The 68,512-nt window shown below is 35.9% G+C and overlaps 6 protein-coding genes and 2 long non-coding RNA genes across 9 annotated transcripts; 5 read left to right on the top strand and 3 right to left on the bottom strand.

The window, feature by feature from the left end:
- Positions 1-4,056: 4,056 nt before the first annotated feature.
- LOC147485240 (E3 ubiquitin-protein ligase RGLG2-like) lies at positions 4,057-7,406 on the bottom strand. Its single transcript, XM_086573012.1, has 6 exons — positions 7,198-7,406; positions 6,160-6,265; positions 5,923-6,050; positions 5,411-5,606; positions 4,493-4,549; positions 4,057-4,337 (listed from the first exon to the last, which is right to left on the bottom strand). Exons 2-6 carry the CDS (start codon positions 6,211-6,213, stop codon positions 4,257-4,259), a joined length of 516 nt encoding a protein of 171 aa, XP_086429138.1. The 5' UTR covers positions 6,214-6,265; positions 7,198-7,406; the 3' UTR covers positions 4,057-4,256.
- A 3,046-nt stretch (positions 7,407-10,452) lies between these two features.
- On the top strand, positions 10,453-12,533 carry LOC147485239 (putative protein phosphatase 2C 55). Its single transcript, XM_086573460.1, has 4 exons — positions 10,453-10,948; positions 11,372-11,687; positions 11,817-11,963; positions 12,057-12,533. Exons 1-4 carry the CDS (start codon positions 10,833-10,835, stop codon positions 12,339-12,341), a joined length of 864 nt encoding a protein of 287 aa, XP_086429586.1. The 5' UTR covers positions 10,453-10,832; the 3' UTR covers positions 12,342-12,533.
- Positions 12,534-18,198: 5,665 nt separating this feature from the next.
- LOC147485238 (uncharacterized) lies at positions 18,199-20,930 on the bottom strand. The gene is made up of 3 exons (XR_015202050.1): positions 20,371-20,930; positions 18,866-18,988; positions 18,199-18,712 (listed from the first exon to the last, which is right to left on the bottom strand). It is a non-coding gene; the product is annotated as an uncharacterized LOC147485238 (long non-coding RNA).
- Positions 20,931-44,358: 23,428 nt separating this feature from the next.
- On the top strand, positions 44,359-49,621 carry LOC147485237 (translocation protein-like protein). The gene is made up of 5 exons (XM_086571827.1): positions 44,359-44,644; positions 45,445-45,759; positions 47,912-48,113; positions 48,391-48,619; positions 49,138-49,621. Exons 1-5 carry the CDS (start codon positions 44,549-44,551, stop codon positions 49,406-49,408), a joined length of 1,113 nt encoding a protein of 370 aa, XP_086427953.1. The 5' UTR covers positions 44,359-44,548; the 3' UTR covers positions 49,409-49,621.
- LOC147485236 (uncharacterized) lies at positions 49,354-50,292 on the bottom strand. Its single transcript, XR_015201635.1, has 2 exons — positions 50,088-50,292; positions 49,354-49,631 (listed from the first exon to the last, which is right to left on the bottom strand). It is a non-coding gene; the product is annotated as an uncharacterized LOC147485236 (long non-coding RNA).
- Positions 50,293-54,411: 4,119 nt separating this feature from the next.
- On the top strand, positions 54,412-61,252 carry LOC147485235 (uncharacterized). Of its 2 annotated transcripts, XR_015201089.1 has the most exons (5): positions 54,412-54,456; positions 55,860-58,025; positions 58,113-58,167; positions 60,021-60,121; positions 61,056-61,252. XR_015201089.1 is itself a non-coding variant. In XM_086570807.1 (4 exons), exons 2-3 carry the CDS (start codon positions 57,058-57,060, stop codon positions 58,117-58,119), a joined length of 975 nt encoding a protein of 324 aa, XP_086426933.1. In that variant the 5' UTR covers positions 54,412-54,456; positions 55,860-57,057; the 3' UTR covers positions 58,120-58,167; positions 61,056-61,252. The 2 variants fall into 2 exon arrangements, 1 of the variants encoding a protein (XP_086426933.1); XM_086570807.1 differs by lacking the exon at positions 60,021-60,121.
- A 130-nt stretch (positions 61,253-61,382) lies between these two features.
- On the top strand, positions 61,383-65,620 carry LOC147485234 (uncharacterized). The gene is made up of 3 exons (XM_086570803.1): positions 61,383-61,672; positions 62,855-63,144; positions 63,258-65,620. Exons 1-3 carry the CDS (start codon positions 61,480-61,482, stop codon positions 65,421-65,423), a joined length of 2,649 nt encoding a protein of 882 aa, XP_086426929.1. The 5' UTR covers positions 61,383-61,479; the 3' UTR covers positions 65,424-65,620.
- Positions 65,621-65,746: 126 nt separating this feature from the next.
- LOC147485233 (uncharacterized) lies at positions 65,747-67,744 on the top strand. The gene is given in 4 exon segments (XM_086570805.1): positions 65,747-65,990; positions 66,081-66,322; positions 66,389-67,477; positions 67,479-67,744. Coding segments are annotated over 4 exon segments (1,650 nt in total). The 5' UTR covers positions 65,747-65,761; the 3' UTR covers positions 67,569-67,744.
- Positions 67,745-68,512: the final 768 nt, after the last annotated feature.

The following is a 68,512-nucleotide window of genomic DNA, read 5'->3' as shown; positions in this document are numbered from 1 at the left end:
CATGTGGTTGTGGCTTCGTGATGGTGATTTCTCTTTCTGGTAAGAAACTTGTCTTGTGTTTGAAGTGATCTAGCTGTTCTTTGCCCCTACGTGGGTTTAAACATTAGAGCTGTGGTTTTCAGGCTTGCCCTGAGCAGTTCGCTTTTATCTGATACAGAGAACTGGCTCCACGAAAGTGGCAGTTCGTTAATTTTCCTTTTATTTTGCTCACCGGTCCGATCTGGATTTCCTGGGTAAACCCAGCAGATCGGTGGATTTGAACTGGTTTTCTTGAAAATTGTTATATAATTCCATGGTAATTGTATGCTTGATGTTTGTCTTTTACTAGACTGCCTGTAACTATTGCTCTCTTACTTAGTTCATTGGGCTTGTTTCTGAGACGTGTTCTCGCAAAGCGTTATGCTGGTTCGATAATGCTTGGGAACGCGATCTGGTAGATATAAGTGTTTGATTATCTTAGGCAAAAGGGGACCGTGACCCTGCGAGTTCCTGAGGTCGTGTTGCTCACTGGGAGCGTTCTTGCATGGTTTGACCTCAGGAGTATCAGTCCTCGATTAGCGAGGGTCAGAGAGGCTATGAGCCTGTAAGGCCCTGAGAGGCTCTCGCCGCTTGAGAGCGTCGCGAGCCCCCGAGGGCGTGTTGTTCCCCGGAGTTCTCATTTGAGTTGATCCTAGGAATGTAGGTCCTCAACTTAGCAAGATTCGGAGAGGCGATAAGCCCCGTAAGCTCGAGAGCATTCGCGCCGCGCTTGAGGCGTGCTTAGCCCCCGAGGGTGTTGTTCCCGTGAGCATTCTGCTGAGTTGATCCTAGGAATGTAGGTCCTCAACTTAGCAAGATTCGAGAGGCGATAAGCCCGTAAGCCCTCGATTTGAGAGGCGTGTTTAGAGGGCGTGTTGCCCTGAAAGTTGATCCTAGGAATGTAGGTCCTCAACTTAGCAAGATTCGGAGAGGCGATAAGCCTGTAAGCTCCTGAGAGCGTTCTGCTCGCTTGAGAGCGTGCTTAAGGGCGTGTTGCTCCTGAGAGCGTTCTCGCTGAGTTGATCCTAGGAATGTAGGTCCTCAACTTAGCAAGATTCGGAGAGGCGATAAGCCTGTAAGCTCCTGAGAGCGTTCTGCTCGCTTGAGAGCGTGGTTAGCCCCTGAGGGCGTGTTGCTCCCCGGGCGTTCTCGCCGAAGTTGATCCTAGGAATGTAGGTCCTCAACTTAGCAAGATTCGGAGAGGCGATAAGCCTGTAAGCTCCTGAGAGCGCTCTCGCTTCGTGGTTAGCCCCTGAGGGCGTGTTGCTCCTGAGAGCGTTCTCGCTGAGTTGATCCTAGGAGTATAGGTCCTCAACTTAGCAAGATTCGGAGAGGCGATAAGCCTGTACGGGCACAGTGCATATGGAGCTTGCGGTGCGAGCGACGTGGTTTGGAGATGTGAGTAGACCCGCAATTTATGATAACAATCTTGAGTGTCTTACACATGAGCTTGTAGTAAATGGAAACATGAATTACAATGCATAATGCGACTATTGGTAAAACTGCTTTAGCAAGTATGTGTTCCAGGGTCGTGGCAGCAACTTCCCTTCCTGGGTTTTAATCCAATACGCTCCATTGCCAACGACGCGTTCCACTATGTAAGGGCTTTCCCACGTTGGTGCTAGCTTAGAGTCATCTTGAGTTTTCTTCAAAACTAGATCCCCAGGTTGAAAAGATCGAGGATGTACTCGTTTGTTGTAGGATCACTTTAGGACTTGTTGGTAGGATGCTACTCTGATGGCTGCTAGATCGCGCCGTTCCTCGAGGAGGTCGACCTCTCGAGCTAAAACTGAGTCATTAAGGCCTGACTCGACAAGCTCAGATCGGATTGTCGTGATTGTCAGCTCGGTGGGGATGACGACTTCTGTACCATAGCATAAGGAAAATGGTGATTCGCCGGTGCTGGAGCGAGCTGTAGTGCGATGAGCCCATAGTATGTTCTCGAGCTGATTTGGCCATTGGCTCTTGTTGTTTTCAATTTTCTTCTTCAGATTCTCTAGAATGGCTTTGTTTCGGCCTCCGTGTCCTTGTCCATTGCTTTATGCATTGGGGCGTGAGAGAATGCATGAACGATCTTCCACTTGGCGGGAACTCTTTTTGCTTTTGCCCTTGGGCGGGAGCCATTGTCATCACCGTGTGTGTGGTAAGCCAAACCGGGTGATGATATGAGTCCAAATGAAATTCCTGACATGTGATTCTTTGACGTGTGCCAACGGAATTGCTTCGACCCACTTAGTGAAATAATCTGTGGCAGCAAGGACGAAGCGGAAGCCGGCGCTCTTCTGAGGGATGAATGGTCTCATACTCCCAAGGTTCCAGACAGATCTTTTCCAGTCTTAACATCTCCATACTCTTGATGTTATTGTTTGATTCATCTAATCCATTTCATGATAAACAAGGATTCTATTGATGACATAGATCATATGATTTATGCCAATTTCACTATTGAAACATATGCTTCAAAGTTTCCAAAATATGTAAAATCCAATACAATGAGCATAAACACCCTATGGAGAAACTTCTTTCCAATTACTTTGGTATAGTCACTACGTATTACATGGAGAATAATTCATCAAATACTAAAAGAATATTCTAGTAGAAGAGATGTCATATTGTCACTTGGGACAAGTGCTAAATGAGTTTCAGAACAACATTAATAGGCCAACAAATCATAACTGTGTTGACTCAGGTTCAGTGACACATTCGGTAACGCACGAATTCAACAGGCACCAAAACAAATTCTTAGAAGCATCAAATAAGTAACAATACAAGGAATATTGACTTTCAGTTACACTAACATGCAAATTTTAGTCAATTTTTGTTATTTACAAACTCTGTGTTTCCTTGTATTTTGGGTCGTGTAATGTTGATTTGATTACTAGTACTTATTTGATAAATTTTTATGGTCAGTTTGGGATGGTTGATTTTGCGCTTAATGTGTTTGATGAAATTGGGGAGAGCACATTTTTTTCTCTCTCCTCATCTTACCATTTCTCTCTTACACGTGTCCATCAAAAACCCAACAATTTTTCTCTCTCTATTTTAGACAGGGTTAAATTAGGTAAATAACTAAAAAATAGAAAGACAAATAACAAATAACGAAATAACCTAAGAGAATAGGGGTGGCAGTTTTTCACCTAACCCGACACGAATCTGACATGAAATTAGCGGGTTTGGGTTGGAAAAAAGGCTTTTGGGTCATTTAAGGGTTGACCCGTCAAACCCGTCAAATAAATAGGTTGGGTTAGGATCACATATGTTAACCCGAATAACCCGTTAGTAGACCCAACTAGTTCTCGGATCTAATTTGTCGGGTCATCAACCCGTGACCTGTATAACCTATTTTAAGATAAGTTTTATTATTTTTTAAAATCTCATTATCCTAACAACCTAAAATAAACGACTAAAAAGAGAAGGATTAGCCATCATATTGATTCATTCGATAAATATGTGTTTCGTTATTCAATTTTCATTGATATGTAATTGGATTATGGATGATTTTTAGAATTAATATATATATATATTTTTATATATATGTTTTTTGATAAATAAAATCGTGAAATACTAAATATTTTGCATACAGATTGTCTGGGAATCCGATCCAAAAATAATCTGAAATTAACCTACTGGCTTAACAGGTCATCTGTTGGATAACCTGTTATATAGACCGGAGTTGGGTTTGGATTTGACAAACTCGATATGATTAGTAATTGGGTCGGGTTTGGGTTTGCTTTCCTAACTCGTGACCCGAATATGACAAGACACGAACCTGACCCAACACCACCCATTGCCACCCCTATAAGAGATACATTAAAAAATATTAAAACACTGTTGCCCCAGTGTAGATGAGAGGCGCGATCGTTAAAATATTTTAGATTTGTGTACTGAAATTATGCTCAACTTATAATTACTGGTTTAGTAAGGATTGTTTTTCTTATGAAGTTAGCTGTTTCATTCCGAACCACATCTCAGTACTGCATGCACTTTTTTTTCAACCGATGTACAAGTGGACCAGATCATCATTTATACAAGAGACAGTAACACGCAAACAAATACTTGAAATTATATAACCATGTACAACTCTTCAAAAGTACAAAACACAATATACAGAACGACACAATTTCGATGACAAATTTAATACACATCAAGGATAAAAGAATTACAAAGAATTTGACTATGTTCTTTCCACAGGGTGTAGAGGTAGGATCAAGGCTAAGAAATCGAAGCTAGTTCAATTTCTAATAGAGCTTTATTCTGGTTTGTATTGGATTCCGGCAAATTGGACACAACTGAAGATCTTTCCCACAATCACAACATGTCTGCCAAAAAAAATGAAGCACTCTAAAATGTTAATATCCTAAGCACCTGCCCCGAACCTCGCCCGGGATGTCAAGGAAACATACTTTCACAAACAATAAAAGTAACCTTATACTGAAAATTAGTAAAACAATAGAAAGAAAGCAAGTCATCATACCAGATGTCCACAGCCAAATGCCATATCCTTTGCATTGCAAAGGCAAATGGGACAAACCTGCACCGCAACATTTCAATTGAAAATTGTTTGAAAAAAACAAACGACGAATTGAATGATATCCCAAATATTTTGGCTAATCAAACTGAGATAGGCGCTAATGAAAGCCAGCGATCATTTTATGTATGCATTGAACTAAAAGTAGAAATGATACTACATGTCTAATGATATTTGTTTATGTAAGAAAGTGAACTGACAAAATACTTAGGTGATTCCAGGAATGGCAAGTAAAAATGGTGACAACATTGAAACCGTTCCGCTATATCAAGGTGAGGATACTGTTGTAGAGACTTCAGGCGGTTTCCAGTGGCCACTCAGCCTTGGGAGGTCGGTCTCAAGGTCTTGGATTCAATTCCCACCTTCACCAGGAATAAGGGGATTTAAGGGGACTAGGGTACAAAGGTTTTAACTACAAAAAAACAGAGTCGAGAAGCTTTGGTGCATGAGATTGATGGTGGTAAAGCAAGTTAAGAAAGGTTCATTGTAGATGAAGCAGTAGTGAGAACAACTCAGCCTCGACTTCTTTCAGAGGTGGCAAACTCGAGGAGGCAGAGGAAGGAAGGGAGGTTGAAAACGAATGTGATTGAGGTAAGATGCATTAAGATTTTGAGATGGACGAAATGTAAACTTAAAGAGCATGAAAAACAGTGTTGTCACCGTAAGACACATCATCTTTCATTCTATTGATCTACAATTTCCTAACGTTATTCATGTTTCATAATTCATTCATAGATAACTAATTTTTGTTATAAAATAACACCTTAAGGCACCCGGATATAGGATTTTACAAGGTCACTAACTGATTACCAATCCAATATCAGCAAAAGAAGGATAATGAGTATGAACAAAAAGCGGGCGTACCTGGTTATCAAAAGCAGAACTTTCAGGAGGAGCCGTGCCAATGGTCTTCTCTGGCACGGGATAAAGAGGTGCACTCTGCTGGAAACTGCTCAAGCGAGAAGGTTTTGAACTGAAAGAAGGTTTTGAACTGAATGAAGCTGCACCATACACAGATGGAGGGAGAGGAAACCTTCCTGGAGACCTCCCTGTCAGGTGACTACTCAAACAAAAAAAAACAAAAGAGAAAAAATTAAAATGCATTATGGTTTAAGATTTTTACTTCAGAAATACAATTGATGTTAACAAACAACTCATGCCCAAGTTGTATGCATACCCCACTAAAAGAAACTTGTTTGTCCTCGGAATTCAAAAAAGTATTGCATAGCCAAGACGAAAGCTCTTTTAGTGAGGTGGCATCTACGCAACTCATTTTGAGTTGCATGCTAGCATCCCTTCAGAAATATTTTACATGCCAAAAATTAAGTACATGATAGACGAAAGCTTAAATCTAAACACAGAGCGCTAGCCATTACCCCAATAATTTAAGTTCCATTGTTGCTTTATACTGAGAAGGTATTTCCATCAGTGCTGTCAGAGCAAACAGTGTCTCCCTTCTGGGTACCGGTACACTCTTAGACATGATTTCTGTGAAATTCACAAACTAGACAGCATATACAGAGTTTTAATTAAACCCTGACAACAATTTGACTCAAAATATAGACAAAACAAGAAAAGATAAAAAATCTTAGTGCCATTTAATGCCTTCTTACTTGGAAGTTATCAAAAGACCAGGCAGGAATATTATCATCAAATTCCTTCATCATGTCCCAAGGTCCATCTCCTACTCCCACTACGACAATTGACAGGGGGTACTCACTGCAGAAAACAAGAGAATTTTAAATCAAAATGTGGCTGTCCGATGCTCCTTATCCATCCCCAGTTTAACTTCCAAAGCTTCCCAGATATGGTTAGCCAAATGTTTTTGTGATGCTACTAAATTGTTTTTTCAACGTTTTTGTTCTGCACAAGTTTATCGAGGAAAATAGAAGTGGCTAAAATGCTAGGGTCGAAATTCGAAAGTAGCCAACTAGAAATTTGTGGATATTATATAAATATAACAATTTATATTTCTTTCATAATGCCTAGGTGTCACCTCGGCTCTAAAAACATGCGTATGAATCATGAGGCAAGGTTAGGCAAGGTGCTCACCTAGACAACATCTAAACACACAGATGTGCATTTTGGATTGAATGTAAGAAAAACAACTCTACTACAAAACTTAAAAAACAATCAAGTCTCTACTACAAAACTTAAAAGCAATCAAGTCATTAAACAATTTAGCATAACTAAAAGCATCTTCCATAGGGCGAGCCATTTTCCACAATGGCATTTTTTATCTAGCCCGGTCCAAAAGAAACTTAGGACCAGTTACTCTAACAATGAACATTATCATTCTGCTACTATGTCCAATTTGTGTGCTCGAAGGCACGGCACTAACGTTGGGTGGTCATACAGGCATAATGCATAACACCCTTTCGAAAAGTTCAAATAATTACAGAACCCCAACATCAAAAACTATTAAAGACTGGTTTTTTAATTCTCTTTTCACCACAAAAGGGATCTAACAATACATAAAAATTCAACGGGCATGGGCGTGTCTAATAATAATCATAACATTTCTACACATAAGATTATTGTATACATATATACAAATTGCCCCATTCTCAAATTCAATTATTTCCTACCAAAAAAAACAAAATTTGATTGAAGATCTTAAAATAGAAATATAATTTAAAAATAAAACAAACCTTAGGTGGGGTATCACTATTGAGATCTCTGCTACTATTTTGAACTCCACCGGGTGTTCTCCGGGTTCTCTTTTTTTCTGCCCCAGATTTCGTCATCTTCTTTTTTCCTTTTCCCTCTTTTCTCTCTGTTTCCCTTTTGTAATGAGAGTTCTGTTTGGTGTGTTTGTTTTTAAAACGTAAATGCCACTCCAAGAGTGTTAAAAGAGGTGTGATATGAAACAAACAGGGCCCTAGTGAAGTAACGTTAAAAGAAATGAACGAAATTAAGGAAATAAATCACATGGAATCACGAATTTAAGAGGGTTCCTAATTCAACAAAATTACTTGTTCTAATTGTCGGCCATATCGGTTAGTTGTTACCTGTTACAAGTAGTAGATGACTGGTATGTGATGTTGGTGTAAAGGATGCATAGTCATGCCACATTTTATACCAGTCATTAATTTCCAACTTATTATGACTTGCACAGTTGCACTAAGAATTTGCAGAAGTTTACATTTATTATACACAAATTATATATGTAGGATTGAAATAAATGACTCTTATTTTGTGAATATACTTTCAAATAAAAAATCACCAGTGCTTCTCAGCCTGTGCGTTTGAATTGAATGAAATATGATGAGAACAATAATATGACTTAATTCATGCTAAGTAAATTTGATCATGCATTATGATTCATTGGTTGCGCTTGGTATACACGAAAAAGAGACTGTAGTCTTGTAGAACAGTAATAGTAGGTTGAGAATGTTGGCAGGCAACGGACTTTGTGAGTTCACACCTACCAAAGGCGTGTTTTTTTATCTTGAATATTGAAAAAATGGTTGTCCATCACTTAACCTTATTGATCAATTAATTACCAAAAAAAAAAAAAAAAAAAAAAACCCTTATTGATCAATGAAGATTCAAATATTGATTATCTCCTGAAATGATAGCAAATGTTTCTCTGAATTTCCAATCTAGCTTCTTTGCTAGGGATATTGGTGGTGGAGTCACCAACCAAGACATTAAATCACTAGTTACTATTTTAGTTGTTTAGATGTTTGTGCCTTGCGGGGCAAACAAATTAAAGCATAACAATAAGAGGTGTTTGGATCTCATTTTTTTTAAAAAAAAACAATTTTTATCAAAAAGTATTTTTTTTGAAAAAAATATTTATTCTAAAAATAATTTTTGAATAAACATGTTTGGTTGGAATTTTTTTCTTAAAAGCTATTTTATAAAACTAGTAAATTTCTTAACATTTTATCAAACATTTTTTCACTAATAAATTGTTAGGTGCGCCTGCGCTCTTCTATTTGGCTTAACGAGCAGGGGTTGTTAGCTGGCCACAAGACTTTCGACTTTTTGCTCGGCCTAGCAAGACCCCAATCAGATTTCAAAGAAGACTCAAATCGTTTTGGAAACAATATAAATATATAAGTTTTTTCTATAAAAACTTAACCTAACCAAAAGAAATAAATAAATAAATTCTTAGTGATCAGTTGAGTGTTCATTCTTTGTGAGTGAATTGAGAGCTCTTGTAATCTGTTACTCTGGACATCTAGTAAAGCTTGGAACTCGCAGTGTGGACATAGGCAAATTGCGTCGAACCACGATATATCCATGTCTTGTGGTTTATTATTCTTTTACATTAATTGTTTTACTTTATATGCTTCTTTAATTGACATTGAGAAGTGGTGGGATAGTACTTGGAGGGTGTTGATGTAACACCCGTATTTAAAATATGTATTTATTTATTTATTTATTTATTTAAAACTGTTGGATTGAATTTGGGATATGTGGGCCTGGTTTATGGGTCCGAGTCTGTGTTGGGCTTAGGTTTCCAATCCCGGGATATATTCATATTTTTCCAGAGAATATGGTTTTTAAGATAAAAAAAATAAAAATAAAAATGGAGGTGGCTTGTTTGCTAGAAGGTTGGAGTGCGACGATTCGGACTAGGAGAGATTCATACATGTGCTTTTAATACAGGTGAGTAGTTTAGTTTTCTTTTTTCCTTTTCTCGTCTATAGCCTATACAGTCTATACTGAGATAACAGTTTTACGGGAGTACAATGTTTCTGTTATTTTGACTGCTCTTCCTCGTCCGTGATTGTTCTGCTTTTTATTGGTAAAACCGGTTATATTATTAGACTGTTGGAACTCGGAAGAGTTTGGTAATGGTGGCGCAAACCCAGAGAACAGAGAAATCGTCTCTGTATACTGTTGGAACTTTTATTTTGGTATTATCTGTTGGTTGATGTCGAGGGTTAATAGTTTGACGGTTGGGTTGTTATGTATGGAGAATTGGTGCTGTGAAGGTTGAGGGAGGCGTTAATGGCGTCGAACACCATTGGGGAGCAGTGAGGGTTTTATTTGGGTTTGAGAATATCCTAAAGTTTTGTGTTGTTGATTGAAGATGGGTTGTTGGTGATGGGGTAGCTAGTGTATTGTGTGTGAGGGCTGTCGAATGAGGGCTGTTGGGAGCTTGAAGACTCGTCAATGGCGGTTGGGGGGTTGAGTTTCGATGTGAGGGGAATCGGATTATGAGGGTATCGATAGATGGGGGTTTTCATGGGGATTAAAACCGCTAGGTTTTTAGGGGCCAAATGTGGGTGGTTGATGGTGGTTAATCGGTGGAAGTGGTGGAGGAGAGAGCTGCTGGAGGGAGAAGACGACCTGTTTGGTTGGGCTTGGGATTTGGGCTTTGGGCCAAAGCCTTTAGATTTTAGTTGTTGGGCCAGTTTATTTTGTTTTGTTTGGGCCCGATTTTAGTTTGTTTGGTTGTGCCAGTTCTATTTAGTTGCTAGGCCGAAATATAATTTTTTGTTTTGGGCCGAATCCAATTAGCTTTCTTTGGGCCAGTTTCAAATTTGTTTTGGGGCCGGTCCATATAAATTAAAATAGATGTAATGGGGTTTTAAATATTTAGATTTTTGGGTTTTGATTGTGGATTATTTAATTGTGCTACGTTTTATGTTGTAAATTGTATGGACAAATCAAATGCTAAAATGCTAGAATGATGAATCTGTTCAAGTGTATTTTTAGTGACAATACTAAACTTTCATATGATTGAGGTTTTGTAGTGTGAAGTTTGTTTGTTGGTTGTTTTTGGTATTTACGAGTACTTATTATGAAAATTAATGTATAATATTGTATGATAGGCCAAGCAGTGTGCGGATTAGTGACTTGGTGTGACCGCATAAGTACCTTGTATACTGTGGGGACTGGGGAAGGAGAGTTTTTATCATTTACCTTATACAAGCAGGGTGGGAAAGAGTAACAAAGCCCGATTGAACAAGTTTGTATATATTTCGAGTTGAATTCTGGGCAACCTGATGTTTTTGTCGAAATTTTGTACATTTTGGGCTGTCTATGTCCGCTGATGAATTGCTTGTTGACAAAGTTTTCTTATGAAATTGTCTCAAGTGTAACGGGCAACCGACTCCTAATTAGAGATGAATTAAGTTTCTAATTTGGTATGTAATAATTAGGATATAAGTCCCACTCCTACCCGGAAATGAATAAGTTTCCAAATTTGTGTGTAATTGTTACGCCAACTTCTCTTATATATATTATTTGAGCCGCAACAAACAAACACAAAACTATAGAAATTAAAGAACTCTGTGTTCCTTTTCTGAATCTTTCTGCTCCAAATATGTCAATGCTTTTTGATATTCTTTTACCTGGCGTACTAAGAAATGGTAACTCTTTGAAGCGAACGAGTTCTTCAGAAGAATACTACAGTTGTTCATCAACAAGCAAAAGACAAAGGTAAGTTCGCAAAGAAAAAAACAATAAATCATTGTATTTTCGATTAATTATTGTCTTTATGTAGTTAGGTACATACACTAAAACTCGTTTAACTGATCAACCAACCCAAAACCAAGAACTAGACAGCTTAGCAGGGGATAAACTCAGGTGGATGACCAATGCTGAAATTTTCCTTAGGGTTTTAAGTAATGGGGGATACTTTTTTCTTTTATTATTGTATATTATTTATGATTTTATTTACACAAATAATGGACCATAAGAGCCATGGGGTTACAAGAAGTTCGGTTTTGGTTTTATACTTTTATTCAAACAAAACAAGTGTTTCGTAATGTTTTGTATGTTCATTTAGTAAGTCTTTATCTTTATAGGCAATCTAGAACAACAGAAGAACTCATGCGTATGTTATTTGTTGATTTGTTACAGGGTTGATTCAAGCTTGAAATTAGTTTCTGGCTCCTTCTACATCCCTAAAGATGATGATTCAAAGCCTGAAGGTGAAGATGCACATTTTGTATGTGAAGAAGAGCAAACCATTGGAGTTGCAGACGGTGTGGGCGGTTGGGCCAAGTATGGGATTGACGCTGGAGAGTATGCTCGCGAACTTATGTCAAATTGTGAACTTGCCATAAAGAATGAGCCTCGCGGTTGCGTTGATCCACAGAGAGTGTTAAATTCAGCCTACTCGGACACTTTAGGCCTCGGATCCTCAACAGCTTGCATAATAACACTCAGAAACAAAGTGAGTTTTTTGTTTTAATTTATTCTCACCCTTTTTAAGGTCAATTGATTAATAAAAGGTTAGTTGTTAGTTGCTTTGATACCTTAAGTGCGTCCTTAACTAACCTGTGTTTGTTATATTTGGTTGCAGAGTTTGCATGCTGTAAACGTTGGAGACAGTGGCTTCAGAGTGTTCAGAAGGGGAGAGGGGTGCGTCTATCGATCTCCAGTACAGCAACATCAGTTTAACTGCCCTTATCAATTGGGGATCACAAAGGATCATCCAAGTTCAGCTGAGGTAATATACTTAATCAGAATATTAACAGTTCCAACAGTATGATTTCCATGCATGAACACATTCACTAATCCTTTATATGTTCCTTACATATAGGTACTAGAGGTTCCAATAGAGGACGGTGATGTTATAATTGTTGGTTCAGATGGTTTGTTTGACAATGTGTTTGATTCTGAGATTGAAGAGTTGGTGAACCAGGGAATCACAAACGGACAAAAGGCTGATGAGATTGCTTGCACTATAGCTGACCTCGCATTATATAATTCTTTCGACCGATTCAGAAAAACTCCATTTTCAATGGAAGCTCGAAAGGCCCGAGTCCAGCATTGTGGTGGGAAAATTGATGATATCTCTGTAATTGTTGCATTTGTTGTCTCATGAGCATCTGCTTGAATAACTGAAGTACCATAAAAGAACTACGTGGGGGGTACGGTTGATCTCACAAGTGGTGAAGGTTCCAGCATGAGTACTAGGGAGCCGAGAAGTTACTTGGGCGCAGCTAAAAATAAGAGTTGAGAGAAAATACATAATTGTGAATCTGTATACTGGTGCTGCTTGAGGCTAGAAAAAGAATGCCCCACTTTCCCTGTATATAATTGTGAATCCGGCAAGTTTTTTTATGTGGGATTCATCATCTGATGTAATTACTACTCTTATTATAAATATGAAGTGTAAATATTTTATATATTTAGCAAATCGTCATTTATTTATTATGTAACTAATTTTCGAACCCATCCTAGGAACGGGTGATGTTATATTATAGTGATCACTCATTCAATTTTTTTGCCGTGTGAAAACCCATAAAAAGAAACAACCCAAGGCCAGTTGCCGATTTCGCATTAATTATTCCTTAAATATTTGCTTCCAGTTTATGATTTATACGATTCTCCGTTAATTATTTTTCAAGTTAGTTTGATATTGTTGCATCCAGTTTTCAATTTCTCGTTAGTTATTCTTGGAGATTAGTTTGTTGCATTTGTATCCTGTTTCGAAATTCCATTAATTATTATTTTATATTAGTTTGATGCATTTGCATTCATTTTCCGATTTCTCGTTAATTATTATTTGATGTTAGTTTAATGTAATTACATCCAGTTTTCGATTTTCCGTTAAGTATTCTTTGAATTTATAGTTCAATATAGTTACATCTAGTTTCTGATTTTCCATTAATTATTCTTTGAGGTTAGTTCTATATATGCAGTTATATCAAGAATTTCCCGTTAATTATTATTCAATATGAATTCAATGATTTGCATCAAGTTTCTAATTTCCCATTAATTATTTTTTGAAGTTAGTTCAATATAGTTACATCCAATTTCCAATTTCCAGTTAATTATTCTTTGAAGTTAGTTCAATGTAGTTACATCTAATTTCCGATTTCCCGTTAATTAATTTTTGAGGTTAGTTCGTTTGATGCATTTGCATTTATTTTCTGATTTCCTGTTAATTATTATTTGAGGTTTGTTTTATCCAGTTGCATCCAGAATTTCCCGTTCAATGTGTATGTAGTTACATCCAGTTTTAAATTTTTCGTTAATCACTCTTTGAGGTTAGTTTGATGCATTCGCATCGAGTTTCCGATTTCCTGTTAATTCTTCTTTGAGGTTAGTTTGACGTATTTGTATTGCTCGAGTTTCCGATTTTTTGTTAATTATTCTTTGAGATTAGTTCAATGTAGTTGCATCGAGTTTTTCATTTCCCGTTAATTATTCTTTGAGGTTAGTTCAATACTTTTGCATCCAGTTGTCGATTTCCCGTTAATTATTATTTGAAGTTAGTTCAATGCATTTGCGTCCAATTTCCTATTTCCCGTTAATTTTTCTTTGAGGTTAGTTTAATGCATTTTCATCTAGTTTTCAATTTCCCGTTAATTATTATTTGAGGTTAGTTCAATAATTGTCTCAAAAAAGACGGGTGATTGTAAGAACATTTGAAAGACGGTAGATAGTAGTGACTTTAACTACGATGCTGCAGGTATATTAAAAAACATGAGTACATAAAATATGTGTAATGTGGAGTACCTTAATCCATCAAGATTGTTCCAATGACCCATTTACGTAACACACATATCTATGAACATAATTCTTTTGGCTTGCTACATATATATAGATGATCAGCTGATTGAAGTATCCCAACCATTTTAAAAGAAAATGCAATTATATTATTAAGGTGTATTGGGCTTTCAAATTGGGTTGGGCCTTTCAATTATTTTAGTTGTCAAGACCTTTTTCCCTTTTTCGTTGATAAACACATTATTTGTGTAAAACTACACAAATTTGTGACCGGGAGTTGCTACATTAAATAGCACATACGTACATTAAATCAAATAAACAACTGCAAAAAACATATTTAGTGCGCGTCAAATTATATTTTCCATTCAACCACATATAAACACATAAACTCAACGTTCGTTCGACAATAACTATAAACACCAAAAACAAAAATCATTATAAGTAGGAAATCAAGAAAGAATATCTCCACTATTTTTCAGAAGGCTGCAAAGACAATTCTCATTCATTTAATCCGGTATCGTAGCTGCACAAATGTGTTCAATGGTAATTCGAGATGCCAAAATGACGCCATAATCTAAATAGACTTAAACATAGAAAGACATCAATACAACCAAATGAAATACAAAGAATATTGTAAGAGCAACCGCCAAAGTATGCCCTCAATATAGCATTAAAAAAAAGACAGTAGATAGAGTACACAACATTGTATACGATCATAACTTTCCCATAAACCCCATAAAACGACCCTAATCACACTTCCAATGTCTGGCGTCATATTTGTAAATCTCATTCCTTGAGGAAACTTAATCTTGAAGTAGGTAATTGCTTGATTTAACACCATTAAAGAGAGTTAGTACAAAACGTAATAAATATTGAAGAGAATAAGAAATTGAATATTTAGAATAAGTGAAACAAAGACCAAAAACAATCTTATTCACCTTTATATTCTCCTCATTGAATTCTTCCTCATGGGTCCAAATGCAGCAACACCTTCTCATAGAGACAAAGGAATAACCTGCAATGAGTAATACATAAGTAGAAATAGGAGCAATGCCATGCATACAACTATGAAAGAAAAGATAATTACTATACGAAATAAGATGGATTAACCCATGCAAGAAAAATCATAAGCGGACAACAAAAACTGGCAAGAAGTTGAAGTAGTGCCTGAACTCCAGTGGGGAGGTTGAAGGTTCAACCCATCTCTGGACTGGAACAAAAGTAAGGTTCTTTTGGTTCGAACGATCCTCGGAAGGGTTCATTGGATGCATGCCCCTGTCCGCCATTTGGGAAGTTGTGAGGCGTTTTTTTCTTTTAGTATATAACAATCAACAATAATGAAGTCGACTCAAATATATATTTAAGTAATTAAGCTTGGTCACCAATAAGAGGAATCATAATGTACTGGATGCTAGAATAAAAAAAAAATGCAGGAAAGATGTAGCTGCTCTATAATTGCATTTTATACTTAGACTATGCTAAAATAGAGGTCCTACAGAAAGTCTCATACTCTCTGTACCTTTTTTTAAGCACCTTAGCAGATCATGTGCATTGTTGCATATTGTCAAGCGAAAATTTTAATGCGCTTTAATCCATTTAATATGGTTTCATGATCAGTATTAACTTGTGTCCTTACTCTTCTAATTCGCGTGACATCACCTTCTAATAGAAATATTTCTAAGCTTTCCTGCTATTTCGTTACAACAAATTCCCAACTGCATACTGAGTAAGGGTGGAATTCGAGCTAATCGAGCCGAGCTTTAGTGTGCTCAGGCTCGGCTCGGAAATAAAAAGAGAGGCTCAGGCTCGGCTCGGAAATAGTGGCGAGCTTTAAAATAGGCTTGAGCTCGGCTCAAATGATATATAGAAAGCTCGGCTCGAGCTCAATAAGCTTGTTTAACCAAACGAGCTCGAGCCGAGCTCAAGCTCGTTTGTTATACGAGCTTGCCAAGCTTGAAATCTGAATATATGCAATGCAAAATTAAATAACCCACATTCATAAATTATAAGTGATTGTCTGAAGCTTGCAACCACTTACTGACTTACATATTACTGACTTACATTCATAAATCATAACTGAACTGACTGCCATACCAAAAAATCATAACTGAACTGACTTACATTGCATACCAAAAAATCAAAAACATCTTTAGATGTCTTAAAGATCATAAGTACAAGATTTGGTCTGTGGAATTGTGATTTTAAGGGGGGGAAAAAGAACAAAAAGTGGGCACCACTTTGATCCCAGTTTAATCTACTTAGTAACTTTGACAAGCTTTCCCACCATCACACATTTGAAGCTTTAGTCTGCACAAAAAGAATGAAAACAAAAAGGGATCAAGGCCGGGCTAATCTACACAAAAAGAATCAAGGCCAATGCACAAAAACAAATCAAGGCCAGGCCTGTCTACACAAAAAAGAATCAATGTCAGTCTGCACAAAAAGGAATCAAGATCATGTTCAATAATTTGTTTAGCTACAATTAATATACAAAATATTAACTATAGAAAGCATTATAATTACTAGATAACCAGTAAAATAAAGCATTATAACTATAGAAAGCATTTATTTTACAAAACAAAATGCAAATGGTGATTAGGATTAGAAGAAACACCTTTACAATAGTAGTGGAGCAAATTAAGCTATGTGGCCCGACCGCGCAAAGCAAGCACCACTATGAGTGTATTTAATGCACTAAAGTTTTAGTAATATTGAACTTACATATAAAAAAATATATATACTTACATTCACAGATTTGCCAATCCCAAATTCAGTTCGCAACCAATCTCCGGTACAAACCAATGCTTCTATTGTTTCAAGACTCAATGAACCGATGATCATCAATGACTCTACCAAAGAAAGCACTAAAGGCACTCTCGAAGCCACGAAGTCACCGGGATCGAAAGAATGTCCCGAGCCATTTTTGAAAGGATCCAAACTTCAAAGTGTTCGCTTTCCACCAGTTTAGAACATCAAAAGTACCATCACAGCCAATATAGATGCCTTCTTCCAAATACACTTCTATCTCGGACTTAGCATTTGATTGAACACAATTTGTTTCCGCGGGCCCACATTTCAAATTCACACCTCGACTTCGGCTATCTCACTTGAGTGCTACTTCTACCTCCACTCTCTTGGTTAATACCCCCCCTCGCTTCTTTGGATACATAATCCTCAAAAAGCTCAATCATTGAATCACGAACGACTTTAAGTTTATCTTCGGTTTGGGTGGGATAAAGTTTGCTAAAAGCATACTTTCGATATATTTCAATTTGTTTGGGGGTCTAGGGGCACCTATTGCCATCAAAAGGTTGCATTCTTCCCAATATTTATCAAATTTGTCTTTCATGGCTTTTACCATAACGAGCCATCCATTCTCTAGTATCCATAGACATTTGCAACAAGATCTGTTTTATCTTCCAAATTTCGTGAAAAACAGATTAGAAGTTGGATAGAATTGACCAGAAAAATGCTTTTTGTTGCATCATTAAAGATCTTCAAAACCCGCATACCTCCTCAAGCTCTTGCCCATTCATCCTCGATGGTAACCACTCATATTGAGAGTCTCTAACCTTATACCTTGGAAAGACTTCTTTAAAGAGAAGTGCAGACCTCAACATGTCATATGTTGAGTTCCACCTAGTGGATACATCCGAACCAAAGATTGGGTGGTTGTCAACTTCAATTGTTTCACAATCTCATTAAACTTGTGAAGTCGCGGAAGGGGTCAATGTGACATACTTCACACTTTCACGGACATTCTCCACAAAGACGCGTTTGATCTCTTTCAAGCCATCTTGCACCATAAGATTCAGAATATGTGCACAACACCTAACATGGAATATTTTACCACCAAAATAAAGGTTCTCTCCAAAACTAGTCAAGAGGCTAGTAACAGCTGCATCGTTTGCAGAAGCATTATCAAGTGTAATGGAAGACACTTTTTCCTCAATCCCCACACACTAAGACATTGAAAAATGCAATCAAAGCAATGTTAACTCCGGTGTGAGGAGGTGGCAAGCAACAAAAGCTCAAGACACGCTTTTGGAGCTTCCACTCTGAAGTCTACAAAGTGACGGTGAGGCACATATAACCAACGGTTTGGTTAGAGGTCCACAAATCAGATGTTAAACCAATCTTCCCAACATTTCCTAATGTTGACCTCAACTTCGACTTCTCACATTCATAGACTTTCAAACAAGAATCCCTAATAGGTTTTGCGATTAATTGGATCAAAACAGGGATTGAGAACTTTACAAAACAGCACAAACAATTCATGTTCTACCATCTTAAAAGGATACTCATGCGCAATGATGGCCTTTGCTAAAATATCTATTGCTTTTTGTTGATCAAATTTATATGCAGTCAAACCATCATGACTATCAAATGACAAAAGAGATTGTTTAGGACCTTTACCTTGACCAGAAATCGCAGCAATACGAGGTATACAAATAGGTATGTGCCTTCTAAGATGACTTGTTGGCCCCCCATCAGTATAAGAAAGCCTCAACTTGCAATGTTTACATTCAGCCTTCTTTACGCCTTCGACAATTACTTCTATAAATTCCTTCCAAACAACGGATGTCTTGGCCCTGACCCTCTTCTTTGGATTCTCAGATTGTTCTTGTTGTTCGTGTGAAATTTCTTGCTGTGTTGCTCCACTTTGATGTTCAGTAGTAGAAGTGCTTGGCGTTTGCAAAGGCGTACTTGAAACAAGTTCAGGTTGCAAATCAGACATATCTAGTCAAAAGTTTCAAACCAATCAGTTTTTAAGAAGAAAGTAAAAAAAGTGTACATGTACCTATAAGCACCTTTATAACAAGTGTACATGCAGTTCCTAAAAGTATAAAAAGAAATTGGAACAAGGTTATAATAAATAATGAAATGACTCACTTGTAAAATAGTGCCTTGAGTATTTTTCTTCAACGGCAACGAAACAGGAACAGGAGATTTTGAAGTGATGTAGGTTGTCAAATTAATACTAGCTTCTCCAAGAATACTAGATATGGCTGATCCCTGTAACACAACAACAAGTTAATAAACTTGAAACTCGACAAAAAATAAATAAATGCAGCATACCATACCATGGAAACAATGAAAATGATGTTAAAAATGGACAAGCATACTGCTCCAGATTATTCCAGAAACAATGACATTTAAAATTCAACCGTACATGAACATGGTGTTGACTGTTGAATTAAGAGAGGAAGGAGAAAAGTAATTATAAATTACTCAAGGGATCGAAATGAGAAAAGAAAATTCAACTCCTACTTTTGAGGAAAATCCTTGTGGACATGAGGAACAATATAGTCTAGCCTCACAATCCTCATTTGACCAGCATTCATCAAGGAGCTATAATAGAAATAAAAATCAACAAACCCAAGAAAATAAAATCAACAAACTCAAATATGATCAACAGAAACCAAAATAAGAACCACAGTCGGATAAACATGAATAACAAAAACAGCTCACCTTGCATTGCCCATTAGAACAAGCATTAGCAACAGTGAAAGAAGCAAACACTATGATAAAAAGCACGCTTTTGAAAAGACCCATTGTGGAGAAGTCTAAGTTGGTAGGATATAGATGGAAAAGAAACGTATATGTGGTACAATTGGAGAAATGACAAATTTTCTTAATGTGGTTTATTCCTTTGTATTGGACATTTGGCTGAGAAAGCAAAGACAATAAATTTTTAACCGGACTTTTATGGAAAGCAAACAATGTATGGATAACCAATATGGCACACCGACTGTACTAGATAGTTGGGTGTACCAGGTTCCAAGCCAACATAAGACGCCTGAGTAGAACCCGGGACAACAACAGCGACGAACAGAAAATGCATCATCTGATTCGAGCAATCGTGGTTATTGGATGTAATTTTTTTTTTCTCCATTGACCAATTATTTAAAGATAGATAAACTTTAAAATATTTTTATTTCGAAATAATCACCCTTCAAATTTCCAAAACACATCACGAGTTTATATCTATCATCTATGATGAAACAAGTTTTGAAACCAAATTTTCAAGTCTCAGTAAAAAAGACAAGAGCATTGAAAAGAGAATATACCGAAGAGTTGACTGAAAGAGTAAACAGAGGAATATGACAATTTGGGGCTATGACTTTTGAAATGAAAAAAACTGTGAAGTTGGCCATCTAACAAAGACAGAAATAGAGCACAGGTATGATACATAAGATATAAATTAAATAGAAAGTAAAGGTGTTACATGAGGAAGATGTGTTGAGTACATAAACAAGAATTTCGAAGCTCAGGAATATTTTACAATGGTTGAAAAATTAATTTAATTGAAAAACATTGCTCCAAAGTCCAAACTTTACAATACTTTGTGAAAAGAAAAGGATATAAAGACGTGTTTCAGACTTTCAGTTACTTACTTGTTCTGTTTCTTGTAATGGTTTGAAATCTGTTGCTGTGATTTCTCCCTTGTTTTATGAGTTGTCGAAAGTGGGGCTGTTTCAGTTGTTGGGGAAGAAAGCTGTGAGGGAGATTGAGTGTTTGGTTGAAGGGGTTGTTAGTTATGTTAGTATTTGTGGGTGTGAGGATTTTGGTGGAAATGATAATGCTGAGAATGTAGAGGATTTGGTTCGTGTTTGTTGATGTTGGTGAGAGTTTGAAGGTGTTTTTTCCACTTGTTAGTGAGGGAATTATAGATGGGTTGAAAGGTGAGGTCGGGGTTGGTTATCTTGATGGTGTTGTTATTGTTCAAGCTTTTTCATTGAGGTTGTGTTTGAAACGTTGACAAGAAAGAGGGATAACTGGATAACCTAATCCATTCTTTTCTTGCGGCGGCGTGAATGTCTGAATGAAACCCTGAAAATGAAAGATGGGTTGCTAAACTATATAGCTTGGGTCATGGGTATGGGTATTGGACTATTGGTTGATCCACTCATCCACTGATCCGTAATCTACTATTCTATATTTCTATTATAGTGTATTTAGACGAGCCGCTCATGAGCTACAAAGCTTCGGCTCGGGCTCGACTCGTTTATAGACGAGCCTTAATCTGAGCTCGAGCTTGGTTCATATAACTAAACGAGCGAGCTCGAGCGAGCCATAAACGAGCTGAGCCCGAGCCGAGCCCGAGCCGCTCGGCTCAAATTCCACCCTTAATACTGAGAAATAACCCCTTCTACAAATTACATCCAAACCCATAGAGAAGTCATATTTACACAATTTTATCTTTTATTCTATTAGTAAAACAATAATTTAGAACAATTAAAATTGGTTTACACCATTTAATTGTTTAGTTAGTTGTTTCAAGTTTGAAAATAGAATGGCTCAACGCGACTAAAATAAGAAATCAACAGCCATAAAGGAGTAGGAAAACTGGATCCAAGTCAATTCATTTTACGTGGTCAAGATCATTCACTTATTCTTTCCTACCTGTTTTATCAAAGATTTTATTTTAATACTAACCAAGCACTCCATGACCACCATAATTAGCGTAGTACACAAAAGCTTAGTCATCAGGGTCACTATCAACAATCTTTCCAATAAACCAAGTAGAAACAATTTTATTTCCTAGAAGAATTGTCAAAAAGCTTCGAACGGTGACTTCTTCTCTAAGTATGATCCTATAATTAATTAGGAGACCCAACAACATAAGACGCTGAAATAACCCTTAAAAAAAAATCCCCTTTGGTACTATCCATCAATATAAACATCCTCACTGCAAGACTATGACCCCTCTACGGATGAAGTCCTTCTAAATATCATATCCATGTTATAGGCTAATGACTACTCATCTGGTATTAGCTATTACATAATCTTTCGATAATTTCAAGTTATAGAAGAACCATGAGAAAAAGGAAATAAGATCAGTGTGAAAGGTACATGGTAAGAAAATTTTGAGATAAAAACAATGTACCTAGATAATTAGTACTTGGAGTTGCCTGCTTGCAGATTAGATTTTCTCGATCTCTTGGCTGGAATGCTGCACTACTTGATACACTTAGCAGAAAAGATAACAATCTAAACATCTTGAAATCCAACACACTCAAATGACCATTTGCTCATTACAGTGACCACAATTTCCATAGCCAAATCCATAGCGGATCCCCTGAATGACATGCATCATAGAGATCACTATTATCTACTAACAAATATGTTAAATTTCTTAATAATTTGAAAGAACAACAGAAGACTAATAATACATGATTAAACATAACTTGCCTATTGTATATTAATGAATAAGCATATTCTACTATAGATTATGGTGCCTAAATTTTCTTCAATTGCCAAGCTAAAAATAAAGGGTTCGCTTTTATGTATTTTTGTGTCTCGGATATGAATTGTAATATCATTGCGGGTTGGATTCAAGTGAAAAAAAATCAAATTCATCAAATGCAGAAAACATACCCACTACCACTGCAAACTGATTTAGAAACAATAAACTAATTCAAAAGATGTGTAGTAATTCAAAACCCCAAATCATTTAGCTCCAAACAATTTATGGTGAACCTCACTTCTAATCTTTTGAAGACTCATCACACAACAAACATCAAAGAAATATAAAATCATTGAGACATAATGATGTCCAACATACCTTTAAGGGTGAATTCTTGTAAATCCAATCCTCATAGAAGGAACTATTCAGTAACGGATGGTTTACTCGAAGCCATTGGAAGCGACTTTACCAAAATTCCTTGCACATCAAAGATATACAAACTTGAATACTCTAAAGTGGTATCAACATAGCAAAAATAAAAAAGTGATATCAACTATACATAGTCTAATGCTTTGCAGTTAAAAAAAATAGCCACGCATCCTTGAATATGGGTAAGGCATAGATAATGATCAACTCTATGTGGATCTTCATGTCAAAATGTCATGTATAATTAAACCAAACCCCATAATAAATTATTTTACCAATACAAACTTAATCGTATATGTACAGTCAACTGATCAAATTAATGTCCACAGTCAAGTTAATGCAAAACCACAGTAGAATACTATAAAAAAAAATAGACAGTGTATTTTTATGTTTATAAACTCCGTTATACCTTTTTTTTTTTGAAAAAAAAGTTGGGAGGCTAAGGGTACCTCAACCTTTATAGATCATGGTCTCAAATACAAAGTACCTTTACATTCCATCTCCAATATTTTAGCTAGCTTATGGTCTAGGGGAGGACTATAAATTACCTAAATTTGTTTTTTACTGACAAAAAATCTGTAGTAGAATGTTATGTTGCGGAAAATAATATAAGTTTCAAACATGTAGTCTATCAAAGGCAATATTAAGCCAAACTGTGAGGAGATGATCATCATTTACCATTATAATAGCTATGGTATAACAGTGGCACAGGCTACCATAAACATGTATTCTGCATTATATATTTATATCGATAATTTATCTACAACAGCTATTGAATATATGAGATTAAACACTTCATCAAAAATGTATGTTACATATACATCAGCATATTAAAAGAATAAATCACAAAGCTAAATAAGACTTACCAAACATGATCTAAGATTTGGATATACATCTATTTCGTTTGAACATCATTTCAATAGACATTAAGAATAACTCTTCTAACGCCTAATTTAATGATTTCCTCTATTGTATTTTATCGGAATTATCCTCCTTATACTTGGGGAAGTTGCAAGATAGTTCAATCAATATCACCAAATATCGTTCAATCAATATCACCAAATAGACGGGAACCTTAGAAGAAATAAGAACTTACACCTTTGAGTTGAGGGGTGCATCAGTTTCCCAGTCATATGACTTAATATGCATTGAACCAAAGAGAAGCTTCCTGAACACAGTCATGCCTGGATGGTTGTGCAGTAGAATGAACCAAGATGGTGGCAGGCAAAAGATTCCAATTTGCAAATGTGCAAGTAAGAGATTCAAGGAAGACAATAAACCAAACATTTCACTGTAGGATCTCCTTCTTTCTCAAACTTTCTGAAATATAGCATGTCCTCTGTCAGTCCAACGTCTACCGGTTTCATGTTTTCTGCAAAAAACAGGCCACACAGTATGTATCAAACACCTGCAAACACATAAGGAATCAAGGGGAACCAAAAGAAACGAATTCTCATAAATTCCTCGCATATAAAGCACTACAATTAGCACGTGTTTTGAGCAGGTAGTGGTTGCGCCAGGCGTGAAACATTCATCTATCTTGATACCTTTTTATCCTTCGTTCAGTATATGTGGAATAGGATAGCATAGTGATCAAAGAACTCTATCCTACGGGACACACTAACAACCTTAAGTATTACGTATACTCTATAATAATGATATAGATTGACTTGACAAAACAAAAGTCACAAAATATATAGAAAATGAGAAAAATTGTGCATTGGTCTAGCATATGATTGAAACAGTTGAACACTCATAAAAAAGCGACTGCCAAACAATTGAATACAATTTTCAGGATTTTACATATCGATATCCTTTTGTGATGGTTACAAATAGGGGAAAAAAACGCTACTTAGTGAAGAAAAGTGAAGAAAGGGGACAAAGGACAAAGTTTGTTTATCTGTCGAGTTAAGCAGTATGCAGTAACTCAGAATCCATTTTGTTACACTGCTAAGTGCTAAAACAAAACTTGCTGCTCTGCTCTTAACGTATCTAAAACAGAGTAGAATTCGAGGACTTTGGTTATCTTCGACTCTTCGCTCCAACAAAATCTCTATAACATAAGATTGAAATACGATCAGACCTATTATACATTATACACTCGATTAAATAAGATTCCTCATAAGTATAGGTAGAAGAGTAATCTCAACGCAATTAAACATGTTTTATTCCCCAATCTGAAATATTTAGAAATGATATTTGGGAATTTAGACATCGAACTATTATGAGCTGAAACTCCCCCACAAACAACAAAATAGATTTCACTAAACTACTATTGCCACCAATCTAACTGTCATACCCAAATTTGAATTGTTGGTAAAAGTAATCAATATTATTAAAAAAAAAAACAACAACAACAACAACAACAACAACAACAACAACAAAACAACAAACAAACCCAACACCTAGATTTACAGAAAATAGAGAAATCCATTTAAAACAACCAACAAATCGAGTAGTTATACCTATAAAGGGGTATTAGATCCTTATTCCGTTAAGCCAAGGGTTTAAGGAATACCCTTGTTCTGTCTGACATGGCATGCGCGTAACGGAGTTAACTTTAGAGTTTTAGTTGTGCACCGATGTTTGGGTTTTCTCCAAATTTTTAGTATCTTTTTTTATTTATATGTGACGAAGTTGGTTGTTTGGGTTAAGGCTACGTAAACTTCTCTTTTGCTCTCCTATTTTTTTGTAATACCCCTGTCGACGTGGATAAGCTGAGAGAGCTTGAAAAATGACTGCTATGTCAAGTTTAGGTAGTGCAATAATAATTAATCTATTAATAGCATACAGTACTGGAGAAGTAGAAGAAGAAAGAATTTTCACCTTGTAGAAGACATTGGCGGACATAGTACGTATCAATCAGTTCAAATTGATATATATTTTTTTTCTTCTTCTGCCTACTTGTTCTGGCCATTTTATTGCCAAGAGTGGAGAAAACAGACTTAGTGAGACAATGTGACAAACACTTAAAGCCCCAAATCAATTCAATTCAACACAATCAATAACTATTACTAATTAGAGATAAAGAAGAGAACACATGAAGAAGTTGTTAAAAAAATATCAGTCTACACCACTTCGCGGTTTCTAGTAGAAAATGAGGACTAACAACAATGAAACAATACTAAACCAAATAAACCAAGCAGTAAAGTACAAAAGCATTTATAGTGGACAAAGCATTGTTATTAGAATAATAGGTACGACAAAATAAACACGCAAATGAAGATATAAGTCATGCTCTTTCATAAATTAAAGTGACGTTTACTTCACATGCTTCTACTAATAATCATATTTCTTGAATCAGATAAAATCATACGTACAGGCTTGAGGCACTCATAAAAAAATAATTAAAAAAAAATAAAAAATAAAATAAATGAAGATGGATACAATAGGTTTTAAAGCACTCACACCAAAAATTCTAGCTCTGGCCCATAGATATCCATCAAGAAATATGGGAAACAAAGAATACAATGTCTAAGAAAGATGAGGATTGAATGCGCCTTATTCCCATGCTTCAAGTGTGAAATACTTTTTGTTCAATTTCGGGATAATGATGCCTGCAAAACATGATAGAAAAGAAAATCAGCACACTTGTACTATAAATCTGTGCATCTCTTTATTGTTAAGACTGCAACATAACTTAAATGAGAAAACACCTGCTAATTTTAAAGAACTTCATGGAGAAGGCATAGAGAGGCTCAACAAAATTGATGTAAATTCTGCGTGCATCTCATTACGATTGTGAAATAGTTTTTTCCAACAATTGCACTTCCATTGCGCTCAAAGATCTGTCACACAAACAAATAAAATAATAAGCATAATAAAAATCAAAACTTTAGTTTATTTCTTTGACTTACAGAGATGAAAATTAATGGGTTTTGAAGAATGAGAAAAAACTTGCCGACATTGAAACCATTTGAGAGAGTTGCAGCAAGAGATAAAGGTGTGAGAGGCTTTTTTTTTTCTTCAGTGATGGCAATGAGAGAAGAGAAAGAGAGGTGTTTTTACCCAAGTCAAGCAAGCCGCTCCCGAAGATTATCAATAGTCTATGTAAGTAATCAACTGATTATTGATCTAAAATGATCAACTGATTAAAAAAAGTTCAATAGAAAATAAATGTAAGAAAAAAGAGGAATCAAAATGACTTGTACGTACTAACATGTTATTGGGAGTACAGTCATGAATCTAGAGATCAAATAAAGACTTATTGACCAATGATAAACGATACCTGCTCATCAGCCGTCACAAAGGTAAAACCATTGCAAACCTGGGCGGAATGGCATCATCATCAACATAAAAACACTACAAAAAGGAAAAATGAAAAAGATTTATCTAGATTATAAAGGAAAAATGTTCAAAGTATTATTCAACAACAGAATAAATGGGAGCGCCACAATGATTATATACACGTCATTCAAGCCACCCGGTTTTTTCTCATAATAGGCACGACTCCATATCTCATGGAAATCATCTACAAAAGGATTTCCAAGATACTCTAGATAAATTATATCTCATGTAAAAGCAAAGACAACTCACCAGTGCAAAAAGTGGCGTTCTTGTTTTTGTGCGTCTACACACAAATTGATCAAGAAACACGGTGCGGAGCATAGGATCCACTCACCATTGGTGCTTAATGGTCATCAGTGAAAACAAAATGGGATTATATTTTTCTGGATAATACCTATTTCACTATTTGTGCAGATCGCCAATAAACTCAAGCACCACATAGGATATGATGTATCAATTGTTATCATTGTTTGTTCTTTACCCATACAGTTTCAACCTATCGAAAATTTAGCCAAAGAGTGCAAGGAGCCATGGATTATACCTATGTAAGACCACATGGCTAAAAAATTGATGGGATAATGAACATGTCAAACGCTACATATACTTTAGTGTTAATCGAATGTGAGGGTGACTCTGAAACTGTTTTGCAATACCCTTGAACTCCCTCTACAAAAGAAAGTAGTCGTGTTGAGAGTAAAAGATAAGTACATCTACGATAACCATATTACGAAAAGCTTTGCATTTAACAGCTATACTTTCGTGTTGAATATGCTGCCGAGTGCTTGAAGGATGCAACGCCTCGCCAGTCACCGCACATGTCGATACTATCCCCATTTACGTCACCCAAAGCACCACTGGAATTCTACATATAAACCAAGAGAATGAGAGAGAGAAAATTGAATTTTCCATTGGTAAAACAAAAAACTAAGTGGGTGTTTGGTTCTCATTTTTTCAAAAAATCATTTTCTCTTAAAAAAACATTTTTATAAAAAAGTATTTATTCTAAAAACAGTTTTTCAATAAACATGTTTGGTTGTAATTTTTTTTTCTTAAAAGCTATTTTATCAAATCAGAATTCACACTATGTTTATCGATATATTTTGGCATATCGTGGCATAAATCACTAAAGTCTAAAACATCCGGAGAGTTCATTTGCCTTGAGCACCCAAAGTGTTTCTTTCAAAGAAAAATAGTTTTTTAACTTGAAAAACAAGTTTTACCTAATTATCATAAAACAAGTTTTTGGGACCAAAAAGTGTTTTTTTGGATGAAAAACTATTTTTAAAAAAAAAATAGAAACCAAACACATTTATTTTTTCAAAAAATGTTTTTTCACTAATAAACACTTTTTAGCAATAAATAAATAGGATCCAAACACCCCCTAACCTTTTTTAATCGGTAAAAAATAATTTTTGATTCTGTAAAAAAATTGATTCGAAATCGAGAGACTCAACTCACTGGGATTTTAGAAAGATGGAATTATTTGTGAAGATGAGAAAAGAAAACCAAAATCCAGACTAAAGTTGAAAAGATTAGAGATAAGAGAGACAAAATTTCAGTGAGAGAATCTCTAGGGTTGTTTTTAATTTTAGCCGTGGGTTTTTGTTTTTTTTTAATAGTCGTGGGGTTTTCTCCTCTTTTTTCTAGTGGTGTCAAATGGGTCGGGCCGGCCCTCAAATAATGAAGCCCTCATGCTTTGAGGGCCGGGCCAGCCCTACCCTAATTTACCTCGAGGGCCGGGTCGGGTTGGGCCAATGCTTAAATCTCGAAGCTTTTACCCGCCCCTCAACCCTCTCGAGAGGGCTTGAAGGGCCGGGCTTGAGGGCCAAATGTGAGGGCCGAATACTATGTTATACATTTGATTTACAAAATAAATTTATAAACATTAGTTAAAAATGATAAAATTGAATGCACTTTACAATTAAACCTTCAAACTACTAAAAAAAACTTGTTAAAGTTGTATTAATCAATTAAGATCAGTTAAATTCATTTAATAAAATATTATAATGAAATTATAAGGTTGTCAAACTTAATAGATAAACGTTCTTTTAAGTGATTTTTAGCATATTAATGCTAAAATGAAATATATTGTAAAAAAATGTATTAAAATATATATAATAAATGTTAAGGGCCTAATGAGGGTCGGGCTTAAAAGAGGGCTTAAGTTTCAAAGTCTAGGCCCTTACCCTCCCCTCAAAGGCTTGAGGGCCGGGTCGGCCCAGCCCACGAATGTGTGAGGGCCTCATTTTGAGGGCTTTTTCAGCCCATGGGCCGGGGCGGGGCGGGCGGGCTAAGGGTTTGAGGGCCATTTTGACACCCCTACTTTTTTCCCATAATTCTCGTAATCCCTCTGGTCGACGTGGACACCCTCAATGCGCTCTAAAAGGGACTGCTATTAAATATATATAAAGATATATACCAGCTTGGTGTTCTTGAATTCTGAATTTGTTATACAACAAGCAAAAAAATTAGGAGTTGTTTGGATCCTATTTATTTATTGACAATAAATATTGATTAGTGAAAAAATGTTTGATAAAATATTAAGAAATTTACTAGTTTTATAAAATAGCTTTAAAAAAAAAAATCCAACCAAACATGTTTATTCAAAAATTGTTTTTAGAATAAATATTTTTTCAAAAAAATACTTTTTGAGAAAAATTGTTTTTAAAAAAAAAAATGAGATCCAAACACCACTTATTGTTCCTGCTTTAATTTGTTTGCCCCCACAAGGCCCAAATATCTAAACAACTAAAATAGTGGTTGGTGACTCCACCACCAAGATCCCTAGCAAAGAAGCTAGATTGGAAATTCAGAAAAACATTTGCTATCATTTTAGGAGACAATCAATATTTGAATCTTCATTGATCAACAAGTTTTTTTTTTTTTTTTTTGGTAATTAATTGATCAATAAGGGTGTTTGGATCATATTTATTTACTGGCAAAAGTGTTTGCTAGTCTAAAAACGTTTTTTGAAAAAATAAATGTGTTTGGTCTCTATTTAAAAAATATATGTTTTTCATCCAAAAAATATTTATTGGTTCAAAAAACTTGTTTTATGATAATTAGGTAAAACTTGTTTTTTAAGACAAAAAACTGTTTTTCTTTCTCTCTCATCTGCACCAGCGCCAAAGGCAAAGTGACGGCCCGGTTATTTTCTCCAAATAAAACTTTTTTTTTATTAGATCTCGATCTCTCGCTCGATTTCTAAAGGTAAGAAGATCCTAAAAATGCAATTTTTTTTTGTTTGAATCTATTATACATGATTTGCATCTATGGATCTGTATAATCTCAATCATCACACACTTGCACAGTATTTTCATTTACTTAAATGGCCTGCTCTGTAAGGATGCAAAAGATTGCAGAGCAACTGATGAAGGAAATATGATTCGATTTTACTGTTTCAGGGGTTATATATGTGGCTTAACAATGAGTTTGGTAGTGAAATCATGGTGTTTGCATAGAAATTGAGTTGTGGAGGAAGGATTCTGTGATTGGAAGTCGGTGGTCTATGTTGCACGGACGTGGACACTGACGCGGACGCGAACACTGACGCGGTGACTCGGTTATATCTCAAAAAAGTAGGACGCGGACACAACAAATATTTATAATTTTATTTTATATAAATTAAACATTTAAAACTCAATTAAATGTATCAACATTCATAAATCCAAAACTATTAAAGATAAGGGTAGATAAATAGCCACAAAATTAAGTTTAATATTTCCTAATTAAACTTTAAAAACATGTCATAAGTCTTAACAAAACAAAAAAATGAAAAAATTGAGTTTTTTAATATTATTTTGATTTGTTTTTTATTTTTTTAGGTCAAAATCCGCGTCCTGGCCATGTTTATAACACCCCGTTAATTTTCTTTATTTTTCTCTATTATTAGGATTTAAAAAGTAATAATAATATTAAAAAGAAAAGAAAAGGATAAAGATAAAATAAGATAAGATAAAAATGTGGGAGAGTAAGAAGGGTTTGGTTACAACCGAACTCTCCATCTTTGTTAGTTTTTGGGGGGTTTTTGAAATAGAAGAGAAAAACAGATAGACGGGCTGAGAGAGAGAGTCTTCATATACGCGCAACGGTGTGACTTTCAGTTTCGTTGGTTTTCGCTTTTCCGATAGATTCGCAAGTGAGTAGTCTAAACCTTTTTTTTTATAATTGGTTTATTATTGGGGTTTAGATTAGTTGTGTATTTAATTCTCTATTTGTGGAACTTTGAGATTAAACAAAAGAATATTAATTTGATCGACATAGATGGCACTGTGTTATTGGGCTGTTGGCGCCACAGTTTAGTTTTGATATATATAGGTTTTGAGGAGTATGGTCGTTGGTAAATATACACGTACAAGTAGTAGCTTTAAGGGCTAATGCTTGATTGTTTTACATGTGATTTTTCTCTCTGTTCCATGAATCTATTGAATGTTTAAATTTGATTTGACCTACCAGATGGTAGTATGGACACACTTAAAGTGTAAGGGTTCTGTTTGTTCCTCGTTTTATATTTTTTGTGTTCAGGAGAAAATGATATTTATTACTATAGTTAATATATGTTGGAATACTTTGAAATTATTTTGGGGACAGTACATATACACTATCTTGTCAAAGTAGTAACTTTGATGATACTATATTTCCCCCGAAAACAGAAAAGCCATGTAGAGTGTGTAATGGGAAGTTCCCAATTTACTTGTAATAGAGGATGTGGACTAAATCTAGTTCAGAAAAGCGTGTCTGCCTGCCTACCTTGCTGTTTGAAAAAAAACAACACATATGCCAAACCAGCCTTGTCGATCTTGACTATGAGACCGCCAGTTAAGTATGAACATGTTGTGGCTTACTATGAGGACCAGGTGACTGAACCAACTGCCAATCGCTCAGCTGATGAGCTCAAAGACATTGCCTATGAGGCAGAAGGTGTATTGGATGAATGAAACACTAGGATTTTCACTTCAAGAAGCCAAAGAGCTGACAACGCTCTTCCCATTTGCAAGAAGGTCGGCTTCTACTTGTTCTCTTGTTTCAAATCTGTTATTGTACGCCATGATATTGTTAATAGTGTTGTTAGTAACGAGGTGGCTGGTTGGTGCTAGCCAATAGTTTTAGGTGGCTGGTCGGTAATTGGTTTGGTACTTACTAACTGCTTGGCTGGTCGGCGCTAGCATGCATTCAGTAATTAGTACGGGCCTGGATGGTCGACGCTAACAGGTGTTTGATTTATGTTGGGGGCTGGCTAGTCGGTGCTAGCAGGTGACCCCTTTATTGATGAATTGCATAGTTATTATGTCGGGCTGGTCGGCGCTAGAAATTCTAGAGTGAGAGTTAGTATTTTTGTTCAGAAATTCTATTCGTCCTAAAATAGTTTTCTGCATAGGTTTTGATCACAAATTGCATAAAGCTAGGGGGAGAGTTAGAGTTTTTGTAAAACATGAAAAAGTAAGGTCTGGAAGTCTGCTTTCCAACCCAATCGACCTCGTTGCATTCCGAGGTTTGTGGATATGGTTATGGTGTTCGGAAGTTGGCACATCAGAATTTTCTGATTTCAGAAATCCGGTCTGTGCCTGGTTTGGAATCGAGTTTTCACATAGTTAGGATCATATTCAAACTCTCGCCAAAACATGAAAAAATAAGTTTTATGTGTCTGCTTTCCAACTCAATTGGCCTCGTCGCATTCCGAGGTCTGTGGTGATAGATAGAAGGTCTGGAAGTTTGGTTGACAGAAAACAGTGCATCAGAAATCAGTTTCTGCGTACTGTGTTCAAGTCCAGTTTTAAAATAGTTAGGGTGAGAGTTAGAATTTTTATAAACATAAGAAAATAAGATTTGGAAGTCTTCTTTCTATTCCAATTGGCCTCATCGCATTCCGAGGCCGGTGGAATTAATTATGGTGTTTGGAAGTTTGACTGGCAGGAAACAGTGCGTCAGAAATCAGTTTATGTACATTGTGTTTGAGCCTAGTTTTGGCACATTTAGAATAAGATTGAGTATTTTTGTAAAACATGAGAAAGTAAGTTCTGTGTGTCAGCTTTTCAACACAAAAAGCCTTGTCTCGTTTGGACACCTGTGGAAAGAGTTGAGTCATTCGGAAGATAGTCCGTCAGAAATCTAATTTGCTGAAGATTAGGATTTTTACCGTTTTCGACCTAAGTTTTCTTCTAGATGGGCTGAGGTTGGGACTTCGGGTTCTACATGAAAAAGTATACCTACATACCTTAGTTTCTAAATAATTAAGTTACATGTCATTTGGATGAATGTAGGAAAAACTATAGCATTGACTATGTGGCTGATAAGAACTACGAAGGCTTGATTCCAATTCAGAAAGATTTGGATACGTAGGCAGCTTTGAACAAAAGTGCAGCCACTATATCTATATATATATATATATATATATATATATATATATATATATATATATATATATATATATATATATATATATATTAGTTTTGTGTGGTAATTATGTGATTGTGTTAGAAATTACTGTTGTTTTGAGACTAGATAAATATATATGTGTGAGATAGAAGTTGTATATGAATATAGAGTTTAGTATATGTGGATCTGTTTTGGACATTAATGTGTGTGGACTTGAATTTGGGCTAATGAATTATTTGTTTACGATATTGTGTATATGAGTGTGGTTATGTAAATTGTATTTGCTTGATTATAAGTCTGTTTACATTTAAGGATATTTAAGAACGCGCGAAAATGACTCTCTGCATGTGTGGTCTGTTTTGACATGAGTAATGATTGTATAATTATAAGTGATAATAATATTTTAATGTGTCGCCCACATCTTTAGAACTCTCCACGCCTCAGGATTTGGTAATGAGAAATGAGATATTATGACTTGTGATGTCATGTGATAGATGAGTATTCATTGAATGTGCCATGAATGACCCAATAGTTTGGACTGCCCTAGAGAGGAACTAAGGTATTCGCCTTGCGGGTTGGTCATATTCCTTGAATGCATGTACGGGAATGTAGGTTTGGGTATTCCTTGAATGTGGCGGGAATGACTCAGGGCATTTATTGAATGTGCCATGAATGGCCCGTTAGTGTTATGATGGGTATTCCTTGAATGTGGCGGGAATGACCCAAGGTATTCATTGAATGTGCCATGAATGACCTGATATTTCGTTATGCCCAAAAGAGGCTTTGTGATTATGTGTATGGAAAGCCCAGAGATGGCTGTGACTCACAAGTTACGAAGTTTACAAGATGAAAGTATGTTTCCTGGAGGCAATATCCCGCTTGGGACATATGTCTTGTAGTGGTACTCGGTGTGAGTGAGGCGCACGGATATGTGTGATTTGGCAAATGTGTGTAGTGCAAATCGTGGAGTAAGAACTAAAGGTTGGGTTGTGTCTTTGAATAAAGGAGTCAACAAGATAATTAATAAGCAAAGTAAAAATATTGATTTTACGTGTGATGGAGTTATTGTATGTGATGTATATGATTTCTTATGAGAAATATATACATGGTTTGTATAAGTTGATACTCACAAGGGATGAATGTACTCCTTGGTTGTGACTTTTCCTCATTCTCATAAGTAGACGAGTGATACTAAAGTAAAAGTATATGAATTGTGTGATGTTATGGATATGAAGTGTGACGGTGAATAATACTAATAAATGATTGTGAGTTCTATGTGACTGTGAATTGACTATAACTTGATATGTTATTACGAAACTATTAATGACTTGTGATAGTCTGAGATCTATGATTACTAGCATAGTGCACGCCCTCTGGGCATCAAATTGAACCAATCTTAGTTAGAAAGACATCAATATATGTTACACAAAAAAAATATAACACTGCACAATTAATTAAATTACATTAGTAAAGCAGAGTAATTAAGTTAAAGGCGCCAACATATAGAGCTTAATTGTTTTTCTAAATGTTTCACTTGAATAACTCTAACATGCACACCTTCAACTCCAATTTTCAGATTTTAACTCCAATTTTCAGATTTTTATCTTCCGAGCAATGAACTTCAGCAATTTGAACCTCCGAAAAAAAAGTGTCTGCTCCCAAAACCCCAACAGATATAGTAACTCCATTGTTATCACCTGTTACCTCACTGTAAAAAAGACATCAACCTATAACTTGAGTTCCATCAGTGATTTTTGGCCAGTGAATTTGAATGTAGAGTATCAAAAGGCACATTCAACACAACCTCCTCGTATTACAAAGAAGCATTTTGATTCCCATTAAGAACAGGACTCCGAATTGTTTCCGTTGTCATGCATGTCAATATCAGTATTATTGCCTTGTTGTTTTGCATGATCTCAAAAATTCTACTCTTCCCAGCTTCTACTCTTCCCAGCTACAAGTAAAGCGCCTCATAAGAAGAAACAAATGTATAGGAAAAGTATTTGATAGTGATTGATTCCTTTTACCTTGCTTATACCTTCACCCGTATCAACAAATGTGGAGCCCCTAGCTCCCCCAGAAAATTCAACCGGAATCGTCTTAGAAGCTGATAAATAATATAAGTATTTATACAAACGGTGAAATCTATTACCATAATTGAGATCTTACTGGGACTATCTCCTATGCAAAGGAACCACTATTTTGAGTAGCAATGCAATGCTCAAAGCTCTGAGCATAATCATCCTGTAGGACTCACATACAAAAATGCAATTCAAAAAAGTAATAATCCACATCAACCAAATAGAAGAACTACACAAAAATGAACAACTTAAATCAAATAAGTTGTATGATGATAATGTTATTGAAAGCAAGGTACCAATAATAAGGAACATCAATAATAAGGAACATCGTTGAGGTCTACACACAAAGCAAGTACAATTAAATATGAGATTTATGGTGCTCTACAAAGCAAGCAATTCTAACCCTTTTTATGCTACCTAATTAACATAACATAGAAGTAAAAAGAATATTCGGCTCTACATTATGACAACAAATTTCAAATTACAAATCTAGGAAAGGAAGTTCAATTAAGCCAAGCTTACATAATACTTGAGTAATTGACAAATAATGATTCACTTCACCTGAATGAAATCAACACCAGGAAAACTCTAAAGGAAGTAATGTATAATCTTCATACACAAAGGAGTTGCACCATTTCAAACTTGTTTCAAAGTCCCCAAATCACACCTCTCTAGAGCCTTTCTACTTATCAAAGCCATCAATAACTAAGGAAGAGTTGGCAAGTGTGTGACACTATGCCGATTGATAGCTCTAACCATCTCATCTCCATTAATTAAAATTCCTAATAACCACAACATTAGAACACAAAGACTTTTATTGTATACTATTCAATATTATGTGATTAATGCTATTCTGTTATTGACTCCTGCGACAGTCTAACGATGCAAAATAACCAGACAAAAAAACACCATTCAATAGTTATTATTTTAAAAAAAAGTCATAATTATTTTAAATAAAACAACAAATATACCTAAACTCAGTTATAACCATAGAAACCATGCATCCCTAGCATAAGAAACTATGAATATTGCTACATATATAATCTGCTATGTCCAAAACTATGCTCATTGGGCTATTAACGGCAGTTCCTGGTTCATAACTCATTTCATCCCGCAAAAGATGAATACTTAGTCTAGGATTAGCTAATTCCAATTCGGGTAGGAAAAACAACAAAAATGGTCCAAGTGCAATGCCATTTAAGAAGGGCATGCGCAGAGAAGATTGATGAAAGATGAACTAAATAATTTAGGACATACCTGAACCGAAGTTAAAATCAGAAAATCAATTCAGTCTTTCTCATATTTGTTTGTTGTAATTGGTAAACGCGTGGGTTTCTCAAGAATAATCCATTGTAACTCTTCATAAAAAACACTCAATCTCTATTCAGTTGGCAATATCCTCCATCTCTAAAATAAATTTCAATGGATCTCCAAGTCCAGCTTTGACTCAGATGAGGACACTTGGAAAATTAGCAATGCCTGTACATTTATATGGTTTTCTGAATCTGAAAAACCAATATACCTGGCAATATACACTGCACAAATAAAGATAATCACTGCTTGTACTGGACCTTGATATAATATAAACAACCCATAGCAGTTCATTTTATAAAAATTACAGTGGAAAAAATTCAGAAAAAAAAAAAACCCTGAAAAATACTTCAAGTATGAACACATTTTATGCAATGACTTTCAAGTCACGAGGAAAAAAAACCTGAAAAATACTTCAACAACTTCTTTTTTAATAATATTGATTACTCTATAACCATAGCAAATTGAATGGCCTTCCCCTCCGCGAAAACAGTGGTAAATGTGTAAGAGCAGCCATTCTAGATAAAAAAAAGTGCGAGTCTGCTGAGAATTTTTTTGTCTCACTCCTTGCTAAATGGATTACTAAAAAGAAGTCATTCTAGTGGCCAACCAAATTAGTTCAATCAAATTCCAACGTCAGTACAACAGTGAATGCATACGGCAGTAACTCTCAAATAGTTTTTTTTTTTGTAACACTAAACTATATGAAACACCTTGAACAAATTGGATTCAATCAATCAAGATTCACGTCTACAACAAATCTCATCTCGCCGAGTATCATATTATAGGTATATGCATAACATGGAAAAAACTTGACTAACACACGACGAAAAACACTAACAAACAGAGCAATGCTTCATTTTCATTGGGCATGGTCAACAAAAAAAGAGATGTGGTCTCTCACATAAAAACTACCTGAGCTGGTGCTGGACCTGTGAGGGAGATGAGCTGCCTAAATTCCAACGTCACTACAATAGTAGGCAACTAAAAAAAATCCTCGTGGCAATATTGAACTACATGAAACACCTTGAACAAACTGGATTCAAGATTCACATCTACAACAAATCTCATCTCGTTGACTAACATATTATAGGTGTATGCATACATAATAATAATACAATATAATAAAGTTTATCAATTGCCATTATTAATAATGGAGTTTAACAGTTTAGCCAAGGGGGGATACCCAATGAAATATGTAATATAGTAGGTGTGGTTAAACTTTCGCACCTTCAGTAGCAGGCAACCTCTGCTTCCTTTGAACAACTTGCTTTGGAACATTGATATCAATAGCAACAACATCTTCCAACTATATAATAACTTCAGCAACAATTGATCATGCCATTAAAGTGAGATTTGTAGTTCTAAAAATTTAAACACCACTACATTCAATTATGATTAATATCAACAGTACTAATAATTAAAAAAACAAATATAATTCTTCTGGAATCAGTAGCTAACTTTAAAATTTATACTTCATGCAATGCTTACTATGGAGAACAAAAGAAAAACCTAAAGAAAGATTGGTCATTGTTGTCTAGGCAACGCTTTTATAGGCACGACTAAGGAAATAATGCTTACTTTAGAGTGACATGACATGAAAATATTAAACTAATGACACCACGAAGTGAATTCCTAGGATAGAAATTATTTATGATACTGAAATTCCTAGGATGATGATGAATGCCTATGCTATTAAGCTATTGACACCTTGCCACATAAAGATCAAAAAAACTATTGAACACACACACGAACATACATATTAACAGAAAGTTTACCTGTTGCACATGCTAGTTCCTTTTAGAAATAGTTTAATGCTATACATTAAAAATTAATCAAAATGTTCCATGATTTGTACACTAATTATATTCCATAAAAAAAAAAAAAAAAAAAAAACTTGATTAACAAATTGAATAGATATATTTGTTAACAAATTGATTAACAAATTAAAAATTGGTACAAATGTAAACTTTGGTATGCCAAATTACAACAGAAATAAATCATAAGATATATTATCTAATCAAACCTTAAAAGTACGTATTACCGCCAATAATTGGAAATTTATCTTACAAGCGATTAGTGTTGGTGGTTCATTCACTTTCATGAGAAGGGTACAGCAGATCCACTTATCAGAAAAACAGGAAAGTGAAAAAGATGTAACATGTAGTGGATACACACATTATAAAGTATATGTGTTTTGGTCACTATATGCATGTTATTGCGAAGTCAATCTTATCAATACCTCGTCATACCATTCTTTGTAAGATTTTGTATTCACCATAATATCATAGCCTAAGAATCCTAGTCTTCTAGGGTGTAAAAATGTATTATAAAATGGGAAAATGGTCTTACAAAGTGTTGCATCAAAAGCCTTAGCTTCAGACATACTCATATACCACTAGTACTACCTAGGTTGTCTGCTTCTTAAAAAGCACCCAAATGGAGCAAATAGGGAACTAAAAATTCGTTTGGGATGGTTTGCACAAGCAAAGTTCAGAAGTGAAACCAGTGAAAAAGGAGAGCCATAACAGATGTTGAAGAACCTAGAATGGAAAAGTCGGGCCCCCAGCCACTCTTCCAAATTAATTTGGAGATTATCTATGGTAAATGTGATTTGCCAAAAAAAAAAAGAAACGGTCCTTCATGGGTACAAAAAGTGGTACCTTCAATTCCTAGAAAAGAAGTGCTAGACCCGATAATGGGGAAGCGAACTATTTAAGACGGATATCGATAACCCGACGCACCACTCTTGTTTAGAACTTTCTCTGGGAGCCTTATTTCTTTTTCGTGTATAAAATCGAAATTCACAGTTTACTTTTGAGAGAACTACATCCCGGTGTGTGGCAGCAAACATAAGGTGTTATCGCAATAGTGATTACACATGTACAATTAATACTCACCTGAATGATCCAAGTCATCCTGTGGTGTAAGTACCTTGCCTTAGCAATCCAGCTGACAGGCCATGAATAAGACTAATTTCTTTAAGAAGGGAATATACAAAAGATATTTATATAGTAAGGAGTAAAAAGAATGCCCCAATACTGGAACAAATGCATGAGACAATTATATCAACATTGTCATATTGGCTTCATTAATTTTATGAACATATTTATTGGCCAAATTCTCGACTACTCATTCCATTTCGGTTTCGTAACTTAATATAAGCTTCTGCTTTCAACCCAAATATGAAAAAAACACAAATAGTTAACTCAAAATTAAAAAATCTTCATTATGTGTAGGAAAGAAATCAAAACCAACATTATGTAGAACGCAAACCTTGTAAAACGCATCAAAGCCCTCTTCACAAAGAATGTTCTCAGTAACTTGAGCACCAGTTCCCTAGTGCAATTGAATTCTTACATGAAACAACACATTCCAATCAAACACTAAAAATAAACAAACCAACATCAAGAACTATGCATTTAAACAATACCCAAAAGAGATTTAATACCAGAAGCCCCACCATTAACATTTTTGCAATTCGTCTTTTTTTGAAACAAAATGCACGCGTAAGTAATGGCACAAAAAAATAATTATGTTCAAATTGATGGTGTAGCAGGCTTTTTAGTCATCCCTTAAATGCTTGCAGTAAGGAGCCTATCATGATGAGTTATGGTAAGTGACAGGGAAACCATAGTAATAAAAGTTACCTGTATTATAGGCTGCAACATGGATGGATCAAAATCTTCTGACGATTGAAGAAGCCCCCATATTCTGAAAACTTGATCTCGAAGTGCGAGAATGCTTTCCTGCTCAGTCGCACTTGCTTTAAGAGGTCCTATTATGCTTCCATTGAAAATTAGAGACCTCAATGGATCGGGAATGGAATTGTAGGTAGATAGGAGATAAAGAGAGGGGCCTTCACTTTCTCTAATGGTCTTACACTCAACTCTTTTGTTACTTTTTTTTTTTACTTTTATTATTCTTGAGAAAAACCCAAATGTAATGAGAAAAAAAAAATATGAGAAACAAAACAGATGGGAGAGAAGGGAAAAGAATAGCTTCATATTCTCTCATTAGACTTTTGATTTTCTTAACTTATTAAATAACGCAATTATTGGTAATTAAATGCCATTAATTAGTAAAATTGGCCATTAATGAAGGATAAGTGGCGAACAATTGAATAGGAGCGTATAATTGATTTCCGACCTGAATTTACACATACGTCCTTAAGTTACTATATAATTTTAAGGGTATAGATGGTAGTAAATTTTGAAATGACTAAGTAGTCCTTTTTAAAGGCATTGAATAATTGATTTTAATATTTTATCAAGGGTATTTCATGGTAGAAAAAAGGCTGGTCCAATTTAAATGTCCATGTTAATTATGGTATACTCTACTAATTGAGATGCACGCAGAAACTTTATGACGTAATGATGTCATATGAATGACTACCCTTGATATAGGTATTATGATAAGTGGTATTCCCCGAATATGCGGGACGAACCAGGTCATATCAATTAGACTTAAATGTCTTAAATGAGGTTTGGTTATGAATGAAATTTTGACTGGCTGAGATAACTCATTTTATTGTGATGTCTAACTCTGTTTTGCAGGAGGGTAGGATCTATTAATCTTTTCTGCAGGGACGTACATATCCTACCCTAAGACGACGTGTTGGCTTAAAGGTAATGTATACCAAACTCATTTAATTAGGTTATCATATGTGCAGTTAATAAATGGAATGTAAGTGGTATTGTATTGTGAGTTATTTTGGAAAGTGGGAATGACGAGTACTGTTATATGAGATTCTTGGAATTTGTATGTTGGGGGTGAAATCTTACTTGGGAAGAAACTACACGCCGTTTTTGAAAAATGGAACTATATTGTCTTCCAAGTTGAAATTGTTTGTAATGTTATATTTATTCATTTGAAAGATTATTATATATATTTTGTTGTTAGTCTACTCATACCAGCAAATTCAATTTACTGACCCATGTTTGCTTTGTTTTGCAACGTGGGTGTGTTCTTGGGAACATAGATGGTGGAGTGCAGTGGATAAGGAGACGTGATTTGGAGTTGCTCTTGGAGTCTTCTGGTTTAAGATTTTCTGAAGAGTTGGTTAGTTTCTTTATAGTTTAATAATGTGATTTAAGGATTTTTCCTTTTCGTTTATTTTAATTTCAGTTTTTGTATATATCGTGTTTGATAACAGGGTTTTGGGTTTTGTTTCACCCCGGGTTTCCAGATAATTAAATATAATTGTTTTAAATATTGTCTGGAAATTTGGGGTGTGACAATGTTGATCGCATCCTAACTGTGTCTTAACCCGCGTCCGGTTTAGTTAACTGCGTCTTAACCATGTTGACCGCGTCTAACGCGCGTCCATGCCACATCCGATGTGGACACAGCCTATTAGGAGGTGCATCTGTGCTTTAGAGTCGGTGGTGTTGACTATATATGGGGTTAAATTGATGAGTGGTGGTGGTGGTGTTGTGTAATTGATGAGTGGTGGCGGGTTGATTCGCGGCAATAAGGGATTGGGGTAGTAAATTCGATTGTTGGTGGTGACTTTGGGGGAAAATTGGTTGTCGAAATTCACCAATTTTAGCGCCGGTGGGAAATTGGTGGCATGCTCTGTTGAATATCTCTTTGTAAGTGGTTTTGTTATATATATGATTATCCATTCTTTTTTAGTTATGTGTAGGTTAAGCTTTCTAAATGGTTGAACAAGGGGATTTATTGAATTCAGTAGATGCATTTTGAATCAATTAGTATGTGTGTAGTGGTGTGTCTTGCGTTGTAGTGGTTGGGTGGGTGTTGCAGTGGCTGCTGCGCTGCGTTGCTGCTGCTACTGCTTTGTGTGTGTCGGCTGGTAGTGTGTGTATGTGAGTGTGTGCTGGCAGGTGGTGATGTGTGTGTGTGTGTGTGTGTGTGTTTGTGGTGTTGCTGTGTGTGTTGGGTGAGTTGGTTGATTGTTTCGGTTGAAGGTGGTAAGATGTGCGTTTGTGTGTTGTGTGTAAGATGTTATGTGGTAGTACACTGGCCAGTGGTCATTAGGTGCCTGTTTGTGTGCAGGTTGGTTTAGGTGATGCGTGTTGGGTGCTATTGTTGCTAGGTGTTGAGTGCTGCTATTGCGTGCTACGGTGTTGGGTGCTGCTGTTGCGTGCTAGGGTGTTGGGTGCTGCGTACTGTTGTTGTATCAAGATGATGTATCAATTGGTATTCCATCTTTGGTGCCGTTTTAGTTTGCTGGGGTGTTGGGTGTTGTTTCAGTTTGGTATTCCATCTTTGGAATAGTTGATAATCCTTCGTGATGTATCAAGATGATGAGTTAATGAAATGGTGCTACATAAATGTTGTAGTATGTTAATTGTACCCAATTGTGTTGGTTTTAGTTGTCATTGAACATATCGTATTGTTTTAGTGGTGTGATGATGCTTATTGAGCAGTCGGGATAAATTTGAGTTTCTTTTCTCTAATGGAGGTACTTCTTCACCCGCATACTTGGGAAGTTCACGTAGTTAGAACTAAATGTTCTTTCTATTTTTATACTTTCATTGAGTTTGAAAACCTAAAAAACAATATTTTCAAAAAGTTTAAATATCATTCGCCACGGAAAAAAAAAACTGTGTAAACCAATAACACTGGCAAATCTCATATTTTCCCACTACAAATTTGTGCAAACAAACACTGGCAACACATAAATTTTCCCACTAGAAATTTGCCTCTCTAGTGGAAAAATGTTTTCCCACCAGAGATTTGCCAGTAAACAAACACAACATAAGAGATTCAATTGCACACGACTTATGGAGTGCAAGAGATTGAGTGTATTACTGATTAATCAATTTTATGATATGGGGTTGTTTTTAACTTTTATATAACTTGAACGGTTTGTAATAACTTTTTTTATTGTATTATATGAGCGAGTTCAGTTTATTAAGATTGGCTATTTCCACGCACAAATTTGGACTTTAAATAAATACGTTTGGTTCCTATTTTATTAGATTTTTGTTTTTATTTATAAAAATAGCTTTTAAAAAAAATCTCAGCCAAATATATTTATTCAAAAACTGTTTTTAGAATAAATATTCTTTCAAAAAAATACTTTTTGAAAAAAACTAATTTTTTGAAAAAATGAGATCCAAACACCCACTAAAATCAAGTGATGGACAACCATTTTTTCAATATTCAAGATAAAAAAAAAAACACGCCTTTTCTAGGTGTGAACTCACAAAGTCCGTTGGCTGCCAACATTCTCAACCTACTATTACTGTTCTACAAGACTACTAGAGTCTTTTTTTCGTGTACACCAAACGCAACCAATGAATCATAATGCATGATCAAATTTACTTAGCATGAATTAAGTCATATTATTATTCTCATCATATTTCATTCAATTCAAACGCACAGGCTGAGAAGCACTGGTGATTTTTTATTTGAAAGTATATTCACAAAATAAGTCATATATTTTAATCCTACATATATAATTTTGTGTATAATAAATGTAAACTTCTGCAAATTCTTAGTGCAACTGTGCAAGTCATAATAAGTTGGAAATTAATGACTGGTATAAAATGTGGCATGACTCTGCATCCTTTACACCAACATCACATAGACACATACCAGTCATACTACTTAACAACTAACAACTAACCAATATGGCCGACAATTAGAACAAGTAAAATTATGTTGAAAATTAGGAACCCTCTTAAATTCGTGATTCCATGTGATCTATTTCCTTAACTTCGTCCATGCAACGTGTGCTGTCTACCACAACACCAAAAACATTACCAAATTCATATCTCCCCTCTTTTAACGTTACTTCACTAGGGCCCTGTTTGTTTCCTATCACACCTCTTTTAACACTCTTGGAGTAGCATTACGTTTTAAATACAAACACACCAAACAGAACTCTCATTACAAAAGAGAAACAGAGAGAAAGAGGGAAAAGAAAAAAAGAAGATGACGAAATCTGGGGCAGAAAAAAAGAGAACCCGGAGAACACCCGGTGGAGTTCAAAATAGTAGCAGAGATCTCAATAGTGATACCCCACCTAAGGTTTGTTTTATTTTTAAATTATATTTCTATATTAAGATCTTCAATCAAATTTTGTTTTTTTTTTGTTTTTTTTGGTAGGAAATAATTGAATTTGAGAATGGGGCAATTTGTATATATGTATACAATAATCTTATGTGTAGAAATGTTATGATTATTATTAGACACGCCCATGCTTCTTGAATTTTTATGTATTGTTAGATCCCTTTTGTGGTGAAAAGAGAATTAAAAAACCAGTCTTTAATAGTTTTTGATGTTGGGGTTCTGTAATTATTTTTTTCGAAAGGGTGTTATGCATTATGCCTGTCTGACCACCCAACGTTAGTTCCGTTAGTGCCGCGCCGCCAAGCACACAAATTGGACATCTCGTTCGACTGAAAGGCGTAGCAGAATGATAATGTTCATTGTTAAAGTAACTGGTCCTAAGTTTCTTTTGGACCGGGCTAGATAAAAAATGCCATTGTGGAAAATGGCTCTCCCTATGGAAGATGCTTTTAGTTATGCTAAATTGTTTAATGACTTGATTGCTTTTTAAGTTTTGTAGTAGAGTTGTTTTTCTTACATTCAATCCAAAATGCACATCTGTGTGTTTAGATGTTGTCTAGGTGAGCACCTTGCCTAACCTTGCCTCATGATTCATATGTATGTTTTTAGAGCCGAGGTGACACCTAGGCATTATGAAAGAAATAAAAATTGTTATATTTATATAATATCCACAAAGACTAATGTTTTGAGAAGAGTGTTGATTTTTTCCTGTACCATTTTTTTTTCTAAAAAAAATCACTAGGTTTCATCTTTTGCAGAAACAAGCTTCAGGGAAGGATTTGTTTCAGGTGTTTGCGGAGAAGGTGAGAGACCATAAAGAGTTTGAATCTAGATGGGCAGTTTTACAGGAAACACGAGTAGAATATTTCAGAGGAAAAGATTTTGTCAATTTTGTAAGAAAACATCCAGAGTTTAAGGAAGTACTGGAATCAGATAAAGACTTAGCAACAGAAGATGTTGCAGATGCTCTTTTGAGGAAAAATCTTGTAGTGCGTTGCGACCGTGTAGTGAAAACTCTTCGTCCGGGGAAGAAAAAGTTATCTACCTGGCCAGCTCATCTGGAGATATTCTCTGTATGTTCTCTTTACTTATGGAAATCGTGATAGAATTTGAATTTTAATAGTTCTGTTATTTATGCTATTTCTGGCGAGCATATTGGTCAGGGATATGAGTGAGTCGCGCAATATTAAAGAGGAAAACAAGGGCATTGTTGTAGGCTTGTAGCATCTACATTTGAGTCTCGAGACCATTTACATTGATTTCTTGAATGAGAACTACTTTATGTCTCTGGATATTACTGTGGCACTTCTCAAAAAAAAAAAAAAAAAAACAATTATTATTATTAAAAGAAAGAAAGAAAGAACGGCTTCTTGGTATTAAAAGTATTACTCCTGTTTTTCGTTTTTGTTTCTTTCATAGCTGCTACTAAAGAATTGTAATGTACAGTAAGTCTCTGCTCTCTCTAGCCTCTAATAAGGTTATGTCTCTAGCGCTTGCACTAGAAAGGGTTTTCTCAATAGTCACGCTTTAAGTCTGTCAAGTAATGAAGTTTCAGTTATACTTGATGTTTCTCTTGTCCATACATCAACTATTAGTTACTCTTGCCAGTCTTGGTCACGTGTCGTGTTCCTCTGTAAAGAACATAATTTTGTTGAATGAACTATGTTCTCTTTTTTCTTTTGACACTCTGCTCTTAATTTTGTTGAGTGAACTATCTTTAGAGTTAGAGGTTTGTGAATGTCGTATTCGTATGTAGAATTTTCTTTCCAATAAAGAAGACCTATTAGATATGTTCATAATACAAACTTTTAGATGATATTAATGGAAAAAATAAAAGAAAATTTGAATGTGTTAAACTAGACTCCACAGTTCAATCTGTTACATCACACCTTTTGCTCCTTTGGATAATACAATACAACTTATTTGATGTGTCAAATTGTGTATTACTATAAAGAAGTGTACACTTGGACGGGGAAAATTTATATCATTAACTAATCAAGTGAGCGGAGCGAACGATCTAGGCTGAGGGGGGATATGTGGCCCAAAATTCTATTTGGTAGGTTTTTGTTTGTTTTCATTCTCTCTTCTCATCTTCTTAGCCAAACATTCTTTCTTCTCTCCAATATCTCTCTCTTCTTCTTCTTCACCCAACCAAAGCCGCGATCTCTTTATCTCACTCCGCATCTCCGCTCACTCCTATGGCTTTGCAGTATACTAGTGTTAGCTGATGTCTGGAGTAACCAAAAGAAAAAATCACAAAAATTGGATCAGATTCTTGCAGAATATCTGAGATCCATTTTGGTACTCATTCCTCTTGGAAAGGGCTAAGTAACTTGACTAAGTAGTTTTGGCATGCTTTCCAAATGTTTTTCTACAACCTTACTCTTTATAAGTTCTATTCTTGTTTCAACCCCCACCTACGTGGCAAACGTCCATTGGTAGGGGTCTCCACTTTATTCGTTTAATCGACAAGGTTAAAGCCCAATTTGCAATATCATGGATCAATGTACATGCCCATTAACTCATATGTCTAGGGTTGAATCCTAGCCACATGGCTTGCCACTTACGTACATTAATTTATGTCAAGATTTGTTTCTTATCAAAGAGATAATTATTAATTAAGAGTTATATTCAATTACAATTATTTGAGCTATAAAAGTCTCTATTCTACACATAAATACCAAACTATTTTTCATAAAGAACTACGTTCTTGAGACTTGATCTCATCGATAATTTGGGTACGTAGACAATCAAAAGGTACAGTCTCATCATTCATTTGATCACCATCACTTTTCTCACTACTTTTCTACGTTATTCATATATTTTGTCACCACTTAGTGTTTTGATCATATTTGGTCGAAACAATTCTCTATTGTACAAAATTAATTGCTCGACCGTCTTTTCCATCTTCAAAATCGGGCTTATTTTCACTGAACTGTTATGCTTTCCATCTGCTAGGAGCTTGTTGCTTGAGTTTCCATTCTGTATAATTTGATATGTATGCTCTAACATTGAGTTTTGTACGAAGATAATATAAGTGGAACATACATGTGTATCTTAATGCCATAGGAACTGATTGTTCATTATAACACATCCTGCCAGTCATGAGCAGTTAACACGTGTCATATCAGGTTTTAAAGTTCTGTAGAAGATTAAAACTGCTACTTATGTCGTTTGTAGTGCAGTAATCTTTGTCTAATTTCTGCTCTTTTTGATTTTTGACAGGATCAAATGTTCTCTGAAAATGATGCCTTTTTTGCTTGGGCATTTGTGAAAAGGAGACCATTGTGGCAGACGATTCTGTCATTTGTTTGGCCTGTTGTGACCCTAGCAATTTGCTTGTTTCCTGTATTTCCTCATCGTTGCAAGCTAATAGTCCTCTACTCTTGCGCTGGGCTTCTTCTACTTATTTTCACCCTGCTTTTAGGTAATTTGGAGAGTTTTCTTAAGTTGCACCAATTGACTATAGTTTGATCCATATCATATTCTTTTGAACAACTGCTACTCAGTACTATTAGTGATGTTGTGATGTCACTAACTGAAAGTTCTGATCCCTGATGTAGTGAGAATCAATGCAGTTGTATCTCCTAGGATAATTTTTTGAGGATTGTTTTCCATTTTAAGAGTGAAAACATAATCCTGCAATATAATCCTAGCGATATCTCGGTATTGATTGGTGATGGAAATCATTTCTTGTTGTGCAGTCAGATCTCTGATCTTTGGTTCTATGTGGATCCTTCTTGGAAAACGTGTCTGGTTTTTCCCCAACATTCTTGCGGAGGAGGCAACATTGTCCGAATTGTTCCAGTTCTGGCCCAAAAAGGATGAAGAAGAACGGCCTAAGTGGACTGCTAGGCTCTTTTTCTCAGTTGTAGCGGTGCTGTTCATATTGTTATTAAGGCATCATGCACCTGATGAAGCCGCTAGAGCCAGGTAAGTGCTGCAAGAATTATCTTAATGATTCCATTTATTTTGATAGTAAAGGGGGTAGGTAGTTAAAAGCTTAGATATACTGGCTAATTTAAATCTTTCGAATGAGCAAAATGGTTGTTTCAATTTCGAAATTAAGCAACCAACTTCGCTTACTGTGTAGTGTGTTCATAGGGTCCTCCAATAGAAACCATATTTTCTTTCTTTGTTCCCCTGTTTTTGGGCTAATGCCACATTGGATAAAATTCCACGTGATAGAGACTTGCATATATAATCAGCTTCGGAAATGAAAAAAACTAGAAGCCCAGCAGTTGGAAACCAGGTTAAAAACTAATATATTCTTTTACAAGATAAATGAAAATAAATAATATTGAATTATGTTGGTCAGTTTTTGTGTAGAAGAAAATGTGTTAAGATGGAAATGTGTGAGTAAGTCCATCGAGTTTGGTGGTGTGATGATAATGGGTTGGAAGTTATTAATGGAATTTCTTGGATTCATGGTTCCCTCTCGTCTTCTACAGGTACCAGAAGCGTGTCTCAAATATAATTGATGATGTCCTCGAATGGTCCCCGAAATTGGCGTTGTCTGGAATGATGGAGAAGCAGGAGACTGTTGTTAATGCAACAGAGACAAACACTACTGATGGGACTCAAGGGACTTCAGAAGAACAAGGAGTCAAATCTGATGCCGTTATTGAAGAGACTAAGTCGGACCTAAACATAGACAAAGAAACTTCTGGTGAAGAAGCTTCTGAAAATCAAGAAGATGTTCATCATCACAATCATATATGAGAAAGTGCAACACTAAAATAGAAGAAACATAATGTTTACAGTTTTTTTTCTCCTTTAAATTTTAAGTGAGAATTGCATTTGAGTATCAGCATTTGAAATCTTAAATTGTGACTAAGGTCTCTCTCTCTAAGAAATTTCTGGGATATGATGGTAGCTGACTGGATTTTGCCTGGGTTTTGGTTTCTGATTAAATCCGAAGTTGGATTGGGCTCGTATTAAGGACCTTGATAGACTGCTGAGCCAAAATTACGAAATATAAAGATTAAAGGATGGTAAACCCAAAAACCGATCATATGCGGAATGATATATCGGATATATCGAATATGAATTACTTTTACCTGACAAGCTCCAAAGTTTCTAAAATATTGGATATTCATACGATATATCTCGGATATTAATAATATATGCATTGATATATTAAATTTTCCAAATGAAAATATTAAATTATTAACAATTAGTCAAAAGTCAACTAGTATATATCGATTATTCGGAAATATCGATTATACCGGGCGATAAAAACTTTTATATCGGAAATTTCGATAAAATATCTCGGAAAAAAAAGGGTTTAATATTCGGTGGATATATATCGGAAATATCAATATCGGTGTACCAATTTATCGAGATATATCGACGAGATGTCGGATATCTCGGCGATATTTTGGGCCATGGTATTAAGGACCTTGATAGACTGCTGAGCCTGAACTCTACGAAATATAAAGATGAAGGATGCTAAAGCAAACCTCATGGTGCGGAATGCTATGTGAGGTTTGCTTCGTGAATTTGTGAATTACTTGTTACCTGTACAAGCACCATGGTGGATTGCAAACCAGAAATCAGGATATTCATACAAATAAAAAGTACATTAATAATTTTGCATTGAGTAATTAAATGTCCAAATGAAAATTGATCGTCTATTCAAATTTCGTGCAAAACCTAAATTATAATAAAAATAATAAAACCCCCAAGCCTCTCAAGTAAATTAAAAATTTTATAACCCCTCAACCCGGCTTGACCCGGGCCTAAAAATGCTTGCAAAAGCCCTAAAAAACTTGCCCTCATACATTTGAGGGATGGATCGGCTCAACCCTCATGCCTATTATGGCGGGCTAGGGCCTAAGTTCTGGAACATGAGCCCGACCCTCATTTGGCCCTCGTAATTTTTTTTTGTTATTTTACATTACATGCATGTTTTCTAATTTAATTATCTAGGTTATATCAAATTTTTTCACTACAATTAGTATTCAATAAGGAGTAAATTATAACATAATATATATATTTTTTGTAACTAAATGAAATAGAGGTATATAGGATATATAAAGGCAGAGTTGACATGCAATTCTAACGTATTAACATAGTTCAGTATTTAAAGTGTAAGGCTCTCATCTCTTCCACCGTATCTATATCTCATTTTCTAAATGTATAAGAATAAGTTTGATATATTTAGTTGAAATTGATATATATAATCAAAATTATAATAAAAATAATAAAAACCACCAAAAAATTTAAGTAAATTAGTATTTGTATAATTTGACTAGGCCCGACCTTCAAAATCGGTAGGGGGGCAAATAACCCGACCCAAAACGTATTTATATGGGATATGGGTGTAACCTTGTTTAACCCGACCCTCAACACAAATTAGGAACACGCTAGCTCGACCTTCAGTTATGAGGGCTTTTATGGTTTGAGAGCCGAGCTCCTAGCCCTACTCATCAATTGTGAATTGAAAAAATTAGTATCCGCGAGCTATCAATAAATAGTATTTTTCCCACTTTCTTTAAAGCTGTCAATTTGTCTTTAGTACCAATCTTACGAACCTATAATTAGTTCGGGCTCGGGCACCGTGTTTGCAAAAAAAATATAAGCAAGAGAATTTTTTTGCTCACAAATCTGAAAAAGTTTCAAATTCACAGATATGGTTTTGGATTTTAGAGCAGGGGATATTTTTGTTTATTTTTTAATTGACCCTTAATTTTTTTTCACCCAAACAAAAAAAAATATATTAGTTATGGTGAAAGTGCTAAGTGGTAAGTGGTTAAAATGAAAAAAAAAAAAAAAAAGGCGTCATATGCTCATGAGAAACGAAACAAAAGGGATTGCTGATGTCATATGATGTGTGATGTAATTTGTATAAATTTGACTCGTTTAATGCAACAGTACCAAAAAAGCAAATAAGCAAATAGAAAACCCAATAGTATTTGTGCTCCTCTTTATCTCGTATTTATCCACCCATATATAAACCCAAATAAAAACCATCTTGTATCTATTAAAAAAAAATAGAAATAAAAATACGAGATAAACGACCGGTTTAATGAAGCAACTTCAAGAGTTAAACAATCGGTTTATGGAAGCAAACACAGAATTATTTCTTTGCATGACATGTCTTGATTCTTGTAAGTCGTTTGTTGCTTTCGATAAACAAAAGTTAAAAGTTGATCCATTTTGCTCGACTTTATCCTGATGATTTTTCAGAGATAGATCAGATGAAATTAGCGGATTAGCTTGAGAATTATATCATTGATGTGCGTTCGATACTAAGTTTGGTAGAATAAACGGAATTAACGACCTAACCAAAATAATGGTTGAGATGAAGAAAGACATTGTGTACCCACTTGTAAATTTGTTGATTAAGTTGGCGTTGGTTTTACCTGTTGCTACTGCTAATGTGGATATGACATTTTATGCTATGGATATCATAAAAAATTGTCTGCGCAATCGGATGGCGGATGAATGATTGAATGATTGTTTAATAATATACATTGAAAAAGATGTTTTTGATAGCATTGATATAGAGTTAATCTTGTAACGCTTCCAAAAGATGAAGAAAGATGACAAAAAAGAAAAACGCCGAAGACAACTATGAATAAATATTTGTTTAGATTAAATTATTATTATTATTATTTTTTTTTTATATTACATTTATTGCAATTATTTTATATGATTTTTTTATGTTCGAAATATACTTATTTTGTGATTGGGTTTGAATTTTTAGTTAAAAAAAAATAGTGTTTTTTTAATTTTTTATGCTTGGTTTATAGGTGGCTCACTCTCACTTACATTCCTAGCTCCGCCATTGAGTGTCTCGAATTTCCGGCGAGATATTTAAAGAAATCAATCCAAACTGTTTTGATTCCCACAACTCACCACCAACCACTTCTCCACAATCCTTCAATTAACCCAACTACTATTCATGAAAATTTTGAAAACAAAAAAAATCAATCTTTTCATTCATTTTAATTTTCTCATAATGATTTAATGTAAATTGGTAACTTAATATTTTGTTAAATACCCATTTCTTCATTAGCCATTAAAGAAACTTTATACCTTAAATCTCATTTCCTATATTCATCAAGGTCCCTATCTTTCATCCTCACAGGCTCACAACCAATGATAGTGCACAACCTCAAATCCAAACTCACAAAACCCACTTTACCAAAAAAAAAAAAAAATCACAACAACCTCATATTAACTTTAGGTGTAATAACTAGTTGGAATGCTTTTTATTATGATTTCTCAGCAATTCGACGCGAGTTCAACCGTGTGGGATTGTTGCTGGCAGCTGGGTAGGAACTGTTTTTGACTTTTTTTGGACACGTGTTGTGCCTGTGAGCACTGTGGGGCTTAGATCTGTGAGCAAAAAAATTATATCTTTACACACATTCTAAATTTGAATCGACATATTTGGAGATATTTTGTGAAATGGGTGGATGAAATCTCAGTGATTGTTCAATAATTGTAAAGAGATCTCAATTAGTCAATTGTAAATGCTATAAAGTTCTAATTAGTAATCACTCGGTGTCTTTCCATGATATCCTTATTTTGGGTGAACGTTCTAAATTTGGAAGTATAAGAAATTTGGAAATATGTTTTGTATACTTCAAACAGAGAAACACACATAAATGCGTGGATAATATAACTTAAAAAGTATGTACTACCTGCAGTAAAGTACAAAGTCACCAAAATTTTGAATTTCCATTATGCATCCTCATGGTAGTCATGGTCAACAAATTTCGATAGTTTTCCTAAAATAATACCATAAAATGCATCAATATCCAACAAACCCAAATATTGGACAAGATCCTTAGTCAACATTCTTATTGCCAATGCCTCCATATTCCTTAACTACTCTATGGCCTCCACGGCGCGGATATTTGGACAAGATCCTTAAAGTCGACTCTATAGTGTCACACAAACTCTCTTTTTCTAGGTTTTATGTTGCCAACCACGAATCAAAATATCGACATTAAGTCCATCTTATAAGCAATATTCTATAACATTATAGAAATGTTGAACGAACGGAAACAACAATATGAACCCTAATTATAACATATTGATGATGATAACTATGTACCTAAAGTATCTTTGATCATTCTTTGTACGTCTGTCTTAAATTTCATAAAATTGTAGAAAACACGCACCACTTGTTACTTGTGTTTTCCGTCTAAATTATCTATTCAACGTGTCACACGATAATATATATACACACACAAAACTCTTAAAATTCAATAGACATTACTAGTGCCACGCGTCAATCTCTTTACTATCCAATACAACATTTTAACGGTCAGACATTCCTAATGCAAACACGATATTGCTTTTATTATTTAGGGTTGTCGTCAATCTCTTTACTAATCCGACACAACATTTTAACGGTTAGATATTCTTACTAGAAAAACCATATTGCCTTTACTATTAAGGCGTAGCATTTTAACGGTTACTATATATATTAATCGTTACAACGCGCGCTTTTAAAAAAAATTTTCAAATTATATATACTAACCCTATCCTAAACCCTAAACCTTTTGAAGTTACTCCAACTCACCCTTACTCTTTCGTATACTTCCACCGGTTCTAACATTAACCAAAGATAAAGAACAACCACACTCTAACGCCATAACATATGTTGAACCACGAATCATTGAATGCCAAGTGTCATGTGTTTTTCCCGCTTTCCTTTGAAGCTGACATCTTGTCTTTAAAACCCCCATGCCTTGTAAGCATTTCCAGTCTGCACCTGGAAACAAAACCAGCAAAGGTTCACCTGGATTTTGGTAACCACTCAAAAACCCTAACTTTTTTTTTCTTCACTTCTGGTACATTTTCTTCTGCAAAGTTTGTAACTTTTGTATGCTTGGATCTGTTTTGTGTAAAGTTTTCAACTTGTTTAGGGTTTAAGGTTTTTCCTTTAGGGTTTTTTAACTAAATTTTGTTACCATTGTGTGAATTTTTAGCCTGGTAAGTAGAATCTGTGAGTGGGGTTAAAGGTTTTGTGGTTTGATTGTGTTTTGTTGTTGACAAAGTGCTTTTTTGTCTTAATTTTAAACTTATTTAGGGTTTGAATTGTCTAAGGTTTCATCTACATCATTCTCATGAGAATCAACATACATTTAGGGGTTATGGTTTTGGTTTTGACATTTGTTGTGATTTTGTATATTTTTGTTGGGTTCTTAGATATGTAGAAATGCCTTGGAATTATTTTCATGAGAATCGGCACCATTAGAGGTGTTTGGTTTTGATTTTGACTTTGAATTGGGGTTGAGAAAAAAAAAAATGCCTTTCGAAGTTAGGGTTTTGTAACAAATTAAAGGTTTTCCAGTGGCAAATATTAAGCTGTAGGTAATCAGAGTTTCAAGGTATTGATTGTTGGTCAACAGTTAGAACTGTTTAGTGCCAAAGCTGTGACCTTTCTTAAGTCGTCTCTCAAGTCTTCATGTTATTTTATCAATTCTTAAAATATGTGACCTTTCTATTAAACTAGATTTGTCTTCTGATATATTGGTGTCTCAATTGTTTCCTCAAGTGCTTTTCATGGTCTATGAATGAAACTAGGATAACCTACTATTGTATTTGCTTGACAACTATAATTCTTTCATGGTTGGTTTGTAGTTTGTTTGTCTGTGCTGAGAAAGGTTGAATTGCATTCTAAATGTGGGATTATAAGATCCCAATCCTAAATTTCTAACCGTTTTCTTTCCATATATTAAGTTACCCAATGTTGATGCATGATCTTTTAGGGGTTTTTCACATGATTTAGTGACTAAGTATCTCAACTGTTCTTTCTGTTTAATGAGTCGGATCCTATTATGGTTTATGGAATTAATTCCTCTGTTTTAATTTTATTTCTGTGTGCTGAGAAATGTTGACCCTCCTTTAAAGGTATTAGTTTCCTTTTAACATTTCTAGGGTTTTCTGGGGGCATTTCAGGTGGTGACACTCCTTTAGATGGTTTTGCTTAAGTTATTTCTTGGGTTATGTGTAGTGTGTGTATATCTGAATATTTGAAAAATAGTTTGTTGTCATTTCCAGTGTGTTTATATTTTTTATTGTTTTTTTTCCTCGTTATAATGCGCCTGATTATGAAATTTGTATGATTTAGCCCATGTGCTTTCTAGGTTTTTTTAGGTTAATTTTTATGGTTGTTGAATAATTTTGAATATCTTATTTTGTTTGGCAGGGTGAGGTTCTATCAAATATATATTGTTTGGATCATCTTTGGTTGGACTGTTGAAAGACAGGATCTGAAGTGTGAGCATCTGATCAGAGATGACAGGCCAGGTTGCAGGAAGAAAAAAGGTGAATAGAGCCAATAAGGCTAAAAATGTTTCTGGCAATATCAATGATGTGAGGGTTCAGAAGAGTAAGGTAGTTAAGGGTGGTGAGAAGAAAGGACAGGGTGTTTCTGAAATACCCGTCAGGAAGAAGAAACGTACTGGGAGAAGTGGTTCTATTGCTGATGTTGAACGTGAGATTGAAGAAAATGCTGTAACAAAAGGTCTTCCATCAGAAGAGAAAGTGGAGAAGCCACCTCAAAAACGAAAAAGAGGTGCAGATGGGGAGATAGTGAAGGCATTCTTGTTATCACCTAAGAAAGACTTCTCTAAGTTACGACCAAGGACATTGGTGCCTTCCTTTCGGAAAATCGATCTTAACGATAGTGATTTTCAGAGGATTGTTGGGAAGAGAGTGAAGGTGTACTGGCCTCAACCAAGGAGGTGGTATGCTGGACACATAGAATCATTTGATAAGGAGAAGAAGCTACACAACATTTTTTATGATGATGGTGAGAAGGAGATTTTGGATCTTAGGAAAGAGCGTTTTGAGCTTGAAGTGATGAGTCATGAGGGCTTCCATCTATCTTCCAAATTAGGGAAGAAAAAGAAGAGTTCAGATGGTGGAGAGGTCAGTAAAGATATGAAGAAACGCAGTTCCCTTAATTTGGGTGGTGTTGAAGGGGAGAACAATGCAACGATAAACAAAACTCAGGTGTCAAGGGCAGCAAAGGTAGATCTACGCCCAGAAAACAGAGAGGGCCAGACTAGAAACGACTATTATGTCTATAATGTAGATAAACCTAAGATTGGCAATGATGCAGACACTGAGAGAGCGGAGGCATTCTTGCTATCATCAGAGAAATGCTTGTCTAAGTTACGACCAAGAAATTGGTGCCTTCCTTTCAGAAAGTAGATCTTAATGAGAGTGATTTCGAGAGGATTGTTGGCAAGAGAGTGAAGGTATACTGGCCTGTACCAAGGAGATGGTATGCTGGATGCATAAAATCATTTGATAAGTTGAAGAAGCTACACAGGGTTTGTTATGACGATGGTGAGGAGGAGTTTTTGGAACTTGGGAGAGAGCGTTTTGAGCTTGAGGTTATGAGTCATGAGGGTTTCCATCGGTCTTCCAAATTAGGGCTAAACCTTAAGAAGAAAAAGATGAGTTCAGATGGAGGGGTGGTCAGTGAAGAGATGAAGAAAAACGGGCCACTTAATGTGGGTGACATTAAAGCGAACAATGCATTGATAAATGAAAACCAGGTATCAAGGGCTGCAAAAAACGGAGGGTTCCAGCTGCATGAGGGGGATATTACTGAGGAGAAGACAGAGGACATTGCTATAAACATTGAGGTAGATGTATGTCCAGAAAACATCAAGGATCAGAAAATGGGTGATGTTGTCATTCATGTAGATGAATCTAAGAGTGTTAATTTCGGGGATGGTCTTGGTGGTTCTGATCCAGTGAAAGATTACGCAGAATTGAATATCAAAGTGGCTTTAAAGACTTCTAAGAGAGCCTCAAAGCTGAGAGCTGAGAAAAGTTCCAAGGATGAGAAGGCAGGCAACCTGTGTACTAACGGAGAATTGGATGTGCTTTCTGAATGTGTTGAGGAAACTGCAAACGGTGGTTGTGACGAAAAACCTGGGGTTGTCATTGGCAGCTGTAATGAAACTAAATGCATTTCAAGTGAAGTAAGCAAGAAAAGCAAAGATGAACAGCAAGACAACAGTTTTACAGGTGTCACTAAGCAGGACAATTATGAAGCTCCTGAGGAGGAAAATCAGATCTTGCTGAAAAGTGAAGAAGCCAGAATCGAAGTAGTGGAGAAGAATGGTGGCAAGGAAAACATATCTGCAGGAGTATCAACCATAGTGCTGCTTTCAGATGATGAGTCAGATGATGGAGGTCCATTGAATTTGGGAACCCAGAAGATGGTGTTGAATGGAGAGTCAAATGAAAAATCTTTTGTGTCACAGCCATCGATTGATGACCAAACTGGGGAACGTGAATGTTTCTCTAATGTGGAAACCTTGAAGATTCCTATTAAAGGCGAAGCTAGAAATAAGTGAGTACTCTTTGGCAGTCTTGATTTGTTTACACAGGCTGTAATATTTGTTCTTGAAGTTTTGCTTACTAAGATATTTGCTCATAGGATCTGAATTGCAAGGTGGATAAAGGATCCAGAGCGTTGTTGGTGGCATTAATTGGTACATCTCATCATCTCTCTTAAATGTTTTTTTATATGTACATACTTATCTATCTGCTTGATTGCTGGTCTCTGCCTTTTCATGTTATGTGTACCAATGCTAGTATTTAATCGGTGCACAACACGTCTAGGTAACATATTCATATAAATATGTTTTGTCACCTATAGGACAAGTATCTCTGTATCTGTTATCTACTTCTCTGGCATGCTGCTTTTATAAAGCAGGCCAGGTGGGCACATGTATAACTAAGATCACAGTAAGTATTTATTCTTTGTTAGATATAGAAATAAATAACTTTATTTTTATGAAAGCGTATTTAACTTCAAACCTTTAACAACTTAAATACTAGAAATGGAGGATGCATTACAGATGTACAGTAATACTTCTCTTCAAAGTTGTTATTGCTGAAAATCAAGGATGTTTACCTGTCTAAAAGTACCAATGATTGATGTATCCAAGTGGTCAGGTTGTGCCAATAGTTGATATATCCAACTATTAATACATGTCTGACGTAGTTATGATTCTAAAAGTGGTGAGGTTTTGGGACATTCTGATGCAATTACACCTTATGTTAAACCATATAACTCTCTTAGTAATAGATTAAGTACCTATTACATCTATAAATTATATACAGCAGGAAAGAAACTGGATCTGCTTCGGGGATCAAGTCCTAAGATAGATTTTATTTTCTTCTCTTCATTATGTCCACTAACTACTTCTCGTGACAAAGACGTTCAGCCACCAATATTAGTATAGTCCAATGTGGTCATAGTGAAATGGGCCTCAACTGCTTCTCAATGCTTTTATCATATTAGATTCCTAGTATCATTTACTTGCACTGGACTGAAGTTGCATCAAGCACGCCATTGGTCTAAACTTTCTGGTCACACTTTCACAATTAACTGTTGAGTAATGTCAATTTTAGCGAGTACATTCTCATATTGTGTGTGTATTGATTGTTGCTTATCATAAACTTTATACTGAATGTTAGCTTATATTAGTGATATTTGTTTATTATATAGAATGGATATTAACCTTTGAGTACTATTATTATTATTATTATTATTATTATTTATTTTTTAACTGTATTTCCTTATATCCCAATGATGAATTATTTAATAATCTGAACTTGCAATCATCGGTGCTCCTTCTGCAAGCCTATTGTAGTATTGTGGAGGTTGGGGTACCATGGTTTCATGCAAGGTCGATATCTGGTGTTCCGAGAGATGTGGACGTTATATTTGAGTTACTGATTATTTCACTTATTCTGCATTCCATCTTTTAGTGTATTTTCAGTTTTTCACATTCCCAATGATGAGCCATTTAGTAATCTAAAACTTGCAATCCTAGAAAATCGGTGCTCCTTCTGCATGCCTATTGTAGAAGTTGAGGTACCGAGGATTCATGCCAGGTTGATATCAGGCGTTCTGAGGGATATGGACGTTAGATTTTAGATAATAATTATTTTTCATATTCTTCTTTTCATATTGATTATCTTGAGTGCCAAATGCTAAATGGGTCCATCTGTTCATAGTGTTGCTGTTGCTTCGCTTTAAAGTGCCTTTTGTTTGGAAGAAAGGCTCCTCCCCTTTCCCTTTGTTCATCTTAAGATCATAGCTTGTTTTTATATTTAGTGGAAGACAATCCCCATTCAGTTTGAACAAACACCCACACCCTTTGAAGTTTCATCATACAAGGTGGATATGTACTTACAATTTTTTTTGAAACTATATTTTTTTAATCCTTTCCTTTGAATGGCTCCGTGTTATTTATTATACGATTGATATCCATCTTATATTTATGTCTTGACAAATTAAACAGCTTTACCCTAAATGGTTTTCTTCTCCTGACAGTGGGATTTGTAAATAAAGGATGTAATTCAACCTACAGCTGCCTTCTCTTGAATTCACCCCTCATTAATGAAGATCTTACCACCGATCTATAGACTATGATTGTAAGAGTAATTTTAAATCTTGTAACAGCTGTGATAGGATAAAATTGCATGCATATCTAGGTTTACTATTAACCAATTTGAGTTTTCACTATTGAAAACTTCTGATATTTATTATGTCTATGATCTGTACCTCCTATTCAAAAATAATTTAGACTAGGTTGTCATATGAGGATGTCTGCTTTCTTTGGTCCTTAAAGACTTATCCACAAAATTGTTCAACCATTTTATAGCCCGCCTTCCATGTGACCGAAAAAACTTTACTTTTTTATGTAGCAACCTCTCTATACACCTACTTCTATTCCTTTCATCTCCTGGTACAGAAATGAGTTTCTTCTTGAGCTCCATATGTTTTTGTAGGCCTTCTTTTTGAAGTTTTTTTTTTGTCTGTGGTACCAGTATGCAAAGAAGATTTTAATAGGTTTACCCTCTCTGGCAAACATTGTGACATCACGAATACTCTCAAATACTGGCAGGCGGGGTATAACATCAAATAGGAAGAAAATGCCATGTATGCAGCAGTGTTTGACTACTGACTTCCCTATTGGGCGTGTGTTTACGTAAATGGGTTTGGTTGACAACTGAACTGGAATAGTAGATATTGAGATTCGTTCATGTGGAGTGCTACTTAGAGCATCTGGCTTCTGAACTGAAGACACTAGTTTCTATTAACTTATCGAATATCAAGTTTTCTAGTAGACTAGTTCAAACAGTTGACGAACTTTGTTGCTAAGGTTCTTAGTTTAATTCTATCCTACCTACGAAAAGAAAGATAATATTCCTAGAAATAGTTTGCCAAGTAGTATTTGATAGCTAGGCCAAGGCTTTACTAACATGTTGAGCATTTGTAATTTCTACAGTGGCACTAGATTGATGATTTGCTTTGGACATTTTTATGAAGATTATTGATCCTATCATTTTCATTTTGTTTTTGCAGGCATTTCACAGTGGTTTGTACAAAGGACTAATAGAAACCCGGGCTCTCATCTTGGTTCTCATACTAGACCACTTTCAAACTTTTGAGTTGTCATCCTATTGACATTGCTTGTTATGGCGTTTCCATTTCAATGTATTTTAAAACTTAAATACAGTTCTGCAATAGACAATTTAATATAGATATTTTACTTTTACTCATTTGCTTTTACAGTGGTTTAACATTACAAAGTATCGACAAATATCGTGATATTTCGTGGCAATATATAGAAATCTAGCGGGATCCGAAAAATATATAATGTTAGCGTCGGTTGAAAGCTTACAAATACTTTGTTTCCATCTACGTAACTTTTTTGCGGGCTTCACTTTCACGCTACTTTAAAAACAAAACAATCCAATCCCACAAACCTCTAAAAAAAAAAAAAGCAATGGAAGAAAAAAACAAGTCATTCTCATCAGTTTCAACGAATTGGGTTGTTTGTAAAGGCTCTCTTGATGATTTGATCACTTTCAAAACCCCCTCCTTTACAGATGGAGGAGAAAAGGGAGATCATCGCAAATATGAACTTGTGCTTTTGAATTTTCCTTCTTCGGACTCAAACGAGCCTTGTGAAATCACTGGTAATTTTTACTTTTCCTTACTTAGATGTGTCTCATATTGTATGATTATGTGTACAAGTTATAGTTTCTACATTGTTTTAGTTGCATGTTTTCATCAACGCAACTTAACTAATCAATCAAGGACCGCTTCACAAGTACAAGTGTAAGCACTTACTTTGGAAATTGTTGGCGTTGTTACGTTCGATTGTTTTGGTTCCTTGATTGGCCATGGTTCTAGCACCACTATAACTCCTTTATTTAGTATACCTACGGGTGCCACTTTTTCCGCCGAATTTGGCAATGATATTTGTGTTCCAATATCAGAAATTCCAATACCCGATTTTTCCGAAAAATAATTGGATCGGAATTGGATGTGTTTTCAAAATCCGATCCGATTTCCGATTAATTTCCGAATTTTTAACATATTGTGGTCTATTTCATATAGTTACCTAAATTAAAACTGCGGATAGTTTACAAAACAAATAAAAACCCTCACAAAACAAATAAAAACCCTCGAGAAGTAGAACATTGTCTCTCTCACAACTTCAAGAAATCAATATTGTCATTCTAGTACATGTCTCAATTTCTCTCATCTTCCTATTTACTGAATTAATGCATTAACATGAAGAAAAAATTTACTGAATTAATATATTTCAAAATAATTGCTAAATGAATATATTAATTGGATAAAAAATGGTTATCCTAAAAGAGAATCTGATTATATAATTCAAATTTCCGATTTACTTCCGTATTTTGCAGATTTCAAAATTTCCGAAAATTTTCCGATTTTCCAAACTTTCCGAATTCGGAAAAAAAATTGCCATCCAAAAAAAAATTGGATCGGATTTGGAAAGGATATTGCCATCCGAAAAAAATTGGAAATTTTTCCCAAAGCCCTTTATCCGATCCGATCCGATCCGAAGTCACCCCTAAGTATACCTGTTGCTCCTGAATGTGGTAAATTAAAGTTGAGAAATAGGTATTACCATAATTGAACATGTATCCCAAGTCTCATGTTTCATTAAGTTGTTGCTAGAGTGACACCAAGAACTATTGGTGGTATTGTGGTAATAATCAATGAAAATATGTGACTCTACATTTCTACATGCTAAGTTATGTTTATTCTATAATTTGCAATCTTGTATGCAGAGAAACGTCATCTTTTATTGCCCTGAAAATGATGAACTGTTTTATGAACTGCAGTATCCTTTGCACAAAGTCATGAAATTGAGCAGGTATATTTCCGAAGTAGTGCTGCAAGATATGAAATATACTCCAAAAAGGGGCAGAGCAGCAATGAGTTTTACCCTACTTCTGCACATTTTGAAGGGTCTACCAACCAAATGGAACTTACTGAGGAACGAATCAACAATGGCAACAACCCTACTGAAGATGGCTGGGTAGAAGTACATGTCCCTGATTCAGCATTAGTAGAATCTAAAACCTGTTCTCTGGATAACAAGGTCAATGGAAGCACTGAAAGAAGCATACAGGTATTATGTTTATTTTCAATTTTATCTATTCATGAATTCCCTGTAGTCCCCCCCACCTCTTCCTCCTTTTTGTTACTTTTTTATATATGGTTCTGACAAAAGGTGCAATTTAGGATTGTTATGAGGCTACACAAAATGTTGCTGTTCTAAGTCCGTGCATCTCCCTCACCATCCGCTTTTTATCAATTCAAACTGAGAGTTGTCTCCACTTGGAGGAGATTCACATAATTGGCAAGCCTGTTGAGCAACTATCAGAAGCAGGGATGACAACTGGAACTTCAGGTGAGCACATTGGAGATGCTAGGCAGGAGATAAAATGTCAGGACGACGAGTCGCTAAGCCCTTGTACTGGAAGAACAATGAGCCAGGAATCACAATCCAGTCTGCCAAATCAGGAACAGGTAAATTTGGAGGATGTGGCCAAGGGAAGTCCAGAATGTACACGAATACAATCAGATGATTCGGTTCTAGTTACTGGAGAACGGTATGAATTTGTTAATCAAGTTAATGTTTCATCACCTGGGCGCATCGAGAGCCTTTTGGACCAACTGGTTTGTCGAGTTGGTAGGATAGAAAGCATCTGTTTGAGATTTGAAGAGAACATACTGAAACCTATCAGCAACTTACAAACAAGGCTTGAGCAACTGGAGCAGAAAGTGGAAGTCCTTAGCATGAAATCCCAACCATCTGATTTATACATATGTACGAAGATCCATGCTCCTGATTTTTCATGCATAGACTCTGATACCAACTCCTATCGGGATGATGAGAATGAGGATACCCACAGTGGAGTGTCCTTTGCGAATAAAGATTCCTCATTTGCAAGACCTCCGCAGTATGTTGGTGATGAATCTGAATCAAGCTTCCATTTAAATGGATTTGAATCATCTGTTGCTCCTCATGTAATCCCTGGTTTGATAATTACTGCCCCTGAATTTTCAATTGAGGACTATGATGACAACAATGATGATAATAATGGTCATTGTGGCGGAGTTGGTGGTGATTATAAGACTGGTGTTGCAACTGATGGTAAGAATGATAGATCAAATCTTAGTGCTACTAAAGAACCGAAGGAAGCTCCTGTCATGATCACTGACTTGAACCTTGGTGCTCTGAGGCTTGGACTAGCTTCCACATCAGTCACACCAAAGGAAAATCCATTTGGTGTTACATTCGAAAATAGTGCAGACTCTGTAGCAAATTCTCCATTTAATCTGAGAGTATCCAATGGAGAGCAGCTTCAGCCTGCATCTTTCAGTCTACAGCCTTCTCAGCCGGTGAACGTGAGTGCATTTCACTTTACTGCCCCTGACCCTACAAGTAGTGCATTTTGTCAACCAGCGTATATCAGTGATGCACAGGAAGCACTGGGATCAGTACTTGGTGGTTTTGGACAATCAAGACAGCTGGGCACGAGCTCACCACAACCTAGTTCTGCGCACTCTGTTGGATTTAGTGGCGGTTTTGGGGCCTTTAGCAATCAACAAGGTGGTGGTGGCTTCTCTGCCTTTGGTGGCAGTAAAGCACTAAGTGGAGAACCACCATCTACAAGTGAATTTGGCAATGGGGAGTTCCCGGCTCGTACGGCAAGCGGAGGATTTGGATTTGGCAATCCGATTGGTGGGGTTGCAAATGCTGCTACTGTAGGATTTGGATTTGGCAGTCCGATTGGTGGGTTTGCAAATGCTGCTACTGGAGGGTTTGGATTCGGCAATCCGATTGGCGGGGTTGCAAATGCTGCTATTAGAGGGTTTGGATTCAGTAATCCAATTGGTGGGGGTGCAAATGCTGCTACTGGTGGGTTTGGATTTGGCAATCCGATTGGTGGGTTTGCAAATGCTGCTACTGGAGGCTTTGGTAGCTGTGGTTCTACTATTGGTGGATTCTCTGAAGTTGCTTCAGGTGCTGTTGGCTTTGTTGGATGTGCAGGAGCCACTGGTGGTGGTGGTAGTGGATTTGGGGCCTCAAGCAATCAGCAAGGAGGTTGCGGATTATCTGGCTGTGGTAGTAATACAGCAGGAATCGAAAAACCGCCTTCTGCAGCTCGATTTGGTACTGGCGGTTTCTCAACAGGTACGCTAGGAGGATTTGGAGTTGGTGGATATGGCACTCCTACCTCTGGTGGGTTTGCAAATGCTGGGACTGGACCTGCTGGAGGCATTACTGGATTCGAGCCCTTTAGCAACCAAAAAGGACGTGGGTCTTTCTCTGACTCTGCTAATCCTCTAGCTGGAAGGGCAAAACCACCACCGGAGCTGTTCACACATATGAGAAAGTAATTGGAGCTCTGAAGAAAAATGCAACCACCACTGGTAGTGAGCGTCCATTTTGATGTAATTACTAATTCCAGAATCCAGTTTCACTATTCCAAAATTGTGTAAACTACTGTCTAGAAATCTATTATGTTCCTGCGAGTCTGGTAAATGTAGCACGTGGTCCTGTGTTTTTTGTTTATAAACTCAAAGTTTGGTGGGAATATTTTTTTGTTAAGGTTACATTGATCTTAAATAAAGTAAAATAAAACTCAAAGTATACTAATGAAATTTCGTCGTTATAAAACATCTCGAGATACTCAAAATATCGAATCTCGTTTTGTTTCCAAATAAATAGCAGCAAAATGAAACTACAAAAAAAAAAAAAAAAAAAAGGAGGGAGTTGTAGTAGTAGCATTTTATCATCATCATCGTCGTCGTCAACAAACTGGATCGTTTCTAGTGGCAGTCTCAATAATTCCATTACTTTCGAAACCCCACTTACTGATGACGTTCTAGAACAAGAAGATGAACCCAAACATCCACTCGTGGTTTTAAACTCTCCTTCTGATTCAACCTTTTGTGAAATCAAAGGTAACATTTTTTTTATCTTAATCTTCTAATTTACTTGATTCAATAATAATTATATAAGACGGGGTAAATTTGTATAATGATAAAGTGCAGTTTCATTTGCGCAAAGTCATGAAATGAGGCAGGTATATGTTCGTAGTAGTGCTAGAGTATACGAGATTTACTATGCAACTAAGCTCGACCAGAAAGACAATGAATATCTGTGCACAGTACGATGTAGTCTTGCTCAGAAAGAGGATCAGAGTAACAATAGCACTAATGAAGATGGATGGGTAGAAATCTTAGACACTCAATCATGTTCTATATCTAAAAAGAATGATGAAAGAAGCATACAGGTATTTTAAATATTCAAGAAAGCATATTTTTTTTATCGATATCTGTTTAATTATGTTTCTATTTAGGATTTCTATGAGGCTACAGCTGAGATCACTGATTCAAGCCCCTGTGTGTCCCTTACTATTCGTTTGCTATCACTTCACACGAAGGAATGTGTTCACTTAGAGGACATTTACATATTTGGTGAGCCTGTTGAGATTGTCGACTTAGATGATAAGGTGGATCCTATGAAAAGATCAGCAGAAATTTCCATGATGGCCATGCTTCCTACTCTTATGCAACTTTCTAGAACAGGGATGCCGAACAGAATGCCCGATAAGCAAGTTTCAGATATTAGGCCGCATTTGAAGGGTCAGGATGATGAGTCACTGGACCCTTATGTTGGAAGAACATTGCATTCGGAAGCACTATCCAGCCAGCTGAATCAGAAAGTGACCAAGGATGTTTCACAATCTACGCATGTAGAATCTGATGAATTGGTTCCAGGTGCAGTACAGGAGCATGGATCGGTTGATAAATTAAATGATTCGTCTTCTGGACGCATCGAGAGGGTTCTGGACCAGCTGGTTTGTCGGGTAGGTAGGATAGAAGCCTTTTGTTCGAGATTTGAAGATAATATGCTAAAACCAATCAGCAACATCGAAACAAGGCTTGAACGACTGGAAAAGCAATTGGAAGTGCTTACCGTGAGTTCCCAGTCAACTGATTTAAATCCATGTAGAAGGATCCGTGCTCCCGACTTCTCGTGCATTGAATCTGAAACTAACTCCCTTCAGAATGACGAGGAGGAGAATAGCAACTGTGGAGTGTCGCAGTTTGCAAGCAAAGATGCCACATCCACAAGACAATCGGAGTGTCTGAGCGATGGATCTGAGTCAAATGACAATGCATTTATTTCAACGGTTATTTCTCAGTTAGTCCCTAGTATCCCATGCATTCAATCTGAAACCAAGTCCTTTCAGAATGATGAGGGGGAGAATAGCAACTGTGGAGTACTGTCTGAGTCTTTGAGTAAAGATGCCACATTCACAACACAATTGAAGTGTTTGAGCGATGGATCTGAATCAAATGATAATGCATCTGATTCAGTGGATGCTCCTCAGTCAATCCCTGGTTTAATAGTTACTGCGCCTGAATTTTCAAATGAGGACTTTTGAAGACGACAATGTTGATAATGGTCATTGTGGTGAACTTGGTAGTGGTGATGATAAGAACTGTAGCGATGATTTTCGTCTGCCAAGATAGGTTCTCCTGTAGGTAAGCGATCTTTGTCTGTAGACGATGCACTAGCAGTGTACCTCTGTGGATTCATGTCCTCAGCTTCTGCTCAACCTTCGAAAGTTAACCAACCATCAAGCACTGTGGCTACTGCTTCTCCAAATGAAGACCATGGTGGCAATGGCAGTTCTACCTTTCCTGCAAGAATCTCATGCCAGAGAGATGCATATCCCAGCGGATGGTTTGCTGGATCCAACGGAATTGAAAACCTTATGAATTTCAATTCAACATCCTCTGATACTCCTCAGGACAATGAAGAACATGCGACACGACTTCCTACTGATGGCTCCACTTTGGGCATAACTATAGCCTGTGTGCTTCCTGAGGAAGGTCGAAATGGAAGTTGTGATGGCTCCCTTGACGATGCATTATCTATGGCACATGATGGATGCATGTCTTCAGCATTAGCTATGGCTCCCATTATGGAAGTTAACCAACCATCAAGAATGGTGGCTACTGCTCCAGATGAAGACCAAGTTGGCAATGACAGTTTTACCTTTCCTGCCAGAACTTCGTTCAAGAGCGAAGTAGATTCCAGCAGATGGTTTAATGGACCCAAGGGAATTGAAAACCTTAAAAATTTAGATCCAACTTCCTCCGATACTCCTCAAGATAATGAAGAACAAGTGGCGATATTGCCCAAAGATGACCCCACTGGTGTAATTAGGGAATCTGTGCTTCCAGGACTACTAGATGGAAGTTCTGACGGCTCCCCTGACGATGTATTAGCTGTGGCACATGGTGGATTAATGTCCTCGGCTTCTGCTCAAGCCACCACAATTAACCAATCATTAAGCACTGTGGCTACTGCTTCTTCAAATGAGAACCATGGTGGCAATGACAGTGTTACCTTTCCTGCCAGAACCTCGTGCCAGAGAGATGCAGATTCTAGCAGATGGTTTGCTGGACCC

Source organism: Coptis chinensis, chromosome 7 (genome assembly GCF_015680905.1).
Source record: "Coptis chinensis isolate HL-2020 chromosome 7, ASM1568090v1, whole genome shotgun sequence".
In the NCBI taxonomy this organism is placed as follows: domain Eukaryota; kingdom Viridiplantae; phylum Streptophyta; class Magnoliopsida; order Ranunculales; family Ranunculaceae; genus Coptis; species Coptis chinensis.
Note: the sequence above shows the minus strand (reverse complement) of the source record. Positions and strands in the feature narration are given on the sequence as shown.

Bases quoted from the DNA above. Each gene is read 5' to 3' on its own strand.
- LOC147485239 (XM_086573460.1), top strand. From the start codon at position 10,833: ATGTCAATGCTTTTTGATATTCTTTTACCTGGCGTACTAAGAAATGGT. The intron at 11,688-11,816 runs GTGAGTTTTTTG...ATTTGGTTGCAG, and splicing joins TAATAACACTCAGAAACAAA to AGTTTGCATGCTGTAAACGT. The intron at 11,964-12,056 runs GTAATATACTTA...CCTTACATATAG, and splicing joins ATCATCCAAGTTCAGCTGAG to GTACTAGAGGTTCCAATAGA.
- LOC147485240 (XM_086573012.1), bottom strand. From the start codon at position 6,213: ATGATGAAGGAATTTGATGATAATATTCCTGCCTGGTCTTTTGATAAC. The intron at 5,607-5,922 runs GTAATGGCTAGC...TTGTTTGAGTAG, and splicing joins ATGGAACTTAAATTATTGGG to TCACCTGACAGGGAGGTCTC. The intron at 4,338-4,492 runs GTATGATGACTT...TTTTTTTGGCAG, and splicing joins CATTTGGCTGTGGACATCTG to ACATGTTGTGATTGTGGGAA.
- LOC147485237 (XM_086571827.1), top strand. From the start codon at position 44,549: ATGACGAAATCTGGGGCAGAAAAAAAGAGAACCCGGAGAACACCCGGT. The intron at 48,114-48,390 runs GTAATTTGGAGA...CTTGTTGTGCAG, and splicing joins TATTTTCACCCTGCTTTTAG to TCAGATCTCTGATCTTTGGT. The intron at 48,620-49,137 runs GTAAGTGCTGCA...CGTCTTCTACAG, and splicing joins GATGAAGCCGCTAGAGCCAG to GTACCAGAAGCGTGTCTCAA.
- LOC147485235 (XM_086570807.1), top strand. From the start codon at position 57,058: ATGAGTCATGAGGGTTTCCATCGGTCTTCCAAATTAGGGCTAAACCTT.
- LOC147485234 (XM_086570803.1), top strand. From the start codon at position 61,480: ATGGAAGAAAAAAACAAGTCATTCTCATCAGTTTCAACGAATTGGGTT. The intron at 61,673-62,854 runs GTAATTTTTACT...TATGAACTGCAG, and splicing joins CGAGCCTTGTGAAATCACTG to TATCCTTTGCACAAAGTCAT. The intron at 63,145-63,257 runs GTATTATGTTTA...GGTGCAATTTAG, and splicing joins GCACTGAAAGAAGCATACAG to GATTGTTATGAGGCTACACA.